The sequence below is a fragment of the Coregonus lavaretus genome, assembly GCF_964263955.1.
Source record: "Coregonus lavaretus genome assembly, chromosome: 2".
NCBI lineage: Eukaryota > Metazoa > Chordata > Actinopteri > Salmoniformes > Salmonidae > Coregonus > Coregonus lavaretus.
In genome coordinates this window covers 31,688,020-31,760,108 of record NC_139989.1, presented here as the reverse complement: position 1 = coordinate 31,760,108, position 72,089 = coordinate 31,688,020, and the positions used below count along the sequence as shown (strand labels likewise).

General features: G+C 42.0%; 4 protein-coding genes across 4 annotated transcripts in view; 2 read left to right on the top strand and 2 right to left on the bottom strand.

Moving 5' to 3' along the window:
- The window catches only part of LOC311150636 (NLR family CARD domain-containing protein 3-like), an 18,210-nt gene extending 2,914 nt beyond the window's left edge, over positions 1–15,296 (bottom strand). Inside the window, exons 1-3 of the mRNA XM_084188127.1 lie at positions 15,077–15,296; positions 12,910–14,648; positions 609–766 (exon numbers count right to left, since the gene is read on the bottom strand). Coding sequence (XP_084044253.1) covers positions 609–766; positions 12,910–14,648; positions 15,077–15,260 — 2,081 coding nt within the window. The 5' untranslated portion in view covers positions 15,261–15,296. The remainder of the gene's footprint in view (positions 1–608; positions 767–12,909; positions 14,649–15,076) is intronic.
- Positions 1–20,219, bottom strand: part of LOC311138736 (NLR family CARD domain-containing protein 3-like) — a gene marked incomplete at its 3' end in the record, with an annotated part of 77,246 nt that extends 57,027 nt beyond the window's left edge. The window contains exons 1-2 of the mRNA XM_084173538.1: positions 20,104–20,219; positions 15,876–15,992 (exon numbers count right to left, since the gene is read on the bottom strand). Of these exons, the coding sequence (XP_084029664.1) occupies positions 15,876–15,992; positions 20,104–20,186 (200 nt within the window). The 5' untranslated portion in view covers positions 20,187–20,219. The remainder of the gene's footprint in view (positions 1–15,875; positions 15,993–20,103) is intronic.
- A 12,715-nt stretch (positions 20,220–32,934) lies between these two features.
- On the top strand, positions 32,935–52,650 carry pih1d1 (PIH1 domain containing 1). Its single transcript, XM_084181004.1, has 11 exons — positions 32,935–32,991; positions 36,034–36,122; positions 36,840–36,900; positions 36,983–37,171; positions 48,136–48,197; positions 48,273–48,354; positions 48,538–48,634; positions 48,931–48,963; positions 49,122–49,200; positions 52,292–52,435; positions 52,554–52,650. The coding sequence occupies exons 2-11, from the start codon at positions 36,042–36,044 to the stop codon at positions 52,587–52,589; spliced, it is 864 nt and encodes a 287-aa protein (XP_084037130.1). The 5' UTR covers positions 32,935–32,991; positions 36,034–36,041; the 3' UTR covers positions 52,590–52,650.
- A 5,254-nt stretch (positions 52,651–57,904) lies between these two features.
- Positions 57,905–63,195, top strand: LOC311148486 (troponin T, slow skeletal muscle-like; the record flags this gene model as incomplete). The annotated part of the gene is made up of 13 exons (XM_084185462.1): positions 57,905–57,930; positions 58,091–58,107; positions 58,559–58,624; positions 60,702–60,725; positions 61,223–61,244; positions 61,381–61,441; positions 61,610–61,726; positions 61,954–62,031; positions 62,143–62,256; positions 62,472–62,584; positions 62,724–62,814; positions 62,957–62,997; positions 63,150–63,195. 13 exons carry the CDS (start codon positions 57,905–57,907, stop codon positions 63,193–63,195), a joined length of 816 nt encoding a protein of 271 aa, XP_084041588.1.
- Positions 63,196–72,089: the final 8,894 nt, after the last annotated feature.

The following is a 72,089-nucleotide window of genomic DNA, read 5'->3' as shown; positions in this document are numbered from 1 at the left end:
TGTGTTTGTGTCTCCTGTGTGTGTGTGTGTGTGCGTCTCCTGTTTGTGTGTGTGTCCTGTGTATGTGTACATGTTTGTGTGTCCAGTGTGTGTGTGTGTGTGGGTCCAGTGTGTGTGTGTGGGTCCAGTGTGTGTGTGTGTGTGTGTGTGTGTGTGTGTGTGTGTGTGTGTGCGTTTTTGTCCAGTGTATTTGTGTCCAGTGTGTGTGTGTGTGTCCAGTGTGTGTGTGTGTTTGTGTGTCCAGTGTATGTGTGTGTGTGTGTGTGTGTGTCCTGTGTGTGTATCCAGTATGTTTATCCTGTGTGTGTGTGTGTGTGTGTTTCCAGCATGTGTGGGTCCAGTGTGTGTGTCCAGAGTGTGTGTGTGTGTGTGTCCTGTGTGTGTGTTTGTGTCCTATGTGTGACTAACACACACACCCACACTGGACACACAAACACTGGACACACACACACACACACACACACACAGGATGCACACACACACACACACACACACACACACACAGTCCGCATATAACTTAGTCCAAGTGGTGGTCAGAATGTTTGTCTTAACTAGCCTGATAACTCCAACATGTCTTATATGAACATTGACATAAACCCTCTACATACTTGAGTTTCTCCAGTCTGCAGTGTGGATCCTCCAGTCCAGCAGAGAGCAGTCTGACTCCTGAGTCTCTTGGGTGATTGTAGCTCAGGTCCAGCTCTCTCAGGTGTGAGGGGTTTGACTTCAGAGCTGAGATCAGAGAAGCACAGCCTTCCTCTGTGACTAGACAGCCTGACAGCCTGCAAAGAGTCAAATCATATTAAAACCACACTGCTATTCTTTGGTGGTGAAAATAGTGGCAATATATTTTTTCAACATGTTCAGATACATCAGTGTCCTGAAACCTGCCATATCTATTCATAAATGTATGTATCATTATTAGATATGACAAATTATCATAATATTGCTTGTAGAGAGAAACATGTATAGTACAAATATTTGAGTAGACTGACCAGACCAGTTTAAAAAGCAGTATCAGTCAAAAGACAGACAGTGAGGTATCAGATTTAGATTGTATTGAGTATCCAGTCTACACCATATCTATTTTGACAGTGAAGCTAACATTTTAAATTTGGCTCTATACTCCAGCATTTTTGGAATTGAGATCAAATGTTTCATATGAGGTGACAGTATATAATGTCACCTTTTATTTGAGGGTATTTTCATACATATCTGTTTCACCATTTAGAAATGAAAGCACTTTATGTATCTAGTCCCCCCATTTGAAGAAGTCATAAGAATTCTGAACAATTCAAAATAGTAAAAAGTTTAGTATTTGGTCCCAAACTCGTTGGTTGCATTTGCAGTTTGTTTTGGTTGTGTTTTGGGTTATGTTTTGCCCAATAGTAACTGAATGGTGGATGATGACTGGATTAATCTTCTGTCTAAGTGAGTAGATAACATGTTTCTAAACAGTACTAAATTAATGCTGATGATGTCATGATTAAGAAAAAAAACATATTATATTCTTACTGACAATACAAGTGAAGTGACTCCAAAATGACAGGACATTATTCACCATTCAATTTCTATTGGGAAAAACATAATCCAAAACACAACCAAAACAAACTGCAAATGCATTCAACAAGTTTGTAGAATCACAGCCTTTTGATGTAATCACCTGCAGGTAAGGAATATGGGACCAAATACTAAACTTATGACTACTTTAATACAATATAAGTGATGTCCAAACTTTGATGACTTTTTCAAATGGGAGAACTAGATACATAAAGTGCTTTCATTTCTAAACAGTAACACAGATATGTATGAATACCCTAAAATAAAAGGTGACATTATATACTGTCACTTAATATGAAACATTCTATCTCAAATCCAAAATGCTGGAGCATAGTGTAGTATCTGAACAGTTTATCATTTTGGCTGACGTTTGCAAATGGTGTGTTAGAGGAATTTGACTGCTTCGCTGAAACATCTGGAAAGCATTACTATAGGGGACCCTAAAACATAGAAGAGTTTTCTATGTGGAGGTTAGGGATTGGTCTATTAAAATCCACCCATATTATGTTACATAGGATATATATACCAGGTTTTGAACAAAGAACGGGGAGAATAACATATTAGAGATTGTGTTAGTTGTTCTCCGGATTTCTGCAGAAGTCTGTAAATTGATACTGTAACCTTTGATGTAATAAACGTATAATCAAGGACAGTGTCAGCGGATTTCTTGTCATCACAGCATGTCAGCATCGTTGTCTCGACACCACAGAATGGCGACGAGGATCTTTGGGATGAGTTGCGTTATTTCTCAGCGTTCCATTCACGAGCTGCGAGCTGACTCCTGCTAAAGAGGCAGGTAGATAAGGTGAGCTTTCTCACAACTTTGGGCGCTGGTCAGTTCGTGTGGTTGTGTGTGTGTGCGTCGAGGGGATATACCGTTTAAGAACTTGTGTGTGCGCCTTGTTGATATTTGCTGTGTGATGACAATCCGTTCTAAATTTCTAAATTTGTTTGAGTAATTTATAACACTGGGCACAGGGATATTTGGCTTGAATGAATTTAGAGGAGTGTCCAGGAATAGAATGAAGGAATAAGGCCAGGAAATAAGGAAAAAGTATACTATTAGGACGTCGCTGATTTAAGGAAGCCCTCAAACGAGGCGATCATTAGATGGGCCGAAAATCCTGAAAACTCACTAGGTTGATTTTCAGGTCAGTTCTGGGAACTGTGAGATTGTGGAATATACATTCAATTGCATGTTACCTCTCGGCATATAGTTGACGAGGTATATGATCGAAGTAACCTCTCATTGAATATCTGCAACTCGAGGTAGCAAAAATTTAGAAAGGAACAATGAGAAAAAAAAAAGGAGCGACGGAAGCATGCTTTAGAGTATTGTATGAACGGATGCATTCTTGTTTAATTGTGTGTGTGTGAGAGAGAGAGCCTATGCGTGTGTGTGTGTAAATGGGGAGGTCTCTGCTGTGTTCCAGCTGTGTGTCGACTCATGCTATGATAACAGGGGTTTTAGTTTTTGTAAGGGAATATGTTAATTACGGTTAAAACCTTATGAGTCTCCATTTGAGAGAACGTTTAATAATTGTTAACAATATATGAGCCACCGGGAGGACTTTTGATTCTATAGAAGAGAACGTTTAGTAATTGTTAAAAACTATGAGCCACCGGGAGGACTTTTGATTCTATAGAAGAGAACGTTTAATAATTGTTAAAAACTATGAGCCCCCGGGAGGACGTTACGGTTAAAACCTTATGAGTCTCCATTTGAGAGAACGTTTCCATAATTGTTAAAAAACGATGAGCCCCCTGGGATGACGTTATGATTGTATAGAGATTATTTGTAATGGATAAGAAAATAACTATAAATCTGCAGATTAGAATAAGTGAAGATAAGAAACTTCGAAGTAGGATTTGTGTTCTATGTTTTGTGTTGGTTTGTGCGTTTTGTTCAGTGTTACTGTTAGTCTGTGTTGGAAATAATGGAGGGACAGCTGGTCTGTCTGCTATTTTGCTTGGAGGAAGAGCTGCTTGGGAGAGCTCCTCTCACTCTGACATCGCACTGGTGAATGAGCTGCGCATGTGTGGGATTTTATGAGTTTATAGTTGAGCACAGAGTGAGTGTGCCACTCCCCTGCCTGCACTGAGCTGCTGTGACACACAGACTTAGTGCTGCAGGGATGAGAAAAGGGGGAGACTTTGAATACACGCAAATAAAGTATTCTGATTGATAAGTGGCTGTTGCTTAACTATGAAACTATTTGATTGAGATCTATTGAATTTATAAATGAGAGATATGTTGACGGATTAAAAAAATAAAATAAAAAATAAATAAATTTAAAAAAATGTTATTGCGCTATTTATAATATTCCTGAGTTAAGCTACTTGCTTATTTCTTAGCGCGAATGTGAACATAGGTATGCATAAAATACTAAATTGTTGTCTGTTTCCTTTGTTCTCCTGTGATGTGAGACAAGAAGGAGGAGACAGAGAGAGAGAGGAGGTGCTGACCAGTGCGTCACGTGACAGCGTGTGCTGACCCGGATCCAATCCAATTAAGGCCAGTACTGTTCTATTCACAAACTTACTTTCCCTTACAGGATATTGTGTATGCCTAGAATATTTCATGTTGTGACAATTTAACAAGGACTTGGCAACAGACTGATCAATTGATGTAATTGGGAATTGCACATTGGAGTCTTTTTGTGCATGGGTTGTTTTGATTAGAGTTGTGTTGGAAATCCAGCACTGAGATTATTCTGTAAAATTAAGGTAATTGGGTGATTATTAAGCAATTGGTTTGTGAGTGCTGTAGTGTTGCTGGATTACAGGTCTTTCTTTTTGGATTGCTCTGAAGTTGACTAGTTTCCTTTACTTTGCCACTAATTAATTCATTAATAAATAAATACAAATGATAAGCTACATAGCTTAAAGTTTTTGGGGGTTTACTAATTAATTGGTTGAAAATAATAAAAATAATAAAATCATTCACAACAAAGGAATATAAAAGAGTGGTTACAATGGGGGAAAAGGACATTAAAACTATGAAAGTAATTACTCCTGTTGATGTAGTACAAAATAATAATCCTCTAGTTAATGGTATTGCAAAGTTATCTGGAAAATGGCATAAACGTTGGCCTGACATTGAACAACCATGGCCAGTGGAAGGGACTCTTAACCCAGACGTCATCAAGATAATGCAAGTGCTTGTGTCGACTTATAAGGCAGATCAAAAGAAGGGGAAAAAAAGGGGAACAACGTAAAGAAAAGAGACAAAGAGAGCTGGGTGTTCTTAAGCTGTTTGAAAATGAAGGACAAAAACTGATAAAAGATACAAAAGATAAAAGAGACAGAGATATAGAGAAAATGGCAAAAGAGGCGAAGATAACAGAAAAACAAATGGCAGAAGTCAATACACCTTTCTCACATACGGATTCAGCAAAAAGACCCCCACCTTACGAGGAAAAAGTAGAGTTTAAGGACGTCTATCCTCAGCTTCCAGTGATCATTCAGGAGGGTGATTATTACATCAGTGATGAAGATGAACGAATAATAGAGAGAGGACAAGCAGAAACGACCATAAAGATGAATCCAAACTCCAAAAGTAAGAAGAAAACGACATGTCTTGAAACTAAGGGTGGAGTGAGGTTCAGGAGGATGGAATTTGAAGATGATGATGATGATGATCAGAGTGATTCAGAAGAGATCATGGGTGGATATGACCCTGTGATCAGACAAAGGTTGGCCAGAGCGGAAAGAAGGGGTGATGGAAGTTGGAAGAAGAAGGATACAAGAGATCTGATCTCTGATGGAAGTGAAGATGGAGACAGTAATGAAGATTTGGAGATTAAAGGTGCTTCATGTTCAAGAGGATTTTATCCTACAATGACTAGTACAGAAGAAATTGAAAGAGATATAGATCGATGCATATCATGCTTGGATAAGGCGAATAATTTAGAAGAAGTAAGAGAACTGGAAGAACATCTCAAGAAGCTGAAGATACAGAAGAAAAAACTTCTGAAAAAAGGATCCCAAGAATTGGAGAAGAGGTATACATTGAGGCCAAGACAAGGGAGCACAAGTAAGAAGATGATGCCAGTGATAATTCGAGGACAGAACCTGGAGTATAAGCCTTTGCAGAATACCGATATGTCAGATATACTTGAGAAGCTGCCTACTCTTCAAGATGGAGCATATCCTTGGATTTCTAAATTGGAAGAAATTACGGTGGGAACACAGTCTGCCATAGGAGACATTAAGAGACTTTTGGCTAATCTCCTTGGGATTCCAGGTATGGAAGACATTTTTCAGAGAGCTGGACTTCATCGATATGTGGGGACTACGGTGAATGATCCTGAATTGTTAGCTGCAAGTAGACATCGGCTGTGGAGAGCACTGAAAGATATGTTTCCAACAAATGGGCATCCTGACAACATTCTGATTGACCCACTAGGACAACAAGAAAATCAGAGAGCCTATGTGTCAAGAGTTCATCAAGTGTGGAGAAATATTACCGGAAATGATCCAGATGTGAGTCAAATAGAGCAGTCAATTTTGCGAGCTAAACTGCAGATGGGACTGCCCTCACCAGTAAGGAGCAAACTGGCAGAGGTGGTTGGACTTGGAAGCATGACAAAGGGTGTCTGTACAGATCATATAGCCCATCAAGTGGATCTGTACCGGAAAAAGGAACACAACCAGAAAGAACAGGACCAAGAAACTCTCAGAAAACTCAATCAAATACAACTGGTGGAGAATAAGAAGGAGAAGAAACAGGCTTTGGTTATGCAGAATCAGTGTGCACCAAATCAACAATCACTGCCACAGCTTCAACCGAACCAGGTCCAACCGCAATTGTACCAGCCACCACTAGCGGTACCAGTTGTTTCATATCCACAGCCAGTTTCTGGACAGACACAGAATTGGAGAGGAAGAGGACGAGAAGGCTTAGGAAGAGGAAGAGGAGGAAGATTTAAGACATACTTCCAGCAATCTTCAGAAGTGTGTTATAATTGTGGACAGGTTGGTCACTTTGCCTGTGAGTGTAATGGGCCAGGAGGAAACACCAGAGGAAATTTCAGAGGAAGATACAGGGGCCAGTCAAGATAATTTGGAGGACTGGTGAACCCTTATAGGGGCAAGGAGCAAGGATTCTAGAGGTGCCCAGAAGATCCGAAAGGGGGGTGTCAGCTGGTAGCATCAGGACAGGAGGAAAAAGATCCAACAATTGAGGTGAAAGTAAACAACCGACCATTGGAAGTGATGGCGGATAGCGGAGCTGCTTTCATCTGTGTTTGGCCTGAAGATGCTACACATCTCACTATGTCAAATCAACTGATTAGGACAATTGGATTTGAGGGAGTGAAAAAGCTGATTCCTCTTACGGAACCAATTGAGCTCTGCTATAAAAATTAAGAAAACTACAATACCCATACTGGTATAGGAACATACACCTATTGCATTGTTGGGAAGAGATGCATTGTGTAGATTAAATTGTAAAATAAAAGATGCTATGGGTCTTTGGAGAAACCATGAGGGGTTCATAGTAGCGCCTCTAGACCTATTAGGTCTGATGATTTAGGAAGCACATGAGTTAGCTAATGTTGCAATGAGGGAGGTTAGGAGAAAGATCACGAAGGAGTATGGTTTTTGGGTACCATATTTGCTTGAACAGGTTGACTATGTTATAGGTAGGTGCACAATCTGTTTGAAAAATAATGATGGTAGGAGGTATGTCCGACTAAGTGAAAAGATGCTCAGTCGGTTGCAAAGTTTTTGTGTAAAGAAGTCATAAGCAGGTGGGGACTTCCCGATCGAATATCCTCAAATAATGGGAAAGAGTTTTGTGAATACATCAGTGAAATTGATTTTGCAAAAATTGGAAAAAGTCAGAAAAAATTGTTAGGAAAACTAGGGTTGAAGTAACTCTAGGAAATTTTGAATATCTGATTGTGTGATAATTTTTAACATTTCTTTGCATATTATTGTGATATTTAGTATTTTCTTATGAATCAAAGGTGGGAAATGGAATGTGATTCATTTTATATATCATTTTATATTTCATTTTTATATTATTTTTGACATTGATGTTTTAATCTTCATGTGTTGTTTTGCAAAAGATACTGGTTGGTATTTTCTTTTCTTCCAGAAGTATATGGGGATGTGTAGAGTGGGATTCAAATACTCAAACATGGACAATATGAATGGACTGGAGGAAGCAGAACAAGGACGGTGTGGAAATGTTCAGATTCCATCATCGACGTTGCATTGAAAGTCGACACTGTGGAGGAGCTGCAGTGTAGTGGACTACATTCCAGTGTTATATTCTTTCTGTATTAATTTTTGAAGAATTATGTTTTCTGTTGTTGAATGCATGTGGGGACCTCAGATGTTTTTGTTTATTCCGATGATGCTTAGGGATATTGGGTCTAGGCAGGGACAGAGAGTATCCACAGGAGGGTCCGATGGGTCGACCAGCCTGAATGTGGACATTTTTGATTGTATTTTGTTTTCTGAGGTTTTCATGTGTATTCAATTGCATCATAGCTTGAAATGCATTGATAAAGATTTATAAATTGATCTGGAGTACTTAGGTGGTCGCCTGGGGCAGAGGGGCCGTGAGAGAATTTTCCTGTCTTGATTGATTGATGGATATTTGGAATGAAAGCTGCCAGACAGGTTTTTCGCTCTTACACTCCATAACAATCTGTTTACACTCCACAAAAATGTGTCTATATAAAAATGTGTTTACTCTCCATACATTTTGGTTTATTGCTTAAGTTACTCAAGAAGAAAAATTGTTATTTGTCATAATCCTATTCTTTTTGTTTTCGAGACTTAATTAGTCTCGAAGGGGGGAAATATGTAGTATCTGAACAGTTTATAATTTTGGCTGACGTTTGCAAATGGTGTGTTAGAGGAATTTGACTCTGCTTTGCTGAAACATCTGGAAAGCATTACTATAGGGAACCCCTAAAACATAGGAGAGTTTGCTATGTGGAGGTTAGGGATTGGTCTATTAAGATCCACCCATATTATGTTACATAGGATATATATACCAGGTTTTGAACAAAGAACGGAGAGAATAACATATTAGAGATTGGGTTAGTTGTTCTCCGGATTTCTGCAGAAGTCTGTAAATTGATACTGTAACCTTTGATGTAATGAACTTATAATCAAGGACAGTGTCAGCGGATTTCTTGTCATCACAGCATGTCAGCATCGTTGTCTCGACACCACAATATCACCAAATTTAAAACTCTAAGCTTCACTGTCCAAACACATATGGTGTGGACTATGTGTGCCTGGTAAACACATGTGGATCTGGTGAACAGTTACCACTTGTTGACCAACTACAGGAATACTGACCTCAGAGTCTCCAGTTTACAGTGGGGATTCCCCAGTACATCAGAGAGCAGCTTCACTCCTGAATCCTTCAGGTCATTGTTACTCAGATCCAGCTCTCTCAGGTGTGAGGGGTTTGACTTCAGAGCTGAGACCAGAGAAGCACAGCCTTCCTCTGTGACTAGACAGCCTGACAGCCTGCCACAGTAAAATCATTTTAAAATCACACTGCTATTCTTCGGTGGTGAAAATATATTTTATTCAATATTTGCAGATACATCAGAGTCCTGAAACCTTCCATATCTCTTCATACAGTGGGGAAAAAAAGTATTTAGTCAGCCACCAATTGTGCAAGTTCTCCCACTTAAAAAGATGAGAGAGGCCTGTAATTTTCATCATAGGTACACGTCAACCATGACAGACAAAATGAGAAAAAAAATCCAGAAAATCACATTGTAGGATTTTTTATGAATTTATTTGCAAATTATGGTGGAAAATAAGTATTTGGTCAATAACAAAAGTTTCTCAATACTTTGTTATATACCCTTTGTTGGCAATGGCAGAGGTCAAACGTTTTCTGTAAGTCTTCACAAGGTTTTCACACACTGTTGCTGGTATTTTGGCCCATTCCTCCATGCAGATCTCCTCTAGAGCAGTGATGTTTTGGGGCTGTCGCTGGGCAACACGGACTTTCAACCCCCTCCAAAGATTTTCTATGGGGTTGAGATCTGGAGACTGGCTAGGCCACTCCAGGACCTTGAAATGCTTCTTACGAAGCCACTCCTTCGTTGCCCAGGCGGTGTGTTTGGGATCATTGTCATGCTGAAAGACCCAGCCACGTTTCATCTTCAATGCCCTTGCTGATGGAAGGAGGTTTTCACTCAAAATCTCACGATACATGGCCCCATTAATTCTTTCCTTTACACGGATCAGTCTTCCTGGTCCCTTTGCAGAAAAACAACCCCAAAGCATGATGTTTCCACCCCCATGCTTCACAGTAGGTATGGTCTTATTTGGATGCAACTCAGCATTCTTTGTCCTCCAAACATGACGAGTTGAGTTTTTACCAAAAAGTTCTATTTTGGTTTCATCTGACCATATGACATTCTCCCAATCCTCTTCTGGATCATCGAAATGCACTCTAGCTAACTTCAGACGGGCCTGGACATGTACTGGCTTAAGCAGGGGGACACGTCTGGCACTGCAGGATTTGAGTCCCTGGCGGCGTAGTGTGTTACTGATGGTAGGCTTTGTTACTTTGATCCCAGCTCTCTGCAGGTCATTCACTAGGTCCCCCCGTGTGGTTCTGGGATTTTTGCTCACCGTTCTTGTGATTATTTTGACCCCACGGGGTGAGATCTTGCGTGGAGCCCCAGATCGAGGGAGATTATCAGTGGTCTTGTATGTCTTCCATTTCCTAATAATTGCTCCCACAGTTGATTTCTTCAAACCAAGCTGCTTACCTATTGCAGATTCAGTCTTCCCAGCCTGGTGCAGGTCTACAATTTTGTTTCTGGTGTCCTTTGACAGCTCTTTGGTCTTGGCCATAGTGGAGTTTGGAGTGTGACTGTTTGAGGTTGTGGACAGGTGTCTTTTATACTGATAACAAGTTCAAACAGGTGCCATTAATACAGGTAACGAGTGGAGGACAGAGGAGCCTCTTAAAGAAGAAGTTACAGGTCTGTGAGAGCCAGAAATCTTGCTTGTTTGTAGGTGACCAAATACTTATTTTCCACCATAATTTGCAAATAAATTCATTAAAAATCCTACAATGTGATTTTCTGGAGAAAAAAAATCTCAATTTGTCTGTCATAGCTGACGTGTACATATGATGAAAATTACAGGCCTCTCTCATCTTTTTAAGTGGGAGAACTTGCACAATTGGTGGCTGACTAAATACTTTTTTCCCCCACTGTATATGTATATATACACTACCAGTAAAACATTTTAACACACCTACTCATTCAAGTGTTTTTTTAAACTATTTTTTACATTGTAGAATAATAGTGAAGACATGAAAACTATGAAATAACACATATGGAATCATGTAGTAACCAAAAAAGTGTTAAACAAATCAAAATATATTTTATATTTGAGATTCTTCAAATAGCCACCCTTTGCCTTGATGACAGTTTTGCACACTCTTGGCATTCTCTCAACCAGCTTCATGAGGTAGTCACCTGGAATGCATTTCAATTAACAGGTGTGCCTTCTTAAAAGTTAATTTGTGGAATTTCTTTCCTTCTTAATGCGTTTGAGCCAATCAGTTGTGTTGTGACAAGGTAGGGGGGGTATACAGAAGATAACCCTATTTGGTAAAACACCAAGTCCATATAATGGCAAGAACAGCTCAAATAAGCAAAGAGAAATGACAGTCCATCATTACTTTAAGACATGATGGTCAGTCAATACGGAACATTTCAAGAACTTTAAAAGTTTCTTCAAGTGCAGTCACAAAAACCATCAAGCGCTATGAGGAAACTGGCTCTCATGAGGACCGCCACAGGAATGGAAGACCCAAAGTTACCTCTGCTGCAGAGGATAAGTTCATTAGAGTTACCAGCCTCAGAAATTGCAGCCCAAATAAATGCTTCACAAGAGTTCAAGCCACAGACACATCTCAACATCAACTGTTCAGCGGGGACTGTGTGAATCAGGCCTTCATGGTCGAATTGCTGCAAAGAAATCACTACTAAAGGACACCAATAATAAGAAGAGACTTGCTTGGGCCAAGAAACACGAGCAATGGACATTACACCGGTGGACATTTGTCCTTTGGTCTGGAGTCGAAATTTGAGATTTTTGGTTCCACCTTGTCTTTGTGAGAAGCGGTATGTGTGTGTGTCCAGTGTGTGTGTGTGTGTTTGTGTCCTGTGTCTGTGTGTTCTGTGTGTGTGTGTCCAGTGCAGTGTGTGTGTGTTCATTGAGTGATACAGGAATACTGACCTCAGAGTCTCCAGTTTACAGTGGGGATTCCCCAGTCCAGCAGAGAGCAGCTTCACTCCTGAATCCTTCAGGTCATTGTTACTCAGATGCAGCTCTCTCAGGTGTGAGGGGTTTGACTTCAGAGATGAGACCAGAGAATCACAGCCTTCCTCTGTGACTAGACAGCCTGACAGCCTTTAAAGATTCAATCATATTAAAACCACACTACTATTCTTTGGTGTTGAGTCATTTTCTTTCTAAGTGAGTAGATAACATGTTTCTAAACACTACTAAAGTAATCCTGATGATGCCATGATTTTGAAATATCATGAATGAATCATGAATAATAATGAGTGAGAAAGTTACAGAGGCTACAACAAAACATGCTAACCTCTCACCATTACCTTCAAATAAAAGGCGACATTCTGTAATGTCACCTAATATGAAACATTTTATCTCAAATCCAAAATGCTGGAGCATAGCACCAAATGTAAAACTGTAAGTTTCACTGTCTAAACACATATGGTGTGGACTATGTGTGCCTGGTAAACACATGTGGATCTGGTGAACAGTTATCACTTGTTGACCAACTACAGGAATACTGACCTCAGAGTCTCCAGTTTACAGTGGGGATTCCCCAGGAAGGCAGAGAGCAGCTTCACTCCTGAATCCTTCAGGACATTGTTACTCAGATCCAGCTCTCTCAGGTGTGAGGGGTTTGACTTCAGAGCTGAGACCAGAGACGCAAAGCCTTTCTCTGTGAGTCCACAGAATGACAGCCTGCAAAGAGATCATCATGATTTCACAAACACACTGTTAATTTAACACCAGTAGTGTAGAAGGACAATGGCAGATGCATTTGGTTTATTCTCTTAAACAACATATAGATTCATCTTCCGTCTCCTAGAATTGCATGGTCATATTGTTATACTAATGTGAACACCAATGCACTGATTCAGTAAGTTCTTCAATTTAATATTATATATTATATACATATTATAATACATATATTTCTCTAAACTGAATATTTATTCCTGATGATTAGTACTTAAATGTCATCTTATGTACTCACAGAGCAGCTCTGGAGGCTTTGACCACTGGCAGCAGCCTCAGAAGACCTTCCTCTGATCTGGAGTATTTCTTCAGGTCAAACACATCCAGCTTCTTTTCTGAAGTCAGCAACACAAAGACCAGAGCTGACCACTGTGCAGGTGACAGTTTGGCTTCTGAGAGACTTCCTGATCTCAGGTAGCTTTGGATCTCCTCCACTAGAGAATGGTCATTCAGTTCATTCAGACAGTGGAACAGATTGATGCACCTCTCTGGAGAGGGATTCTCCCTGATCTTCTCCTTGATGTACTTGACTGTTTCTTCATGGCTCTGTGAGCTGCTTCTTGTCTTTGTCAGTAGACCTCGTAAGTGCTTCTGATTGGACTCCAGTGAGAGGCCCAGAAGGAAGCGGAGGAAAAGGTCCAGGTTTCCCGTCTCACTTTGTAAGGCTTTATCCACAGCACTCTTGTAGACAGTAACTTCAGGCTTGTCTTCAAGCAGGGCAGAAAAGTTGCTGGATGTTGATTGCGGTTTGGCCATTAGATTCTCATTGTTGTTGATGAATGAGAGGAACACATATACAGCAGCCAGAAACTCCTGAATGCTCAGATGCACGAAGCAGAACACCTTGTCCTGGTACAGCACACATTCCTCTTTAAAGAGCTGTGTGCACAATCCTGAGTACACTGAGGCTTCATTTACATTAATGCCAGCCTCTTTCAGATCTTCTTCATAGAAAATCAGATTGCCATTCACAAGCTGTTGAAAAGCCAGTTTTCCCAGTGACAGAATGCTCTCTTTATTCCAGTGTGGAATTGTCTCTTCTTTCCCAAGATACTTTTCATTCTTCTGTTTGGTATGAAACACCACAAGGTGTGTGTACATCTCAGTCAGAGTCTTGGGCATCTCTTCTCTCTTATGTTTCAGCATGTGTTCAAGGACTGTTGCAGAAATCCAACAGAAGACTGGAATGTGGCACATGATGTGGAGGCTCCTTGATGTCTTTATGTGTGAGATGATTCTGCTGGCCAGGTCCTTATCATTGAATCTCTTCCTGAAGTACTCCTCCTTCTGTGGGTCATTGAACCCTCGTACCTCTGTCACCTGGTCAACACACCCTGAAGGGATCTTATTGGCTGCTGCAGGTCGGGTAGTTATCCAGAAGAGAGCAGAGGGAAGCAGATTTCCCTTGATGAGATTTGTCAGCAGAACATCCACTGAGGTTGACTCTGTGACGTCACAACAAATCGTGTTCTTCTGGAAGTCTAGGGGCAGTCGGCACTCATCCAGACCATCAAAGATGAACAGAACTTTGTACTTGTCGTAGTTGGAGATTCTTGATTCTTTGGTTTCATTTGAGAAGTGATTGAGAAATTCAATCAAAGTGTGTTTTTCCCCTTTCATCAAATTCAGCTCCCGAAAAGGGAATGAAAATACAAATTGGACATCCTGATTTGCTTTTCCTTCAGCCCAGTCCATAATGAACTTCTGCACAGAGACTGTTTTTCCAATGCCAGCGACTCCCTTTGTCAGCACAGTTCTGATAAGTTTGTCTTGTCCAGTTAAGGGTTTGAAGATGTCGTTACATTTTATTGCAGTCTCTGGTCTTGCTTGTTTCCTGGTTGTTGTCTCAATCTGTCTCAGCTCATGTTCATTATTGACCTCTCCTTTTCCACCCTCTGTGATGTAGAGCTCTGTGTAGATCTTGTTGAGAAGTGTTTGGTTTCCTTGTTTAGCGATCCCCTCAAATACACATTGAAACTTCTTCTTTAGATTAGATTTGAGTTCACGTTGGCAAATCACAGCAAGCTCATCTGAATCTAGAACTAACACAGAGGATATTAATATTACGTCTGTTTTAATGACTACAGTATTGTAAGACTGTGTTATACAGTTTAAATTGTAATCATTTATTCTCTTAACTGTCTGTATAAATGTGTAAATGTTTTCATAATGCATTACACACTGGAGTGAATGATTATATTATTATTATTATTCGATATTACTGATGGTATCATTCATGTTGTCTATCGCTCTCTCTGTCTCTTTCTGTCTATCCTCTTCTCTCTGTCTAAATTAATCAACACAACACATCCCTGCTGCTACTTGATGAGGTCACTAGGTGTTGTGTTAAGGCTGCTACAATATCATTGAGTTACACAGCTACTTTAGCTGTACTTTAGCTACAGCTTTTAAATGTTTGTTCTAAAACAGCATTCAACATGAGGCAGACAGCTCTTACTTTTCTCCAGTGTGTCAGCAAGCTCCTTCTGGTTCATTTTCCTCAGGACGTGCAGTGTGATCTTCAGAGCCCCCTCTCTGGCACTGCTCTCCTGCGTCTCATCTTCAGCATCCACCACTTCCTTATCCTGCTTCTGACTCTCAAAGCCTTCTGGGAGTTCTGGACTAAGAATCCTCTTCAACATCTTCAGCTCGTTCTTCACAAATGTTATAATATTCTCCTCAAGCAACTGAAATAAATAAAGCAAATAAGTTAAGCAAGAGAAGGAATGCTTTCTCATTAACACATTAATGAATGATTGACAGATCAACTTTACTTGAGGTAAACAAAAACAAATGTACATATAAGAGGACCACATATACTGAACATGGAGGCCAGGTCTGTTTGATGACTCTGGGAAGACTGACCACTGAGAATCTCTGACTCTGATCTCTCCTGTTGGTTTCTGTGGAGAAAACATGAGATTACATTTCCTCATCCAGGGAGTGCACACACACACACACACACACACACACACACACACACACACACACACACACACACACACACACACACACACACACACACACACACACACACACACACACACACACACACACACACACACACACACACACACACACACATATAGGGAGGGAATGTTGTGTTTGTTTAATATTGTTTTAGGACTTTGAAAATTGAAAAAAGGATTTGCCTATGGATTATGAAAACAACCAAAAGAAATGGGAAAATGGGAGAGTAGAAATGACTAGTGACAGTGTTTTTAACTCACTGACCTTGACCCATGAGTTCTTCTTACCTTTGTTCAATAGAAAAGTGTCCCTCTCTAAAGTTTATAGGTTCAGACATAGACCAGTCACTCTTCATGGACACACAGCTGGGTACAGGGGAGGCTGGTCTCTCCTGCTTGATTGGACTTCAACACAACAGAAGAAAACATTTGATTGCTCATCTACTCTGAGCTCAGATGTGGAAACATAAGAAGCGTTTTATTCCAAAATGCTATATATCCATTTTCAGATATGTTATTAAATTAGCTTTTATTGTTTAAAGAAATTATTAAACCTCTACAAGGCTTTATAAAGGCTTCTAAAGTGTCTAATTTGTGTGTGTAATATCCACTTAAAAATGTCAGACTTGATTTGCCCTAATAAAAAATGGATTAGCCCCTACAGAAAATGTCCCTTAATTATAATCCACATAAAAATCCACATTTGCTGTTGCTGCAGGATTATTTTCCTGCTGTGAGGAACTGGTTCAAATTAAGATATGGCATCTGTAAGTGTCTGTGTATACATTGAGTTCATCAGGAAGTATATGGGATGTTGTTGCCACTGTGACTGTTAAAACCTACCCAAACCAGAAACCGTGGATAGATGGCAGCATTCACACTAAACTGAACGCGTGAACCACCACATTTAACCATGGCAAGGTGACTGGGAATATGGCAGAATACAAACAGAGTAGTTATTGCCTATGTAAGGCAATCAAACAGGCAAAACGTCAGTACAGAGACAAAGTGGAGTCTCAATTCAACGGCTCAGACACGAGACGTACAGTACCAGTCAAAAGTTGACACACCTACTCATTCAAGGGTTTTTCTTTATTGTTAAAATTTTTTACATTGTAGAATAATAGTGAAGACATCAAAACTATGAAATAACACATATGAGATCATGTAGTAACCAAAATAGTGTTAAACAAATTAAAATAGATTTACCCTTGCCTTGATGAGAGCTTTGCACACTCTTGGCATTCTCTCAACAGCTTCACCTGGAATGCTTTTCCAACAGTCTTGAAGGAGTTCCAACATATGCTGAGCACTTGTTGGCTGCTTTTCCTTCACTCTGCCGTCTGACTCATCCCAAACCATCTCAATTGGGTTGAGGTTGGCGGATTGTGGAGGCCAGGTCATCTGATGCAGCACTCCATCACTTCCTTCTTGGTAAAATAGCCCTTACACAGCCTGGAGGTGTGTTGGGTCATTGTTCTGTTAAAAAACAAATGTCTCACAAAGACACGGCGGTTTGAACCAAAAATCTCAAATTTGGACTCCAGACCAAAGGACACATTTCCACCGGTCTAATGTCCATTGCTCGTGTTTCTTGGCCCAAGCAAGTATTTTATTCTTATAGGTGTCCTTTAGTAGTGGTTACTTTGCAGCAATTCGACCATGAAGGCCTGATTCACACAGTCTCTTCTGAACCATGAGGTAGTCACCTGGAATGCATTTCAATTCACAGGTGTGCCTTTTTAAAAGTTAATTGATTGAGAGAATGCCAAGAGTGTGCAAAGCTGTCATCAAGTCAAAGGGTGGCTATTTGAAGAATCTCAAATATAAAATATGTTTTGATTTGTTTTACACTTTTTTGGTTACTACATGATTCCATATGTGTTATTTCATAGTTTTGATGTCTTCACTATTATTTTACAATGTAATTTTTTTTATATATATATATAATAATAATAAAGAAAACCCTTGAATGAGTAGGTGTGTCCAAACTTTTGACTGGTAGTGTATGTGGCAGGGTTTACAGACAATCACGGATTACAAAGGGAAAAACAGCCACGTCGCCGACACCGACGTCTTGCTTCTGGACAAGCTAAACACCTTCTTCGCCCGCTTTCAGGATAACCCAGTGCCATCGACGCGGCACACTCCGAAGGACTGTGGGCTCTCGTTCTCCGTGGCCGACGTGAGTAAGACATTTAAGTGTGTTAATCCCTCGCAAGGCTGCCGGCCAAGACGGCATCCCTAGCCGCATCCTCAGAGCATGCGCAGACCAGCTGGCTGGAGTGTTTACGGACATATTCAATCTCTCCCTATCCCAGTCTGCTGTCCCCACTTGCTTCAAGATGTCCACCATTGTTCCTGTACCCAAGAAAGAAAAGGTAACTGAACTAAATGACTATCGCCCCGTAGCACTCACCATGAAGTGCTTTGAGAGGCTAGTTAAGGATCATATCACCTCTACCTTACCTGACACCCTAGACCCACTTCAATTTGCTTACTGCCCCAATAGATCCACAGACGATGCAATTGCCATCGCACTGCACACTGCCCTATCCCATCTGGACAAGAGGAATACCTATGTAAGAATGCTGTTCATTGACTATAGCTCAGCCTTCAACACCATAGTACCACAAGCTCATCATCAAGCTCGGGGCCCTGGGTCTGAACCCCGCTCTGTGCAACTGGGTCCTGGACTTCCTGACGGACCACCCCCAGGTGGTGAAGGTAGGAAACAACACCTCCACTTCATGGATCCTCAACACAGGGGCTCCACAAGGGTGCGTGCTCAGCCCCCTCCTGTACTCCCTGTTCACCCATGACTGCGTGGCCACACACGCCTCCAACTCAATCATCAAGTTTGCAGACGACACAACAGTAGTAGGCCTGATTACCTACAATGACGAGACAGCCTACAGGGAGGAGGTGAGGGCCCTGGTGGAGTGGTGCCAGGAAAATAACCTTTCTCTCAATGTCAACAAAACAAAGGAGATAATTGTGGACTTCAGGAAACAGCAGAGGGTGCACCCCCTATCCACATCGACAGGACAATAGTGGAGAAGGTGGAAAGCTTCAAGTTCCTCGGCGTACACATCACTGACGATCTGAAATGGTCCACCCACACAGACAGTGTGGTGAAGAAGGTGCAACAGCACCTCTTCAAATCAGGAGGCTGAAGAAATTTAGCTGGGCCCCTAAGACCCTCACGTACTTTTACAGATGCACAATTGAGAGCATCCTGTCGGGCTGTATCACCGCCTGGTACGGCAACTGCACCGCCCGCAACCGCAGGGCTCTCCAGAGGGTGGTGCGGTCTGCCCAACGCATCACCGGGGGCACACTGCCTGCCCTCCAGGACACCTAAAGCACCCGATGTCACAGGAAGGCCAAAAAGATCATCAAGAACATCAACCACCCGAGCCATGGCCTGTTCACCCCGCTATCATCCAGATGGTGAGATCAGTCCAAGTACATCAAAGCTGGGACAGAGAGACTGAAAAACAGCTTCTATCTCAATGCCATCAGACTGTTAAATAGCCATCACTAGCCGGCTACCACCCGGTTACTCAACCCTGCACCTTAGAGGCTGCTGCCCCATATACATAGACATGGAGTCACTGGTCACTTTAATAATGGATCACCCCGCTATCATCCAGATGGTGAGATCAGTCCAAGTACATCAAAGCTGGGACAGAGAGACTGAAAAACAGCTTCTATCTCAATGCCATCAGACTGTTAAATAGCCATCACTAGCCGGCTACCACCCGGTTACTCAACCCTGCACCTTAGAGGCTGCTGCCCCATATACATAGACATGGAGTCACTGGTCACTTTAATAATGGAACACTAGTCACTTTAATAATGTTTACATACTGCTTTACTCATTTCATATGTATATACTGTATTCTATTCTACTGTATTTTAGTCAACATTGCTCGTCCTAATATTGATATATTTCTTAATTCCATTATTTTACTTTTAGATTTGCGTGTATTGTTGTGAATTGTTAAATATTACAGCACTGTTGGAGATAGGAACACAAGCATTTTGCCACACCCGTGGTCCTCTGTAGCTCAGCTGGTAGAGCACAGCGCTTGTAACGCCAAGGTAGTGGGTTCGATCCCCGGGACCACCCATACACAAAAATGTATGCACGCATGACTGTAAGTCGCTTTGGATAAAAGCGTCTGCTAAATGGCATATTATTATTATTATATAACATCTGCTAAATATGTATATGTGACCAATACAATTTGATTTGATTAATCTTAAGGTAGCTAGGTGAGACAACCACATATCACAGTCAAAAATACAGGATACGAACATTACATTCCAGCTAAACAATGGATATATAGCGTTTTGCAAAAAAAAAATACATTTTCATGCACATCTAAAATCTGGAACAGAAATATTGAACGTACCAATAAGCAATCATTTCTGATGAAAAAACACACATGAATTTTCTTTGTATATAGCGTTTTGGAATATAAATTCTTCAACAATATTGTCCGCTCACCTCTTAGTTTTGGTGTCATGTCCCCCAGAGAGCCTCCTTTTAGAGGCAGGGCCCTCCTCCTCTCTCTCCCCAGAGAGACTCATTTTAGAGGCAGGGCCCCCCTCCTCTCTCTCCCCAGAGAGACTCATTTTAGACCACTGACCCCTAAACAGAGATCCAGCATGTTGGTTGTGGTGAACACAGTGACAACTCATTCTAGAATGTCAATTGTTCTCTTTTATTCATTATCTCTCAGAAATAAAACATTTACTAACAGACACATCCAAACAGTCAGGTTATTTAATGCAATTACTTTTTCTAGCCCAATGACTACTCAAAACCCGCCCACAAGGCCTGAAAACTAGGCCAAAACATAGCCCCTGATAGGCCTACATCTTATTTCAGAAAGCCTCCAGTAGCCTGGGCAACATGTAGGCAAGATGTAAGATGAATGATTTAGCAGCTTGCTTAGTTCAAATTGACAGATTATTTTATTTAACATGAGTAGCAAGGCGATTTTGAGGTAGGAAGTGCTTCTGTTGCCCAGTAGCCTACTGAGAATGGGGTCGTAATTTCAATCACTGAATGAAATATTAATAATATGGATATGAACTGAATAGGTCCATGCTTGTCAACAACAGCAAGGTTATTTTTTTTACCTGTAGCCTAATCTGACTGACTGTTACCTTCAATCTAATGCATTCTAACATCTGATCAGCAATTGCAATAGAACTGTGACCATGGTGACACTTGATAACTTCCAATTTAATTAACTAAACATGGCCATTAATAATTGCATAATAACACAAGGCTACAACAACAATAAACTGAAGTTATAGGCTTACTTTAATGACAATCTAAATAGCCTACCTCATAACATGTAGGCCTACTGATTAGTTTCCACTTTGAAAACTGCTGTCTGTCAGCAACTCAGCTCTCCCGTCTGGACTACTGCAACTCGCTGTTGGCTGGCCTCCCTGCCTGTGCCATTAAACCCCTACAACTCATCCAGAATGCCGCAGCCCGTCTGGTGTTCAACCTTCCCAAGTTCTCTCACGTCACCCCCCTCCTCCGCACACTCCACTGGCTTCCAGTTGAAGCTCGCATCCGCTACAAGACCATGGTGCTTGCCTATGGAGCAGTGAGGGGAACGGCACCTCTGTACCTTCAGGCTCTGATCAGTCCCTACACCCAAACGAGGGCATTGCGTTCATCCACCTCTGGCCTGCTGGCTCCCCTTCCTCTGCGGAAGCATAGCTCCCGCTCAGCCCAGTCAAAACTGTTCGCTGCTCTGGCACCCCAATGGTGGAACAAGCTCCCTCACGACGCCAGGACAGCGGAGTCACTCACCACCTTCCGGAGACATTTGAAACCCCACCTCTTTAAGGAATACCTGGGATAGGATAAAGTATTCCTTCTAACCCCCCCCCCCCCCCCCCCCCCCCCCCCCCCCAAATTGTAAAGTGGTTATCCCACTGGCTATAGGGTGAACGCACCAATTTGTGAGTTGCTCTGGCTAAGAGCGTCTGCTAAATGACGTTAATGTGCCCTTGAGCAAGGCACTTAACCCTAATTACTCCTGTAAGTCGCTCTGGATAAGAGCGTCTGCTAAATGACTAAAATGTAAATGTAAATGTAAGTAGCAGTTCTACTAACTAGTAATATCTCATTCCAGGTATTCATTCTCTTACTCTGTCCTTTAGAATAGATTATTGTTCAGAAATACTTAGAAATACTCACTTTATTTGTTTGTTCTCTCCATATAGTGTTTTCTGCTCTATCGTCTCAAAATGGACACATTTACTTTCTGTTTCACTCAGCCATCTCTCCACCCTGATCATACAAGTGTTTTATTGGTATCTTCCACTAGATGGCAGTAAATACCTGCTGTAACTAGACTTTACAACAGTAAGGGTTCGGTTTCTTGGTCCTGGTAACTCCTGGGAAGTGTCTCAGAGGAGGAGTGCTGACCTAGGATCAGGTCCCCCTGTCCATGTAATCTTATTCATTATGATTGTTTTGTCTCATGTCTCTTTATATTCATATACCCTGGGGACTATGTAGCTGTATTGAAATCAACTTGTTTTATAACCTTCTTTGTTGCTCAGTGGTACTTCAATTGGCCTGACCATGCCCAATTCTTTCACACAGTAATGCTCCAGCATCCACTGAGAGCTTATGCATCTAATGCATTCCTCAAATACTGCAGAGTTGTTTAGCAAGTCCCTGAGATCGTCATGTTCAACCATTTATTTGCTTTTTTGTAAGATGAAACCTGAGGGGATCACTGTAGTGTGTCATAAATGCATCAAAAATGGTTCTGAGGTCCTCAACAATGCTATTCTGTACCGTAGCTGGGATGCAGTATTCTTTCCTGATTTTAAAAATAAAAAGACAGATCGTTTTTGAGACCTTCAATTAGCTGCTCAGAGTTGATCTCTGTGGCTTGAACATATTCAGCCTCTGGCAGACTCTCTACATCGCTCATGTCATCTTCAATGGGATCAGTCCCCGTCTCAAATTCATCATGAGGGCAATTCTCATCTAAGTTGGCGCTTAAAAGATCTGTGGTTTTGGTAGATGTGTGACCGATAGGCGCTGAAACATCTATTTGTTTTCCCACACCCATTAAGTCCACAGGTAATTAGACAATGTGGTTCATGCTGGTGATAGAGGCCAATATGTGTGAGTGGTCTGAAATCCAGACTTTTTCCATAAACGTTAATCAAATACAACCACCAACTTTTTGCTCCTTTCTGTTTCTTGAAGGTGGAAACTCAGCGCGAATGAGCATGTGTCAATTGAATATCCAATGACGTAGGCCTAGGTCTCCAAATACTCGTTGTCCAATCAAATCACACAATCTACACATCATGTCTTATGTGTATAAGGATTTGAAGACAGGTGCAGGAATAGGTAATAGGGGTTTTATTTTCTCCCCCCAACACAAGGTACGTCATGACCAACGACGGGGACGAAGCCCAAAACAAACACGTATATATATATATATATAACACAGGGATGTAACCCAAACAAAAGAGCGAGGTTTAAACCTCTAAACAATAGACAGGACGAGACCCGTAATAACAAGAGCACAATACACGGTACTCAGGAGACCAACGGACATGGGACAATAATGGACAAGGACAATGGAGAACAGAGGGGACATATATACACATACTAATCAGGGGGAACCAGGTGTGGTAATGAGACAAGACAGTCCGGGGTTGGTGGTAATGATCCAGGTCAGTGGCGCCTAGAAGGCCGGTGACGTAGACCTCCGGAGCTGGTGAACGGAATGAGCAGCAGTACCGGGGGGATCCGTGACACTACAGATGGGGTGTCAACCAATCAAAATTTCGCAGATCATTACAGGCGTCAGGAAACACAAAATGTGGCGCATAACTTTATTGACTTGGCACATTTTCTGTCCTGAGACACTGAGAAATAACAACCAGGAAATATATGTTTATTTTACGTATTACAATATTTGTATAGCCTAGGTTTCATTTACAAACAGACACATTAACTACATTTGTTTCATTATTCACTAAATTACTTATTATTTTCAGTAAACTCTTATTCTATAACATTTACACTGCTAGTTTTACACATTATATTCTATATATATATATGTCATTTATATATATATATATATATATATATATATATATATATATATATATATATATATATATATATATATATATATATATGTATATATATACTATATAATGATCAATATATAACCATATAATATATATAGCATTTACTATATAGACACACACACACACACACACACACACCTAAAGTGAAGAAGGTGAGATTGGCTGTTACACCAGCTAAGGTGAAGAAGGTGAGATTGTCTGGAAGACCAACAAAGTCCCCTGTCCCCGAGGTGAAGAGGACACCTCCAGTCTATGGGTCTGGTCCCCTTGCCAGGGCCAGATATTACCTGGATTGCCATCAATACCTCCATGCTTTGTTTATGAGGTCACATGTGAAGAAGTACAAAGAGGTCATCATCAAGAGGTAAGGTAGTAGAAGTATGTGATAAGAGTGATTGTTTTTTAGACTTGAGATTATAATTCAGTTGATATGCCATTCCATATATCTACAATGTAGGATCATAGGTTTGTGTGATTTCTATGTACTTTCAGAGAATGGAGTTAGTGCAGGAAAAATATGTTACCTTGTCCCAACTGGTGGAGACAGAGGTCTTTCGGACCTTTTCCTGGAGGGAGACTCTGGCGTGGGCAGAGGAGAAGGCACCTTTGATGACCACCTGTTAGAGGGCAACCCTTCCCCAGGCCAGAAACCTCAAAGTAGACGTCATCAAAGGTAGAGAAATCACCACAATGTGAGGATTAACCCAATATCATGTTCACACTAGATGTCCAATATCAATAATTTCACAATTGACATGTTGTATATAGTTGTACCGTTTCTACAAGTAAATTAGTAAAGTAAGTACAACTCTGACATGTAAGCCTTGTCCGAGACAAAAGACAAAACTAAGAGAAGAAACCTTCTAATGTCTCCTCTTTTCAGAGACGACTTTCAACGTAAGAAGCGGGACCTCTTTGACAGAGGGACAAGGATGGTGCTGTCAATGGCCTTGTTCACCAGCAGGCAAAATAAAATGAAGTTTGTACCAACATGCCTGGAGATGGAGCTGTGGAGGGGAGGATGCTGTGAGAAGATATTCTTCACTCTGAACTCCATGGCCATCTGCCTATGTTCTGATGCCACTAGAGGACATGTTAACAGGTTGAGGGTCGGCAATGATACCAAGATCATGAAGTGGAAGAACAGGCTGAGGTAAGTGTGAGTCTTAAACATATGTAAACACAATTTGATTCAGCCTATTTCATAATTCTATTATTTCATTGAATTTCTCTTGGCAGTTGTGGCTCCCAGGTCTACAGCCAATCAAGGACTAGCTACCCATCCCCCACTGCTGCTCTCACCCCCCACCTAATTATCTAACTTCCACCTCCTAACACTTCTAGCATGGGCTTCCTAGGCTAAGTTCCTTTTACACTATCCCATGTGTGTAGAAAACATGAGTCTGTCTCATGATCTGGTAATGAGGTAGTCCTGCCTTCAACTTCAAAATAAGTGTCACCCTCAGGTCAAGAAGGCATTACCTCTTGGCCTAATGGTCAAGACACTGTTTTTTTCCATGGGACACCTGGGTACAGATCCCGCCCATGAAATGTGCACACCTCTCCCAAGGCACCATTCCACTGCTTCCACAAATGTAGTGTTTTTTTGCAAACAGCAACGGTGTAATCCCCCTTTCGTCTCAAACCCGGGTCTCCCTGCCCGTAGGGAAACAAATATATTGTAGTGAATTCAGGGGGTAGCCCCAAACAGGTTTTGAACCTGGGTCCATCAACTGTCAAGCCAACACCTTAAGTGTGTTAGGTTCTAAATGAACCTAGTAAAACTCAGGGACGTTTAGTAAAGCTCAAACCAAGTTTATTCACCCATTGGATCATACAGCTGCATAAGACAAAGAACATATTCACACAAGCACTGGTATTTAACCCTTTCTCCTATGCTGAGCCCCTCCTTACACACCAGAAGATTAGTGATATATGTTCTTCCTCACTTCATCTAACCTGACCTCTGCCCAAATTGCTCACTCACGGCTGTCATGTTGACTTGTACCAGACTGTGTCTCTTCTCCTCCCATAGGATCCCTGATGACTAACAATAACATATCCTGACAGAATGGAAACGTTATACATTTCCCTGTCTCCCTCAGAGACATTAATAAGTATATTTCATGTTTTGAAGTCAGAACCCAACAAGCGCTAAGCCAAGAGGTCCGAACCTCTCGATGATGTGGTTAGGTGTTGGATTAAGGTCGCTACATTACCCCCTTCCTTGGGGAAAGCATGCCCCCACACTTCTTTATAGCAAGTCGCTCACGTGTACACACCTCTTTGATGGCCTCACAGGCACTATCCCACTTCTTACACCAATGTAACGAATTAAGGGATAGCTCCAACCGGGACTCAAACCCAGGTCCAGCGACTATCAAGCCAACACCTTATCCATTACACCAAGAGATCAGAAGGTGGTAATTGGTAGGTGTTGGGTTCAGCTTGCTACAGTATATACTTATATAGGGCAATGTGTGATCTGGGAGCGGCAGCACTACCACTAGTGCTCCTGACACAGCCTAACACAATCTTTACCTTCTGAACCTTAAAAACTGACCTAAAGTCAGATACATTTAGACAAACCACCATGTGAGCAGCAAGTGTAGGGTTAATGGAGTGAAGTGGGGGATGGGTAGGACCACCAGTATCAACTATATGTCTATGAATGCATTACTATTAATGCGTTACAAAACGGATGGATGCTCTTCATCAACACCATCTCACCTGTGAAACTAGATATCAGCAATCAATCAACAAGACTAATGAAATGGAGCAAATTAAGATATTAGAACTGCTAAAGGTCAGATATTATATTCTAACACCAATTTCCTACTGGTAGATTTTGTACATGATCTGTCAATCCTGAGAGCAACGCTCTCTCTCCTCCTCTTCCCCCATCTCTCTTTGCTGGGGTGAAGTTCCCCTAGATACAGATCTAGGATCAGCTTCCCCTCCCCCAAACCTAACAAGGATCATTAGTGGGAGGAATCTAAACCTGATCCAAAGCCAGTGTCTATTTGGGAAACTTGTCCCCTCCCCCACAACTCTACATGTGGATGCGGCTTCCTCCATCTCAACATGTTCACAAAGAAAACGGCAGTGTATTTCAGCTGTAAGTATTTTGAAGTTACTAGCTATATTATTTGAATTGAATTCACCTAGCTTCATTATTATTCAACAATAACTCTGCCAATGTAGCATGTTATATTTTGTCGAGGCATGGAAGTATTAGCTATGTTGAAGCAGGAATTAAACACAGTGGGTCAATTTCCACAACAACTAAGAGTGTTGATGCTCAAGGACAAACTTTTCCTCTGTTTTGGTCTCGTAGCTCCCACGTTGTAGCAGATACTCTGCTTGACTGTGTGTGAGCAACTTCCCACTGGGCACTGACGTCAATTCAACGTCTATTCTACGTTGAACCACATAATTTTATTGAAACAACATTGATTCAACCGGTGTGTGCCCAGTGGGATCTTGCACCGCACTCATTGCAATACCTGGTGTGCTGCTCATTACAACGTCATCTGGCTGAGTGAAGGAGGGAGAGAGAAAGACTGTTGAGGTGGAAGTAGAGGGAGAGAGACAGACTGTTGAGGTGGAAGTAGACGGAGAGAGACAGACTGTTGAGGTGGAAGTAGAGGGAGAGAGAAAGACTGTTGAGGTGGAAGTAGAGGGAGAGAGACAGACTGTTGAGGTGGAAGTAGAGGGAGAGAGACAGACTGTTGAGGTGGAAGTAGAGGGAGAGAGACAGACTGTTGAAGTGGAAGTAGAGGGAGAGAGAGAGAAATACTGTTGAGGTGGAAGTAGAGGGAGAGAGACAGACTGTTGAGGTGGAAGTAAAGGGAGAGAGACAGACTGTTGAAGTGGAAGTAGAGGGAGAGAGAGAGAAAGAGAAAGACTGTTGAGGTGGAAGTAGAGGGAGAGAGACAGACTGTTGAGGTGGAAGTAGAGGGAGAGAGACAGACTGTTGAGGTGGAAGTAAAGGGAGAGTGACAGACTGTTGAGGTGGAAGTAGAGGGAGAGAGAAATACTGTTGAGGTGGAAGTAGAGGGAGAGAGACAGACTGTTGAGCTGGAAGTAGAGGGAGAGAGACAGACTGTTGAGGCGGAAGTAGAGGGAGAGAGACAGACTGTTGAGGTGGAAGTAGAGGGAGAGAGGAAGACTGTTGAGTTGGAAGTAGAGGGAGAGAGGAAGACTGTTGAGGTGGAAGTAGAGGGAGAGAGACAGACTGTTGAGCTGGAAGTAGAGGGAGAGAGACAGACTGTTGAGGCGGAAGTAGAGGGAGAGAGACAGACTGTTGAGGTGGAAGTAGAGGGAGAGAGATAGACTGTTGAGGCGGAAGTAGAGGGAGAGAGACAGACTGTTGAGGTGGAAGTAGAGGGAGAGAGATAGACTGTTGAGGCGGAAGTAGAGGGAGAGAGACAGACTGTTGAGGTGGAAGTAGAGGGAGAGAGAAAGACTGTTGAGGTGGAAGTAGAGGGAGAGAGAGAGAAATACTGTTGAGGTGGAAGCAGAGGGAGAGAGACAGACTGTTGAAGTGGAAGTAGAGGGAGAGATAGAAAGTATTCAGACCCCTTCCATTTTTATAATATAATATGTAAATATAATATAATATAATAATATATAATATAATATGCCATTTAGCAGACGCTTTTATCCAAAGTGACTTACAGTCATGTGTGCATATATTTTTACGTATGGGTGGTCCCGGGGATCGAACCCACCACCCTGGCGTTACAAGCGCCATGTTCTACCAATTGAGCTACAGAGGACCACATTTTGTTACGTTACAGCCTTATTCTAAAATGAATTCAATAAAATAAAAATCCTCAACAATCTACACACAGTACCCCATAATGATGATGCGAAAACAGGTTTTTAGAAATGTTTGCAAATGTATTAAAAATAAAAATTGAAATGCCTTATTTACATAAGTATTCAGACCCTTTGCTTTGAGACTCGAAATTGAGCTCATGTGCATCCTGTTTCCATTGATCATCCTTGAGGTGTCTTTACAACCTAAACTAAATGGATACGTAATACATCAAAATGTATGCAAAAATGTAATGCAAAAATGAAAATGAAATGTTCTCGTTATTTGAAATGGGTGCATTATTGTTATGGTCATCAAAGAGGCCAGAAGGATGGCTGAGCAGCTGATGAAAAACATGTAATATACCCCCTCTAACCCAGGGTCTTTGGGTGGGACGGAGAGGTTCCAGAGAGCTATAGCTGAAGAAACAGGCCGCAGGTTAAGCGATGATCAAGTGAATGATTGGCTAGCAGAGCAGGATGCTTACACTTTGCATAAACCTGTGCGAAAATAATTTCCTTGAAATATATATTTTTTCTATTCATCCCTTGTCACAGTTTCAGGCTGATCTATGTGACATGCAGACACTTGCTGATAAAAATAATGGAAATCTATACACACTAACGGTTATAGACATTTTACTCTAAAATAGCTTTTGTAAGGGTCTTAAAAAATAAGAGTGGGGCAGAGGAGACCCGGGCCTTTGACTCTATCTTGGAGGAGGTAAAGAATTTTTCAGAAACTCATTAAGAAGCACAATATCGTGCATTTTGCTACAGTCTTGGATTTGAAAGCTTCAGTGGTTGAGCGCTTTAACAGGACTTTGAAGGAGAGGATGTGGAAATGCTTTACGGCTCACAACACCTGTAGATATGTGGATATAGTTCAAGATTTAGTAAAGGGGTATAACTACAGCTACCACAAGAGTATCCGTATGAAGCCCTATGAGGTGTCTTTGGATAACTCTTTTCAAGTCATAAAAAATCTGTATGGGTTGTTCCCCCTTCGCCGTGAGAAAATAATTGATTTTAAATTGATAGTGGGTGACTTGGTACGTATCTCCAAGTTGAGGGGTGTTTTCGACAAAAAATAGACAAGGTTACAGTGATGAGCTGTTCACAGTTACATAATGTTTACCCCGCATACCTCCTATCTACAAGTTAAAAGATTATGATGGGGAGCATATAGAGGGGTCCTTTTATGAGAAGGAACTCCAGAAGGTAAAGATGGGTAAAGACAAAGTCGTTCATGTGGAGAAGATTCTGGATCAAAAGAGAGAAAAGGGGAAAAAATGGGTGTTGGTCCGTTGGAAAAACTGGCCCCAAAAGTTCAGCATTTGGGTATTAGAGGAAGAGGTAGTGGAGGCAGGAGGCGTAAACTTAAACCCTAATGCATGATAAAAACACTTCCATTCGAGTGTACACTAGAGTGCATCATGGAGCACAGTGGATTTTACCCGACTCTCCCCAGTAATTAGTCTGCAGATATATATAGGAATAACACAAGTTTGGATTATACAACCAATTTTCCAAAACCTATCGAGTTATCAGAGGCCTGGGAAGTAGGTCTCAGCGAGATTACATACCCCCATAGTTGGTATAATGTCAAGGGAAAAGACAGTGATCTTTATTTTTAAAGGATATCTGAACCCCCTAAACCTATTAAGCTTAAAAAAGGATTCTATAGAACTGTAGAGAGGATGGTCTTTGAGATGAACGGCCTCCTAGCCCTGAACCATATGAAAATAGTGTTGACCTACAACCCTATTCAAAAATGTGTATAAATCACAGGGGATGATGAGCTAGCTATACAGACCAGTGGTAATTTATCCTACATGTTGGGGACGACGCCCAATAAATGGGTGGCTGTTACAGATAGATTATTCCCATACCCTGTGGATATACACTGTTCAAAAAAATAAAGGGAACACTTAAACAACACAATGTAACTCCAAGTCAATCACACTTCTGTGAAATCAAACTGTCCACTTAGGAAGCAACACTGATTGACAATACATTTCACATGCTGTTGTGCAAATGGAATAGACAACAGGTGGAAATTATAGGCAATTAGCAAGACACCCCCAATAAAGGACTGGTTTTGCAGGTGGTGACCACAGACCACTTCTCAGTTCCTATGCTTCCTGGCTGATGTTTTGGTCACTTTTGAATGCTGGTGGTGCTTTCACTCTAGTGGTAGCATGAGACAGAGTCTACAACCCACACAAGTGGCTCAGGTAGTGCAGCTCATCCAGGATGGCACATCAATGCGAGCTGTGGCAAGAAGGTATGCTGTGTCTGTCAGCATAGTGTCCAGAGCATGGAGGCGCTACCAGGAGACAGGCCAGTACATCAGGAGACGTGGAGGAGGCCGTAGGAGGGCAAGAACCCAGCAACAGGACTGCTACCTCCGCATTTGTGCAAGGAGGAGCAGGAGGAGCACTGCCAGAGCCCTGCAAAATGACCTCCAGCAGGCCACAAATGTGCATGTGTCTGCTCAAACGGTCAGAAACAGACTCCATGAGGGTGGTATGAGGGCCCGACGTCCACAGGTGGGGGTTTTGCTTACAGCCCAACACCATGCAGGACGTTTGGCATTTGCCAGAGAACACCAAAATTGGCAAATTCGCCACTGGCGCCCTGTGCTCTTCACAGATGAAAGCAGGTTCACACTGAGCACGTGACAGACGTGACAGAGTCTGGTGACGCCGTGGAGAACATTCTGCTGCCTGCAACATCCTCCAGCATGACCGGTTTGGCGGTGGGTCAGTCATGGTGTGGGGTGGCATTTCTTTGGGGGGCCGCACAGCCCTCCATGTGCTCGCCAGAGGTAGCCTGACTGCCATTAGGTACCGAGATGAGATCCTCAGACCCCTTGTGAGACCATATGCTGGTGCGGTTGGCCCTGGGTTCCTCCTAATGCAAGACAATGCTAGACCTCATGTGGCTGGAGTGTCAGCAGTTCCTGCAAGAGGAAGGCATTGATGCTATGGACTGGCCCGCCCGTTCCCCAGACCTGAATCCAATTGAGCACAACTGGGACATCATGTCTCGCTCCATCCACCAACGCCACGTTGCACCACAGACTGTCCAGGAGTTGGCGGATGCTTTAGTCCAGGTCTGGGAGGAGATCCCTCAGGAGACCACCCGCCACCTCATCAGGAGCATGCCCAGGCGTTGTAGGGAGGTCATACATGCACGTGGAGGCCACACACACTACTGAGCCTCATTTTGACTTGTTTTAAGGACATTACATCAAAGTTGGATCAGCCTGTAGTGTGGTTTTCCACTTGAATTTAGAATGTGACTCCAAATCCAGACCTCCATGGGTTGATAAATTTGATTTCCATTGATAATTTTTGTGTGATTTTGTTGTCAGCACATTCAACTATGTAAAGAAAAAAGTATTTAATAAGATTGTTTCATTCAGATCTAGGATGTGTTATTTTAGTGTTCCCTTTATTTTTTTGAGCAGTGTATATACACACTCAATCACACACACTACACTGACACTCTCACACAAAACCCACACACATTCACATACACTACATACGCACACACATAACGCATACCGATACCACACACACACACACACATACACATACACATACACGCACACGAACACACACATACACACACTTTCACAATCATCATATGCTGCTGCCACTGTTCTTAAAAAAAAAAACTATTATTATTATCTACCTGATGCCTAGTCACTTTACCCTGCCTTTATGTACATATCTAACTCAAACACCTCTTACCCCTGGATATTGATATGGTACTGGTACTCCCTGTATATAGCTTCATTCTTGTGTATTTGATTATTCTTTTGTTATTAATTTTATTAAAATTCGTTTAACTCTGCATCGTTGGGAATGGGTCATAAGCAAGCATTTCACGGTAAAGTCTACACCCTTTTGTATTCGGCGCATGTGACAATACACTTGGTTTTAAACACTTGGTTGTCAGTAAAATGTTGTAAATAACGTTCTCACAGTGCCATATAAACAAATATGTGTCCAGGGGTGAGGAGAGGCTACATGAGATACCATTCCTGTGATATGATAATATACAATTAATGACCCACTGATCTAGATTAACTCAGGCTGAAAATCTCCTTTTGCAATGATAAGTGTTTTTCTTCACATTAACACAGATTTGTATAACTAACACTGATTCTTCTATCTGTGATTATAATAAATAATTAATGCAAAAATATGCAAGAAAAACGGTACACATGCATTTCAAAAGCATTTGACAAATATAATGCATAATAACCCCGGGGGAAATGCATAAAAGTATAAACATTCATTTCTAGCTTGCACTGTAAACTTTTATTTTGACATTTAATTGTAGGATTTAGGTTCCGCCTCCCGGAAGTTGTAGCTAGCTTCTGAAATCAAGCATAACGTGAAATAAGGTAAGCGTTATCCTCATTTAAAACTAACTAACCCGAATGCATTGCATAGTAATCGCACACATTTGTATATACTGACGTTGAAATACTTATTGTTCGCCAGCTGTTACATAGCTAGCTAAGCGAACTAACGTTAGTTTATGCTAGCTGGGCTAGCATTAGCTAACGTTAACGTACATTGCTAACTTGTCCCTAGCAACGCTCTCATGTGATCCTCATTTATAACGGTTGCGTAGATTTTACAGTAATCTGCTCGCGCATTTTCTGAAAAGACTGTGCACGCACACACATTGAGATTTATAGACGTGATAGCGATGTTGTGTTTCCATAAGTGGATGAATTGGTCTAATTTATGTATGGTAAAGCTTCAGCCTTAGCTATCTCTTCCAATTCAAATGAACTCGAAAAAAAGTAAATGATGACAACATTTTTATTGTTTTGTGTGACTACAGCTAATTGAGCGAGGAGTCAAAGGGGACAAACCGCCCGTCCGGCTTCGGTTGGGTCATTATAATTCAAAACAATACTTTCTAAATTATAAACTGGGTGGTTCGAGCCCTGAATGCTGATTGGCTGAAAGCCGTGGTATGACAACATTTCTAATTACGTCGGTAACCAGTTTATAATGGCAATAAGGCACCTCGGGTTTGTGGTAGGCTATATATACAAAAGTAGTATGTGGACACCCCTTCAAATGAGTGGGATTCAGCTATTTCAGCCAAACCCTGTTGCTGACAGGTGTATAAAATTGAGCACACAGCCATGCAATCTCCATAGACAAACATTGGCAGTAGAATGGCCTTACAGAAGAGTTCAGTGACTTTCACCATGGCACCGTCATAGGATGCCACCTTTCCAACAAGTCAGTTTGTCAAATTTCTGCCCTGCTAGAGCTGCCCCGGTCAACTGTAAGTGTTGTTATTGTGAAGTGGAAACATCTAGGCCACACAAGCTCACAGAACGGGATCACCTAGTGCTGAAGCACGTAGTGTGTAAAAATCATCTCCTCGGTTGCAACACTCACTACCGAGTTCCAAACTGCCTCTGGAAGCAACGTCAGCACTGTTCGTCGGGAGCTTCATGAAATGGGTTTCCATGGCCAAGCAGCCGCACACAAGCTCACCATGCGCAATGCCAAGTGTCGGCTGGAGTGGTGTAAAGCTCGCCGCAATTGGACTCTGGAGCAGTGGAATCGCGTTCCCTGGAGTGATGAATCACGCTTCACCATCTGGCAGTCCGACGGACTATTCTGGGTTTGGGGGATGTCAGGAGAACGCTACCTGCCCCAATGCATAGTGCCAACTGTAAAGTTTGGTGAAGGAGGAATAATGGTCTGGGGCTGTTTTTCATGGTTCGGGCTAGGCCTCTTAGTTCCAGTGAAGGCTATATACAGGCTATATACAAGGAGTACCGGGTGATTGATTGAGGTAATATGTACTTGTAGTTTTGGTTAGGTGATTAATTGAAGTAATATGTACATGTAGGTAGGGGGTGAAAGTCCGGGTAGCCTTTTAATTAAATGTTGTGCAGTCTTATGGCTTTGGGGGGGAAGCTGTTCAGGAGCCTTTTGGTCCTAGACTTGGCGCACCAGTACTGCTTGCCATGCAGTAGCAGAGGGAACAGACTGTGGCTGGAGTCTTTGACAATTTTTAGGGCCTTCCTCTGACACCACCTGGTATAGAGGTCCAAGATGACAGGGAGCTCGGCCCCTGTGATGTACTGGGCCGTACACACTACCCTCTGTAGCGCCTTGCGGGCGGATGCCGAGCAGTTGCCATACCAAGCGGTGATGCGTTGTTGGGCGGCAGGTAGCTTAGTGGTTAAGAGCGTAGTGCCAGTAACCGAAAGGTCGCTGGTTCTAATCCCCGAGCCGACTAGGTGAAAAATCTGTCGATGTGCCCTTGAGCAAGGCACTTAACCCTAATTGCTCCTGTAAATCGCTCTGGATAAGAGCGTCTGCTAAATGACTAAAATGCTAAATGTAAATGTTGTAGGCCTATAGGCTATTTCGCGAGTATGAAACTATCATAGTCAGAATAGGTGCAGAATTTATTTTGCAATGATCATGGAAATTAAATAAATAATAGGAAAATGGATGCCTAGTTCTAATTATTTTAGAATGCAAAGATATAATATATAGATTTTCGCTCTTCTCACTAACGGCAAATTATTGCATTTTGTTAATATATTTATCTACCAGTTTTTTTGTTATGAATAAGAGTGTCATATATTCCTGCACAAGTGTACTTTTGCCTTCTTGCAATGCAGTACTTTAACCACTAAAAACGGTTTCTACGCATGCTCTAAAGCTTGTGGGAGGATAAGCACATTCTCATGTCATGTTCAGTTTTTATAAATGCCAACTTTTGTGTGAAGTGGCATGTCTTCGGACAAATTCTGTGCGTAAGCAATTTTTATAAATGAGGCCCCTGTTGACAGCCTTTGCCCATGTTTGGCCCAGCTAATAACGCTTAGAAATGAAAACTTAGCCTATGTAGCTAACTAACTAGCTAGCTACTATAATGCCATATCTTCTAATAACAGTGCTTGGACATGTTAGATTCGAAATAAACAGAGTAAAACTCACGGACGACTAGTAAAGCTCAAACCAAGTTTATTCACCCACTGGGTCACACAGCTGCATAAGACAAAAATATGTTTCCACCATCACAAGTATTTATACCCCCCTTTAGGCGGAGTCTCCTCCTTTTCTAGGCAGGAAGATAAGTGATGTGGGTAATAAACTGTTCCTTCTCCCTTCATGTGACCTGACCTGACCTCGGCCCACATTCCTCACTAATCCACAGCCATCCACCCTTATCAGTGACCGCAACCATGCGATTGCCTTTTCCCTTACTTAGTAACATTCCAAGCCCCTGGCTCTTATCCAACCTCCAGTGACCCCACCATATACATTCCTCATACATGTACCCATTAAGTTCTAGTATAGCAAGTATTTCAAACTAGAACCCAACAGACCTAAGAAGTAGACTTTTGGATCTTGTGAAGATTCTTCCAGATTAATATCTTGCTCTTTCTTCGTAGAACAGAAGATGGAGGCAGACTCGTCTCTCCTGAGCTCGGAGATGGATCTGCAACAGCAAGAAGAGCTCTACCAACAGCTTTTGCTACAGGTTTGGATGAATGTGTTAAAAGCAATTTAAAGTGTGCACCTTATGAAAGATGAACAGGATTGACATCAAATTGCTGCCAAGAGGGCATACACATTGGGTAGGCCCAAAGTCAAATATGACTCTGGCCTACAGTGCCTTCAGAAAGTATTCTCATCCCTTGACTTTTTCCACATTTTGTTGTGTTACAAAATGGGATTACAATGTTTAATTGTCATTTTTTTGTCAACGATCTACACAAAATACTCTAATGTCAAAGTGGAAGAAAAATTCAAACATTTATACAAATATATATGAAAAATTAAATGCTAATATACCTTGATTAGATAAGTATTCAACCCTCTGCGTCAATACATGTTAGAATCACCTTTGGCAGCGATTACAGCTTTGAGTCTTTCTGGGTAAGTCTTTTAAGAGGAAAGGAACTTATCAAGGCGTCAAGTTCATTGATGAACTCTCCAAGGGAACCTGGAGTTTGTTGATTAACCATGTCTATCCCATAGTCCACTGAACAATCAAATGGTTAAAATCTAACAGAGCCATTTCCTGGCACTGTTTCAGGCCTCTTCTTGTCATGTTGTGATAAACTATTTAACCATACATTTTTAGCTTGTCATGATGTAATTAACTATGCTTAAATGGAAAATCTGCATTGAACTAATTTGATTCTCTTTTTTTCTCTCTCTCGCTCGTCTTACTCTCTCTCTCTTTCTCTTTTAGACGATGGGAAAAATGCAAAGTGAAAATCCTCCTGATTCTAGAGTCATTCGGCCACAGCCTGGTCAGTCTCCCTTTCCACACACACACACACACACACACACGTACACACGTAAATAACAGCTGTGTGTGTGTTGAATCCGTAGGTCTGTGTGTGAAGACTCTCACCCTGCCTGACAAACGGAAGGTATTTGTCAACATCTGTCAGTCTGCTGCCGTCCCGCCCCCGCCCCACCTCTCCAGGGAGGCACTAGTGGAGCTCCTCGAATCAGAAGACCCCACAGGATACAGAGTACCCATGAGCATCGGAGAGGCCCACACAGAGGTGGACAACAGTGAGTGAATGGCTACTTTCTGAGGATGTCTTGACTTGACAGTTAATGCAGTTTCTGTATTTTGATCATGGAGTTCCGAACATATCATGCGTCTACACCTACACTACCGGTCAAAAGTTTTAGAACACCTACTCATTCAAGGTTTTTTCTTACTTTTTTTACTATTTTCTACATTGTAGAATAATAGTGAAGACATCAAAACTATGAAATAACACATATGGAATCATGTAGTAACCAAAAAAGTGTTAAACAAATCAAAATATATTTTATATTTGAGATTCTTCAAATAGCCACCCTTTGCCTTGATGACAGCTTTGCACACGCTTGGTATTCTCTCAACCAGCTTCACCTGGAATGCTTTTCCAACAGTCTTGAAGGAATTCCCACATATGCTGAGCACTTGTTGGCTGCTTTTCCTTCACTCTGCGGTCCAACTCATCCCAAACCATCTCAATTTGGTTGAGATCAGGGGATTGTGGAGGCCAGGTCATCTGATGCAGCACTCCATCACACTCCTTCTTGGTAAAATAGCCCTTACACAGCCTGGAGGTGTGTTGGGTCATTGTCCTGTTGAAAAACAAATTATAGCCCCACTAAGCCCAAACCAGATGGGTTGGCATATCGCTGCAGAATGCTGTGGGAGCCATGCTTGTTAAGTGTGCCTTGAATTCTAAATAAATCACAGACAGTGTCACCAGCAATGCACCCCCACACGATAACACCTCCTCCTCCATGCTTTACGGTGGTAAATAGACATGCAAAGATCATCCGTTCACTCACACTGCGTCTCACAAAGACACGGCGGTTGGAACACAAATCTCACATTTGGACTCCAGACCAAAGGACAAATTTCCACCGGTCTAATGTCCATTGCTCGTGTTTCTTGGCCCAAGCAAGTCTCTTCTTCTTATTGGTGTCCTTTTAGTAGTGGTTTCTTTGCAGCAATTCGACCATGAAGGCCTGATTCACACAGTCTCATCTGAACAGTTGATGTTGAGATGTCTGTTACTTGAACTCTGTGAAGCATTTATTTGGGCTGCAATTTCTGAGGTGCAGTTAACTCTAATGAACTTATCCTCTGCAGCAGAGGTAACTCTGGGTCTTCCATTCCTTTGGCGTGCCTCATGAGAGCCAGTTTCATCATATAGCGCTTGATGGTTTTTGCGACTGCACTTGAAGAAACTTTCTTGACATTTTCCATATTGACTGACCTTCATGTCTTAAAGTAATGATGGACTGTCGTTTCTCTTTGCTTATTTGAACTGTTCTTTCCATAATATGGACTTGGTCTTTTACCAAATAGGGCTATCTTCTGTATACCCCTCTACCTTGTCACAACACAACTGATTGGCTCAAGCGCATTAAGAAGGAAATCAATTCCACAAATTAACTTTTAAGAAGGCACACCTGTTAATTGAAATGCATTCCAGGTGACTACCTCATGAAGCTGGTTGAGAGAATGCCAAGTGTGCAAAGCTGTCAAGGCAAAGGGTGGCTATTTGAAGAATACATTTTTTTGGTTACTACATGATTCCATATGTGTTATTTCATAGTTTTGATGTCTTCACTGTTATTCTACAATGTAGAACATAGTCAAAAATAAAGAAAAACCCTTGAATGAGTAGGTGTTCTAAAACTTTTGACCGGTAGTGTACATTTAGATGTGTCTACCTGGTCCACATTGTGTCCGGATTCACTTTTCCCGCGCTATATTCAAATGCCAGTATGCATTCTGCAAACGATGGAATAGGCAACAATTGCTAATAACACAACAACAACAACAACTTGATAGCAGTAGCTAACTAATGTAGCTAGCTAGCTAGCCAGATAACCTCTGTAGCTAGCCAGCTAGCTAGCAAAGCTAAAGGGATAGCAAAAGGGTTAGCATAACTGTAGCCGGAGAAGGCGGAAGTGGGGGTGCAGACATTTCTGTATTTCATTTTCAACAAATTAGAAAAAAAATCTAAAAATATGTTTTCACTTAGTCATTATAGTGTATTGTGTGTAGATGGGTGAGAACAAAATGATATTTAATCCATTTTGAATTCAGGCTGTAACACAACAAAATGTGGAATAAGCCAAGGAGTATGAATACTTTCTGAAGGAACTGTAAGTGTAAGTTGTAGACATGCGCTGATTCTCTACGCTTCTCCCGATGTGTGCACTCGTACACTGCCCCTCTTGGATTTAAGAATGGACTGGTGTGAGGAATATGGTGGAAACTATCTCCAGCCTTCCTTGCTTTTCAAAGCAAGAGTGGAGGGAAGGAGTGCACACTTCTGGAGAACAGTAGAGAATTGGAACGCAGCCATGTAGCCCAATATTCCTGCATGACTTCCTCTCCTTGTTTAATATTCTCCTTTAACCCGCTTCACTTATCCCTGAAGTGTGCACTTGTACCAGAACAGTTTTTCCCAACCATTAGTTATTTTTTCACCCAAACCTTTACCCTAAATCGGGGTTATTCAATCGGCTACACCATATACAGTATAGCAAAATAAATGCTGCAGTAGCTGTTTTCAAAGTTTTTCTGTCATTTTGTTTCATAGTTGGTTACTAATCACACAAAGAACTACGAATCTTACAATATATCCCACCTCGCGCTATGCGCAGCAACAAACTGCCTGGCAGGGGAGCTGTGCGCACTGTGATTGATTCATTTTTAGAAGCGCTGTGCACAGGCATAAAAGTTGGTCTAATTTACTTGAAAGTCTAGTAAAGTGAGACTTTGTCCTTGTTTCTTGTCAATTTACATTGCTTAGGTTGTTTTTCAATGTTTGAATTTGCTTCAACTGCTACTAGTCAGAATCTCACAGGCACACTGTCACTGATGACTAGAGCTGCTCGAATGCCCCTCATGGCCACGGTAACCTTCTGCCCTTAAAGGGGCAGCTGAACATTTTTGTCTCATCTGTGATATTTTGGTTAAAAGACTCAGTCACAAAAATATGAACTATAATGTAGCAATATACCACATAACTTTTAACTAGTAACACATTTATTGGTTTAGAAACATTACAAAGCATTCTCATCTTTTTTTGTTATGTAAAGAAATGTGAGTGGCTGGTGGACCAAAAAGTTAGTTTCAGGCCCTGAACTGACTTATTGCGGATAAAAGGCTGTGCGTGATGACATGGTGCACATAATAACTTTTGCATGTCAATTCTCATGTACCTAGTTCTCAAGTTACATCAGTTTTCAACTCTACTGATGATTTTGTCACAAACTGTTGCATTATCAGTGCATTCGGAAAGTATTCAGACCCGTTGACTTTTTCCACATTTTGTTACGTTACAGCCTTATTCTAAAATTGATTAAATAGTTATTTTCCCCTCATCAATCTACACACAATATCCCATAATGACAAAGCAAAAACAGGTTTTAAAACCCCCCTGAAATATTACATTTACATAAGTATTCAGACCCTTTACTCAGTACTTTGTTGAAGCACCTTTGGCAGCGATTACAGCCTCAAGTCTTCTTGGGTATGATGCTACAAGCTTGGCACACCTTTTTTTTTCTTTTTTTTTCACCTTTATTTAACCAGGTAAGCCAGTTGAGAACAGGTTCTCATTTACAACTGCGACCTGGCCAATATAAAGCAAAGCAGTGCAATAAAAACAACACAGAGTTACATATGGGGTAAAAAAAACAAAGTCAAAAATACAACAGAAAATATATATACAGTGTGTGCAAATGTAGCAAGTTATGGAGGTAAGGCAATAAATAGGCTATAGTGCAAAATAATTACAATAGTATTAACACTGGAATGCTAGATGTGCAAGAGATTATGTGCAAATAGAGATACTGGGGTGCAAAAGATCAAAATAAATAACAATATAGGGATGAGGTAGTTGGGTGGGCTAATTTCAGATGGGCTGTGTACAGGTGCAGTGATCGGTAAGGTGCTCTGACAACTGATGCTTAAAGTTAGTGAGGGAGATAAGAGTCTCCAGCTTCAGAGATTTTTGCAATTCGTTCCAGTCATTGGCAGCAGAGAACTGGAAGGAATGGCGGCCAAAGGAGGTGTTGGCTTTGGGAATGACCAGTGAGATATACCTGCTGGAGCGCAGACTACGGGTGGGTACTGCTATGGTGACCAATGAGCTAAGATAAGGCGGGGATTTGCCTAGCAGTGATTTATAGATGGCCTGGAGCCAGTGGGTTTGACGACGAACATGTAGTGAGGACCAGCCAACAAGAGCGTACAGGTCACAGTGGTGGGTAGTGTATGGGGCTTTGGAGACAAAACGGATGGCACTGTGATAGACTACATCCAATTTGCTGAGTAGAGTGTTGGAGGCTATTTTGTAAATGACATCGCCGAAGTCAAGGATCGGTAGGATAGTCAGTTTTACGAGGGCATGTTTGGCAGCATGAGTGAAGGAGGCTTTGTTGCGAAATAGGAAGCCGATTCTAGATTTAACTTTGGATTGGAGATTCTTTATGTGAGTCTGGAAGGAGAGTTTACAGTCTAACCAGACACCTAGGTATTTGTAGTTGTCCACATACTCTAGGTCAGACCCGTCGAGAGTGGTGATTCTAGTCGGGTGGGCGGGTGCCAGCAGCGTTCGATTGAAAAACATGCATTTAGTTTTACTAGTGTTTAAGAGCAGTTGGAGGCTACTGAAGGAGTGTTGTATGGCATTGAAGCTCGTTTGGAGGTTTGTTAACACAGTGTCCAATGAAGGGCCAGATGTATACAAAATGGTGTCGTCTGCGTAGAGGTGGATCTGAGAGTCACCAGCAGCAAGAGCGACATCATTGATATACACAGAGAAAAGTGTCGGCCAAAGAATTGAACCCTGTGGCACCCCCATAGAGACTGCCATAGGTCCAGACAACAGGCCCTCCGATTTGACACACTGAACTCTATCTGAGAAGTAGTTGGTGAACCAGGCGAGGTATTTGAAGAGTTTCTCCCATTCTTCGCTGCAGATCCTGTCAAGCTCTGTCAGGTAGGATGGGGAGTGTTGCTGCACAGCTATTTTCAGGTCTCTTCAGAGAAGTTTGATCAGGTTCAAGTCCGGGCTCTGGCTGGGCCACTCAAGGACATTCAGAGACTTGTCCCGAAGCCACTCCTGCGTTGTCTTGGCTGTGTGCTTAGGGTCGTTGTCCTGTTGGAAGGGGAATCTTCACCCCAGTCTGAGGTCCTGAGCACTCTGGAGCAAGTTTTCATCAAGGATCTCTCTGTACTTTGCTCCGTTCATCTTTGCCTCGATGCTGACTAGTCTCCCAGTCCCTGCCGCTGAAAAACATCCCCACAGCATGATGCTGCCACCACCATGCTTCACGGTAGGGATGGTGCCAGGTTTCCTCCAGACGTGACGCTTGGCATTCAGGCCAAATAGTTCAATGTTGGTTTCATCAGACCATGCACTGTCAACTGTGGGACCTTTATATAGACAGGTGTGTGCCTTTCCAAATCATGTCCAATCAATTGAATATACCACAGGTGGACTCCAATCAAGTTGTAGAAACATCTCAAGGATGATCAATGGAAAGAGGATGCACCTGAGCTCAATTTCGAGTCTCATAGCAAAGGGTCTGAATACTTATGTAAATAAGGTATTTTTTATTTATTTTTTTAATACATTTGCAAACATTTTTAAAAACCTGTTTTTGTCATTATGGGGTATTGTGTGTAGATTGCCGAGGATTTTTATTTATTTATTCCATTTTAGAATAAGGCTGTAACGTAACAAAATGTGGACAAAGTCAAGGGGTCTGAATACTTTCCGAAGGCACTGTATACACAATTATGCCCATTCTGGGCCTGGCATGGGTAGTCTACCTACATGATGAGATAATTATGGATGAGAGAGATTATATTTTTTTGTCAAAGGCAGCCAAGCATCAATCATCATGTCACCAGAATAAGACCCCTCGATATTTATTATAACTTATTTAAACTATATAAAAATAGCTTACATAAAGCCAACAAAAACATTGCATCCTGCAGGAAGAAAATATCCTGATAAAAATAAATAACCTATAAATCAAATTAGGTACGCGTGGCCTATCTGCAACGAACTTGAAACATTGTATCAACTATCAAATGGGTCCGACCCTAAGCTCGCCCTAGCAAACTTGGAACATTGTATAAAATATTCTGGGGCCCTCAGAGTTTCCGTGCAAGCGATAAGAAGTAATCAGGTATTTTATGACGTTTCCACTGGATCAGAGCATTACATTTTTCCCTTTCATGCAGAATGGTTATCGAAAGGGAGAGAGATTTAAAATATTTTTCTAATACATTAAGGAACTATTGTCATTCTCAATGGATTCTAAAAACCGACTTTGTTTACTTGCTGTTTGAGGTGAAGAAAAAATTACTGAGAAGCTCCACAGCTCATTAGTGGTGGTGAATTAAGACAATCATAAATACTTTTAGACATCCCCAAATGGGCACATTTATAGGCCTACATTTGCGCGCAGGTCAGGTAGCCTAGGCCTACTTCAATATGCGTAATCAGGTGCGTGTCCTTACTCAATATTGACAGGAGCACTCCAAACAAAAGACAATTAATAAATTGACAAAACTCGTAAATGGAATGAAATAAACCAAAACTTGTTTCTCACAAGTATAGCATGGGTTGTGAGCTCTGCAAACAACATGTCCACTCCGACAATGGGACTGGTAAACGACTGTAATAATAATATATATTGAATGCATTAACAGAAATTACCGTAACCAAACAAACATTGTACATTTGAAATGATGGGAATTAACGGTAAATGTAGTACTGGTGATATGTAATTGAATTGATAGACACTAACAATCAAAGGGCAAACAATTCACACAATGAAGTGATGAAACAATTAATTAATTAATTAATATGCAGTTCCAAAAATAGTTTGGTGATCAAGAACATTAACTGTTTACTTTGTAAGCTCACCCGCAATGGAGCATCAAGCAACAATTAGGCCTACTAGCATAGGCCTACTGTTTTTTTGGTATGTCAAAATTGCCATAGACAAAGTACCCATTTGTCATAGTGCCTTCAGAAAGTATTCATACCCCTTGACTTATTCAGCATTTTCTTGTGATACAGCCTGAATTCAAAATGAATGAAATGCAGATATATATAATTTACATAAGTATTCACACCCCTTTGCTGTGGCACTCCAAATTGAGCTCCGGTGCAGACAATTTCCTTTGATCATCCTTGATGTCACTACAACTTGATTGGAGTCCACCTGTAGCCAATTCAATTGTTTGGACATGATTTAGAAAAAAACACCTGTCTATATAAGGTCCCACAGTTGACAGTGCATGTCAGAGCAGAAACTATACTATGAAGTCCAAGGAACTGTCTGGAGATCTCCGAGATGGCATATATCTGGGGAAAGGTATAAAACTATTTCTAGAGTGTTGAAAGTTTCCAAGAGCACAGTGGTCTACATCATTGGGAAATTGAAAAAATATGGAACTGCCTAGAGCTGGTCGAACGACCAAACTGAGCAACCGGGCAAGAAGGACCTTGGTCAGGGAGGTGACCAAGAACCCAATGACCACTCTGACAGAACTACAGAGTTCATTGGCTGAGATGGGAGAACCTGCCAGAAGGGCAACAGTCTCTACAGCACTTCACAATCTGGCCATTATGGGAGAGTGCCAGACGGAAGCCACTCCTGAGAAAAAGGCACATGACAGCACGCCTGGAGTTTTCAAAAAGGCAAGTGAAAAACTCTGAGGGTGGGTTGCACCAACATGGATTAACTCTTAAACTGGGTTAAATCAAGGTTTATCTATGAATCTTGTTGCACCAAATTTTAAACCTAGATTTTAAATTAATCCTAGTTAAATTAAATCATTCCTCTAATCTAAGTTTAGTTTTCACTTTAAACCTAGATTTATTTTAAGCCTGTTGCTAAATTTAGATTGGAGATTAATTCTAAACTGCCACTTGAGGTGGTTTAACTGATAAAATGGCAGCATATCTACTGTGGAGAGACCAAAACAACAGAGTTCCTCAGAGAATAATTAGAGACTGGTTAAATCCTGTTGAATTTTATGATGATAATGAGTTTAAGGCGATACCGCTTCTCCAAGGTCTGTAATGCAACTGGAAAGAAAGGTTGGACCAACCATTAAGCATGGGAGTGATAGGAACGCGGCTGTACCCCCACTACTTCAGCTCTTGGTGACCCTATGGTTCTACGCAACTGGATGTTTCCAGATGGTGGATGGGGACCTTTTTGGACTCCACAAGTCAACCGTCTGCAGGATTATAGTCAGTGTCCAGTGCTATTGCCAGTCTGAGGAATCAGTACTTAAGTTTCAAGCCTACAGAGGAAACAGCAGCTGGATTTTACAGGAGAGCTAGATTCCCAGGTGTACTAGGGGCAATAGACTATACACACATTCCTATTCCCAACCCTGGTGGTGAGAATGGAGAACTATTCCGTAATTGGAAAGGTTACTGCTCACCAACATCGTAGTTAGATGGCCAGGATCCACCCATGACAGCATAATCTTTGACAATAGTTGTCTGTGTGCAATGCTGGAAAGAGGGGCATATGAAGGCCACCTACTAGGTGACAATGGATATGCCTGTCGTGAGTACCTTATACTCCCCTTTTAAACCCCCAGACACCTGAAGAGAGAGAATACAACACCTCTCATATCCTGGCAAGAGGTCTCATAGAGAGAGATTTTGGAGTGTGGAAAAAAATATTCCTGTGCCTAAAGGAGGGGCTCCGCACGAAGATAGACACTACACTGACAATCATTATTGCAGTGGCAGTTCTGTATAACTTTGGCAAGAGACAAGGAGACGAGCTACCTGAGGAGGACCTACCTGAGGAGAATGCAGAAGATGGCCAGGTGCAACATGCTGCCAATGCAAATGGGAATGCTGTGAGGAGAACTTTGATTGAGAACCATTTTGCAGCCTAAGGTTTATAAAATGTAACATTGGTAACATGTAAAAAGCAATATTATATTTTGATCGACACATACAATTCCTAATTAGGCTATCTGTATTCAAAAGTATTATTTAGACTTTGTTATTCTCAATACCATACAGGGTGGAACTGGAAGCACCAGAACACAAGAGTGGGGACAAGACAGGAGGACACCAAATTGCTTGGGAAAGCATTGTTTTAATAAATAATTGCTTAAATAAATAAAAAGATCAGCATTCTTTACTCAGTGGGCATTTGTTTCCCTGAAGGAGTTTCTGTTTCTGAATTTGCAGTAGCTCTTTTTGTAAATTCAGGACCTCAATCTGCAGTAGATTTTTCTCTCTCTCCAGCTCCAAAACATAAATATGAGCTTGGTTCATGTCAGTTCTGGGGCGTTTGCTTGGCCTGTCTGGTGTTTTTGCTGCTGGTTCAAGATCCAGGCAATGCTGTTTCTCCACGGCACAGGGTGTCAGCTCAACTAAAGCAAAGGAAAGAAAGAAAATTAACTCATTATTAGTAGGCTATTTACGTACAACAATTGAATTGGGGCTTATGATATGCCCAGCCTTGGTACGAATGATGATGTTATGCAACATGCTGTAATGGGCATGATAACGGTAACATTGTAGTGAAGTAGCATTAATGTTAGTTTTAACGTGCATTATAGTAATTGATATTTACCAGTTATTTATGCTTACTAAATATTGGTGGGTCGAGTTGTCCGTCGTCATTATAGGGGTTAAGGAGAGGGGCAAACTGCTGGGAATCATCTCACATATCTTCTGGGAGAGAGGATCAATTCCCTTGGACGGAGGCTCGGTCTGAAATAGCCCCCGCCTCTCCTTTGCCGCATCCTTTTTGGCTTTCGCTTTTAATTTTTTCCAGCATGCCTTCATACGATTTTGGTCCCTCTTCTCTTTTAATCCGTGTCGATCCATTAAATCTGTCGCATAAAATGGCCCAGGTGTCTTCCTTCTTTTTGACAGTCGTGTTGTCTGTCTTTTTATCCTCCAGTACGTTACTAAATTCCTCCATCAGCTCCGACAAGGTTTTTTTTTTAAGCGGAGAAATTTGAACTGCTTTGACGTGCCATGATCAGGTGGCTAGCGGACAAATTAATTAATGGCTAAATAAGTAATGACAATAAAAAAAAATTATGCTCGCTAACTTGGTTTATAAACTAACTAGCTAGCTACATTAGCTAACAAAATAGTTTTCTGTCTAGTACTGGTAAATAACGGAATTTATTTCAAATCAGCCAACCCATGAGAACCTTTCACAATGGAGTTGCGGTAGCTAGTTCTAACGTTACATTGTTATTATTTTATCAAGGAACAGCAACTTTGTGGCCTCATTTGTCAAGTAGGCTAGCTAGTTCATTTCAACTCACGAAATACCTCTTATATTGGTGTGACGTCACTCATCATAGTTTATAACCGTTAATCATAGATTTACTGATACAGATTTAAAATTAATTGGTGCAACACATCTCTGATTTTAATTATAAACCTAGATTTACAAAACCTAGATTAGCTCTAATCCTAGATTAATAAAAAAAATGGTGGTGCAACCCACCCTGAGAGCATAAGGCAAAATATTCTGTGGTCAGATGAGACAAATTGAACATTTTGGCCAGAATGCAAATGTCTGGAGAAAACCAGGCACAGCTCATCACCCGTCTAACACCGTCTCTGAGCACGTCAACCAGCCTTGCCTTCTGCTGATTTCATGCCCCTACGACTGCTACAAGGCCCCTATTTTACAATTACATAATCAAAATGTGTTGTGGACAAAATAATGAAAAGGCTGGTCTGGTAGCCTCAGTAAATAAAGATTTTCAGTCATTGCATGTATAGATATTTTTTTTACTTGACTTGAGACTAAAAAACGTGTGACTTGACTTGCTCTTAGAATGCACGACTTGGACTTGACTCGAGACTCGACCTGTTCTACTTGGGACTCGACTTGAGACTCTGACCTTGTGACTTGAGACTTGCTTGTGACTCGAATAATAGTGACTTGGTCCCACCTCTGGTTCTGTCCTGTCCCCACAGACTCCCAAGGCTGCACAGCCTATGACGTGGTCATCAGTGAAGAGTTCTTCCAGAAATGCCAGGTGTGTGTGTTTTTGCGCATTTGTTTGCGTGTGTGTGCGGGGGTGTGTGTGTAACTCCTGTTTGTGTGTTTGTAGAAGGATCCTCTATTCCAGCAGTTTCTGATCGCTGTGTCATTAGAGGGGCTGGAGAACAAATACAACCTGGAGCTCAGCCGAGGTGTGTGTGTGTGCGCCTGTATCTTTAGTGTGTGTAAGCTTGAATATGGATCTATTTAATTTTTTCATGTCTGTGTCTTGGTGTGTGTGTGAGCATTAATCAGACACGTGTTCTGTGCCAGATGAGGTAATATCCCTCAGTTTTTCTCCTTACTTCATGTGTATTTCTCTCCTTCCCTCCCAGACTGGAAGGTTCTGAAGAACAGGAAGTTTCTGGGCTCTGTGAACGAACAGAATATTCGCACCAAGAGCAAACCTGTGATTCAGGAAATAGACCCCAAGTATGTTTTCGCTTGCTCTTTCTTTCTCCCGCTCTCATTCTTTCTTGCGCGCGCTCTTTCTTTCTTGCACTCTCATTCACACACACACACACACACACACACACACACACACACACACACACACACACACACACACACACACACACGTCACTCAAAACTCACTTCTGTTATCAATACTTCACCACTAGAGGGTGGTGTAGAGTTAGCTACAGTCTGTATGTGGAAGAGTTCAATCTCCTCTCTCTCCCTCCCTCCCCCTTCAATCACTCTTTCTCTCTCAATCTCACTTTCCACAGGGATACTCACACACCCCCAGAACCAGCCAAACGGTAGGTCTGTCTGAGTTGTCCACTGTGGATTTGATTGTCACATACCAAACTGGAACATATTTATTTTCTCCTTCTTTCTCACTCTTGCTCTAACCCACCTCTCTCTCCCTCTCCTCTCCTCTCGTCTCATCTCCTCTCCTCTCTCCATCCATCTCCAGGCCAGAGTTCTGTCTGCTGGTGGAGCCCCCTGTAGGTGATCCAGAGTTTCTGATAGCAGAGATTCAGCTGCCTGGAGTGGTGAGACACAAGCCCAGTCCTAAACACATCCCTCTCCAGCCTATACTCTGTGTTTAACCTCTTCCCCTTCCCCTATAGCAGGGGTGTCAAAGTCATTTTGCCCCAGGGGCCGCATTCGGAGGGCTGCACAGAAAATCGGTTATATTTCCTCACCTTCAAAATGTGCAAAGAATAGTCCTCTATCCATTGTTTTTGGAATTTACGATGCTCCCTGACTATCTAGTGATTATTAGCGAGCTGGACAGTCAAGAAACTGTATGAATGTAGGTCCATTATCATTTCTACACAGTTTCGATTTGGTTTTAGTCATTTTAAAGTATATTGAGTTTGTTTTTTATTTAACTCAAACCACCCGGGGGCCGGATTACACCCCCTCGCAAGCCATATCATATCATTAGCATTTATACAGTTTCGACACCCCTGCCCTGTAGACTATGTCCTAAACGCATCCTTCACCACCTATACTCAAACCGTTTCCTCACCCTGTATCTATATACTTTATTCTTAATTCCATATACTCAATGTGTTAAACTGTTTCCTCACTCCCTCCCTATACTCTATGCCAGTGTTCTTCTTAGCTGGTCCTGGGGACCCACAGGATGTGCTGGGGTTTGTTCCAGCCCAGCACCAACACAGCTTTTTCAAATAATTATCCAATCAACATACAGTGCCTTTGGAAAGTATTCAGACCCCTTGACTTTTTCCACATAAAATGGATTAAAAATATATATACCCTCAGCAATCTACACACAATACCCCATAATGACAAAGTGAAAAACAGGTTTTTAGAAATTTTTGCAAATGTATTCAGACCCTTTGCTTTGAGACTCGAAATTGAGCTCAGGTGCATCCTGTTTCCATTGATCATCCTTGAGATGTTTCTACAACTTGAATAGAGTCCACCTGTGGTAAATTTAATTGATTGGACATAATTTTAATTGATTGGACATAATTTGGAAAGGCACAAACCTGTCTATATAAGGTCCCACATTTGACAGTGCATGTCAGAGCAAATACCAAGCCATGAGGTCGAAGGAATTGTCCATAGAGCTCCGAGACAGGATTGTGTCGAGGCACAGATGTGGGGAAGGCTACTAAAACATTTCTGCAGCATTGAAGGTCCCCAAGAACACAGTGGCCTCCATCATTCTTAAATGGAAGACGTTTCGAACAACCAAGACTCTTCCTAGAGCTGGCCGCCCAGCCAAACTGAGCAATCGGGGGAGAAGGGCCTTGGTCAGGGAGGTGACCAAGAACCTGATGGTCACTCTGACAGAGTACTTCTGTGGAGATTGGAGAACCTTCCAGAAGGACAACCATCTCTGCAGCACTCCACCAGATGGACGCCACTGAATACCAAGCGTCACGTCTGGAGGAAACCTGGCACCATCCCTACGTTGAAGCATGGTGGTGGCAGCATCATGCTGTGGGGATGTTTTTCAGCAGCAGGGACTGGGAGACTAGTCAGGATCGAGGCAAAGATGAACGGAGCAAAGTACAGAGAGATCCTTGATGAAAACCTGCTCCAGAGCGCTCAGGACCTCAGACTGTGGCGAAGGTTCACCTTCCAACAGGACAACGACCCTAAGCACACAGCCAAGACAACGCAGGAGTGGCTTCGGGACAAGTCTCTGACTATCCTTGAGTGGCCCAGCCAGAGCCCGGACTTGAACCCGATTTGAACATCTCTGGAGAGACCTGAAAATAGCTGTGCAGCGACGCTCCCAATCCAACCCGACAGAGCTTGAGCGGATCTGCAGAGAAGATTGGGAGAAACGCCCCAAATACAGGTGTGCCAAGTTTATAGCTTCATACCCAAGAAGACTCGAGGCTGTAATCGCTGTCAAAGGTGCTTCAACAAAGTACTGAGTAAAGGGTCTGAATACTTATGTAAATGTGATATTTCCGTTTTTTATGTGTAATAAATTAGCAAAAATGTCTAAAAACCTATTTTTGCTTTGTCATTATGGGTTATTGTGTGTAGATTGATGAGGGGGAAAAAACAATTTAATAAATTTTAGAATAAGGCTGTAACCTTAACAAAATGTGGAAAAAGGGATTGCAGTGATTGCAGCTGTAAGTCTTTCTGGGTAAGTCTCTAAGAGCTTTCCACTCCTGGATTGTGCAGCATTTTCCTATTATTCTTTTCAGAATGTTTCAAGTTCTGTCAAATTGGTTGTTGATCATTGCTAGACAACCATTTTTAGGTCTTGCTATAGATTTTCAAGTAGATTTAAGTCAAAACTGTAACACGGCCTCTCAGGAACATTCACTGTCTTGGTAAGCAACTCCAGTGTAGATTTGGCCTTGTGTTTTAGGTTATTGTCCTGCTGAAAGGTGAATTCATTGCCCAGTGTCTGGTGGAAAGCAGACTGAACCAGGTTTTCCTCTAGGATTTAGCCTGTGCTTAGCTCCATTTAGTTTCTTTTTTTATCCTGAAAAACGTCCCTTGTCCTTAACGATTACAAGCATACCCATAACATGATGCAGTGGTACACAGTAATGTGTTGTATTGGATTTGCCCCAAACATAATACTTTGTATTCAGGACGAAAAGTGAATTGCTTTGCAAGATTTTTTGCAGTTTTACTTTAGTGCCTTGTTGCAAACAGGATGCATGTTTTGGAATATTTGTATTCTGTACAGGCTTCCTTCTTTTCACTCTGTCAATTAGGTTAGTATTGTGGAGTAACTACAATGTTGTTGATCCATCCTCAGTTTTCTCCTATCATAGCCATTAAACTCTTTGCGAGGCATTGGAAAACCTCCCTGGTCTTTGAGGTTGAATCTGTGTTTGAAATTCACTGCTCGACTGGAGGGACCTTACAGATAACTGTATGTGTATGGAAAATGTATGCACTCACTAACTGTAAGTTGCTCTGGATAAGAGCGTCTGCTAAATGACTAAAATGTAACGTAAATGTCAAAATATTTTCCGAAGGCACTGTAAGTGGCAGTGACTAATAGCGCCCAGAGTTTTTTTCTGGTCAAGTCAAGCGCAGTCAGGGAAAACTTGGGGTGCTTGTTATGACATTAATACGTAAGCCAGCAACCTTCTCTTGTCCTCACTCCCTCCCTCCCCCTCTTTCCAGGCCTCCTCTCTCTCCCTCGTTCTGGACCTTGGGGAGGACAGGCTGGTTCTGAATGCCCGGCCCTCCCTCTTTCATCTAGACTGTTTCATTCCCTTCTTCATTGACCAGGAGGGCAGCGTAGCACAGTACAACACCAACACACAGGTACACACACATTCTAAAACACAGTACAGCTATTCCCTTACACATGATGTCTGATATTGACACTCTTTTCTTCTCATCTCTCTCTCTCTCTCTCTCCCTCCCCTTTCTCTCGCCACAGATTCTCACGGTGACAATGCCAGTGGTGTCTTCATGAAGAAACTGAATGTCAGATGTTTATCCATTTGTTGTAAATGAAAATAAAACTGTTATTATTATCACGGTCTGTGACTGCTTACGTTCAAATCACTTCAGTTCATCTTTGATAAATTAAGAGTTATCACACTAAACATTAGCCATGCATTATCATTATCACACCAGCCATATTAAGCCGTAACAATCATTCAAACACTCAACATGTATCCCAACAAATACCCCATTCAACTGTCTCTTTAGTATGGGTTTTACTACTTGTTTCCCGGAGTCCCTCTATGAACGGAAGACCCTATTCGTGGAAAGAGAAGGAAGAAAATACTCATCCCACCTATTTCTGGCCTGTTATTTCTGGCCCTGGTCTGCTCCTCTCATCCCCCTTTTGTCTCCCCTTTCTCTCTCTCTCCCCTTTCGCTCTCTGTGTGTCTCTCTGTCTCTCCCTCTCTCTCTCCACCTGCCCCTCTTTTGTTCAGTGAGGTCATTCCCTCGTTCTCTTAATCCCAGGAGGTGGTTGTCTTTCTCTCCCAAAGTTCTCTCCTAATCCGCCCATGGCCCTCTGCCCTACACCTACACACACTGCCCATCACCACCCCTCCCCTGTATAAAGCTCCCATTGTCTCTCACTACAATTGTCATTCTCCTGGGCTCCTCTGTCTGTCTGGGTATCTGTCACACCATTGAAACCTCACCTTGCTCTCGGTAAGTCTTTCTCCAACTCTCCTCCTGTACATCCAGGTTCTGAATGACCTTTCACCTCTTGATGCTGCTCTCTTTGTTTAGTCCAAGACTCCATTTAAGCTGTGTCTGGGAAACTGGCGTCCTATGTATCGTTTTGCTAGGAATATCTTATCTGTCTGTCTGTGGGATCAGTTTTTGTACCTGTTAGATCAAACTTATACCCTGTCAGTGTTTTTAGTTGGTGCATATATTTCTTGCATGTACTGATCAATGTCAGTCTGTGGGTTTTTTATTAGGCCTGGTCATGAATGATGGTTTGTGTTTTGAGTATATTGTCTTCTGTGGATGATTATAGATTGTACTTTAATAGCAGCGGCTGGGATAAGGCCAGGACCCTCGCACTTGTAGCCATCCCTAATGTCCAGTCAGCTAGTCAGTCATACTGTGCAAACTGTCTCTTCCTCCCTCCTCCTCGTTCCCACCAGGTTAGATAGATAGATTGATAGATAGATAGATAGATAGACAGATGGCTAGGAGCAGTGATCCCCGCTCTCCCTCCCTCCTAGGACTATTAATACGGTCCTCTCCCCTATAGCAGTGAAAATGAGCCGGTGTGACTCACCCTAATCTCCCACCCTGCCTCCCATCCTCTCTCAAGGTGTCCTTGACTAAAATTAACCCATCAGAATTCCACCGTTAATGCTCCCTCCGCTGATATCCCGGAGTAACTTTACACTTCCCTCAAATCCCGGCTGTTAGTCTTGGCAGACCACTTACCAACCATCTGCCATTTAGCTCCAAATGGTGGGCTTCTGCTGCCTCGCCTGTTAGGTCTACTGCTAGGCTGGCATTCTAAACCCTCCCTCCCTCAGCTGAGCTCACACCCTTTTTCTATATCCATTCTAGCTTCTCCTGGGTTGGTCATTGGGGCACGCAATGGAAAATGTTTTTAAATGTTTTGCAACAGGAAACCAAAATGTATGTTTCTTATTGGACAGTTCCAGGTTTTCTCTCCCTGTTTGTCTGTTTTTTACCTTGTTGCCTAATGAACATGACCCTGTTCCTGGTTGGAGTGGAATAAGCTTGGGTATAGGCAGTGGTGTAAAGTACTTAAGTCATTTTTTGTGGTATCTGTACTTTACTATTTATATATTTTGACTACTTTTATTTTGCTACATTCCTAAAGAAAATTATGTACTTTTTACTCCATACATTTTCCCTGACACCCAAAAGTACATGTAAAATTTTTTGAATGCTTAGCGGGACAGGAAAATGGTCTAATTCACACACTTATCAAGAGAACATTTTTACTTAGGAGTCATTTTTTATTAAGGTATCTTTACTTTTACTCAAGTAGGACAATTGGGTACTTTTTCCACCACTGGGTATAGGCCTAGATCTATCATAAGTCATGTCTAAAACACTGGTGGATTTAATATGTAGGCCGGTAAAAACAGGGAGAACTGATTTAGCATTGATAATTGTCTTAAAGTGAATGTGGTAATGGTTAGGGAGAGGGAAGCAGATCCAGGACCAGCTTTTAGGAGCACATCATAAAACTTAACCTAATACATTGAAAAAAGAAAGGACGTCAATCAACTCATGACAATGTAGTACCACAAACTAACGTGAGCAGTTAAACAGGACACAGTGGAGCTTTGGAAGCAAGGTAATGACAGGACCAACTCTATCAGCACTGGACCTCCACCAATGTTGTCACCCGCCATGTGTCCCTTCGTCCATCCGTCAGTGCGTCTCATTGTCCCTTCTGTTGGCGAGGTAAACACACTGAGTAACTCATTAGCCGTGACACCCGTTGGAAAGGGGGATGGATTAATCTCCGCGAGGCGCCGATGGCATTTTAGGATGGCCGACATTGTTTCAGGCACAAAATCAAGTGAGGGAGAGGCGCGACAACAGCTATGTGCACTAAAAATATTTCCTGGGCAATGCTATGCTATATATTGTTTCAGGATGACACCATTGTGGAGAGACCTCACCGGGAAAAGAGAAGAGGGGTTAATAGACAGACGAGGAAGAGAATAGGGGTTGATAGACACAAGAATGAATAGGGGTTGATAAACACAAGAAAGAATAGGGGTTGATAAACACAAGAATGAAAAGGGGTTGATAGACACAAGAGGAAGATGAGAAAGAAGGAATGGGGAAAGAAGGACCAGGAATCAATCTAATTAACTCCGATATGTGCTGGAACCAACCCCAGGCCACAAGTGTAAAGTTTTATAAAGCTATTATATTCAATGACAGCATGTATTGCTGAGGACTAGACCTATAGGTTTTGATTATACAAACCCAAGTATAACCAACCACGACTATCACAGTACATTTTGCAGTATTAAATCAACACTTAGAGTACATTTTAACACTACCTCAGATAACATATGGGGCCACTCTACGGAGTGTAAAATGTATTCTGATTATAGTGTTACATTTTGTGTGTTAATGTAACACTTGGTAGTGTAAAAAATTTACACATTTGCCAGTGTTACTCAAATGTAACACTATGGGGTAATTAATCCTGTGTTATTTCTATTCAACACTAGTGTTGATCTAGAGTTAACTCCTATTAGTGTTAAATTCTTGTTGAATTCTTTCTATTTAAAGGCCTGTGGCTTTCACCAAATGAGTACCGAGGTGAATGTTTTACAAATTTAAACTTTATGACACTACATTACATATATTATAAGGCCTTACTTTGATGGCCTAGTTTTACTCCAACACAGTGTTAGGAAATTCCTGGTTTACAGGCCACATCAGGCCTGCAAGTCCTATTATGCTGGCTGGCAAAGTAATGTGTAATTCCTATTGGAATCCAGCCAGAGTTAGGATATCCTACAGTTTGAATTTGTATTAACCTGCATTCGTAATGACTGTCAGGGTTAGGAAGCTTGATAAAATAAAAATAAAAAGACTAAACCAGAACAACCATTTCAGTAAGGAGTGCAATAAATCCTACTAACTGATTGGATTAGTTTAGTAAAATATATGTTATTTATATTTGTCCAGTTTAAGATTAATCAATCAATCAATGCAAAGACACAGATATTAAAAACAATCCTAAAAAAATCTACCTGCAGTATAGCATGCTGGGAAATATAATAATGATAGGCGTGGTTTTGATGGAACTGTTTAACTCTCCACAGTGTAAAACAAAAATGTTGGTTATTAAAAACCAATGCTGGGGATTACACCACTGAGTGTTGATTTCACGCTTACAGGGTGAATTTAGTTCCTGAATCAATGCTAAAACTTTTACACAGAAATATTAACACTGGCCAATTTGCTGTGTACCATCAAGTTTACTCTTTACTCCTTCACACCAAAGTCATCTATTGGTCTATTGTTCAAGATGACAAATAGGAAGGGAAAATAGAGGAGAGAAATGAAGAAGGGGAACTGAAGAAAGTGATAGAAACTGTATCTCCCTCTGTGTTTAGGGCCGTAACATTCTCACCTGTTCACACTGTCAATCTCTCTGCTTGTCAGCCAGGAAGATGTCAGCACCATGGGATAATTTATAGCAGAAACCCCCATGGTCCAACATGCACAATCCCTTTGTGAGTGTGTGTGTGTGTGTCTTTCTCTATGTCGTGTGAACACCCATTATTTTCTTATATATAGATTTTTATTGGAAATATAAAGGCATACAATTTACAGTTCGTGGCATAACTACAAATATATCATTTTCTTATTGTATCAAGACCCCCACCCCGCCCTCCCCCACAACAAACAACAAAGTGAAAAAAAACAAAAGGAACACACACAAAAAAATAATAATAATATGAAAATAATATTAAAACACATCACAACATATTGTCCCCTCCCTTCCCCTGTCCCCTGTTGGCCCAAATTCTTACTCCTGATCAACAGAGGGTAATTGTTTAAAAAATGAAATTAAAGGTCGCCATCTCAGGAAAAAGTCATCAGTACATCCTCTGAGTGTATTTAATTTTTTTCTAAATGAATAAAATACATTAGGTCCTTCAACCAGGCTGATACAGTGGGTGGTTTGGAGGACATCCAATTAAGTAAGATCTGTCGGTGGGCTACAGCATGCTACAACATCTGCTTTACTTTTGGTGAGACTGCAATTACAAAGTTTTGCTTTGATGTAGTCCCGAGTGGCGCAGTGGTCTAAGGCACTGCATCGCAGTGCTAGCTGTGCCACTAGAGATCCTGGTTCGGGAGACCCATGGGCGGCGCACAATTGGTCCAGTGTCGTCCAAGGTAGGGGAGGGTTTGGCCGGCAGGGATGTGGTTTTGTTTCCCACAGGGGGCCAGTATGAAAAAAAACAGAAACAAAAAAATGTATGCATTCACTAACTGTAAGTCGCTCTGGATAAGAGCGTCTGCTAAATGACTAAAATGTAAATGTCAAAAAATGTAGTGAATTCTGTGCAAGACTTTGAACTGAATTAAACCTAAGTGAGCACAGGGGGGAAATGGTTAAGCCATCAAATTGACTGTCAAAAGAGGGCGGAAATCACCTATTTAATTTTTTTATAGTTGTAGTGTGTGATAGTTGCTAGATAATCAGTCAGAGTATTGTCTTGTAAAGAGGTTGGTGATTATATATGACATTTATATTGATTCTCATTTCGGTCTTCTTTTAATGCAGCCATGTCTGATGTAGAGGAGGAATACGAGTGAGTATGGAAATAGTATACACCACCGATGTAATGCTGTGATGGCCACTTTCTTGGTTTAAATGTAAATACTGAATTGGTAACTGAATCTCTCTCGCTCTCTCTCACACACACACTATTGCCCCCCCCCCCCCCCCTTATCTCTCTCTCTCTCTGGTAGGGGGGAGCAGGCAGAAGGTGAGTGGGCTGCTGTGCTAAGGCGTTAGTGTTGTTATTAATGTTGGACCACACCTGGCCTTGCATGTGGAAGTCTATGACCCTGTTATTATTAGCTCCTATTGCTTTCAACACATGGTTTTTAAGCCCCCAAGCCTCTGCCATCTATTAGCCACACACTCTCCATCTCTCTTTTCATCTCCCTCCATTCCTTTAATCCTCTATCTCTTTCATTATCATTCTAATGTCTCTCTCCATCCCCTCGTCTCATTTGTGTCATTTTCTTCTCCACACTTGTCTTTCTTAGTTTTTTCCCCTATGTCTACCGCATTGCCTTGATTTTGTCATTGCCCCATGTCCCTTCTCTTGTCCTCTGAACTGCTCTCTGACTTTCTTTCTCCCCATTTGGCTCTACTCTCTCTCTCTCGCGCGCGCTCTCTCTCTCTCTCTCTCTCTCTCTCTCTCTCTCCAGAGGAGGAGGAGCAGGAGGTGGAGCCAGAGGAGCCAGAAGAAGAACCGCAGGAGGAGGATGGAGGAGGTGAAACTAGTTGTCTCTCAAATGACACCCTATATGTACAATAACACTGCATTACTTTTGGCTGTGTTTCAAATGACAATCTATATCCCCTACAACACAACAGTACTTTAGACTGGTCGTGTCCCAAATTACACCCTATATCCCCTACAACACTCTACTACTTTAAAGTAACTATGGCTGTCTCAAATGACACCCTATATCGTGTATAACACTACACCACTTTAGACTAGAACCATGTGACTTGCTCTATGTGACTTTGGCTAGAGGTAGTCCATTAGTGCTATTTGGGTTCTTAATTGGATTCGTTCCGACATTTCTTGATTTCTTGTTGTGTTTATCTGTATATTTTTTAAATAATTTGTGTACTTGTTTGACAAGTTACTGCATTGTTAGAGGCTAGTAACATAAGCATTTTGCTGCACCAGCTATAACATCTGCTAAACTGTGCGCGCAACCAATAAACTTTGATTTGATTACATGGGAATTGCCTAGGATGTCATGCCAAATGATGATTAGCCCACTGTCTAGAAATAGCCAATCAGAATCTAGAGATGAACAGACCTCACAAATCATCATCAGCGACAGAACCTGTCTGTCCAATCAAACTGACTTCAGAGCCGAGGTCACTCAGATGAGACACTGATGACATCCGTAGTATCTTAATGAGCAAGGTATTCTGTTCATAATGCCTGACTAGTGGGTGATACACTCTGACCTGTCAATATGCTTTATGTCCCGCTTCCATTGGCTGACCCTGTGCTGGTCCTGGCCATCAGAGCAACAAGAGTACACAGGTAGGGTGAGAACACATTATACCATCTATTCAAATACCACCAATTGCTTACAGAAAGAAATATAAACTAAATAAACGCCAATAAAATAAAAAATCATTATATGATCTATATCTATGGATTACATATAGGGTTATTCCATTCTATTTAGCCTCAATCTATTTTTGGTATGGTTTTCACAGTTGTTGTTATTGCTGCAGTACTTTTCAGTGTTCAACTGCTTGTTTTTGTTGCTTGCTGCTTAGTATTTTACTTTTTTATGCTCTGCACTTCCTTATGTGGAGACAATGTACAATATACATGGAGTGTGCAAAACATTAGGAACACCTTCATAATATTAAGTTGCAACTCTTTTGCCCTCAGAACAGCCTCTATTCGTAGGGGCATGCACTTTACAAGGTGTCATGTGTTCCACAGGGAAGTTGGCTGGATGTCCTTTGGGTGATGGACCATTCTTGATACACACGGGAAACTGTTGAGCGTGAAAAACCCAGCAGTGTTGGAGTTCTTGACACACTCAAACCTGTGCGCCTAGCACCTGCTACCATACCTCATTCAAAGGCACTTAAATATTTTGTCTTGCCCATTCACCATATGAATGGCACACATACACAATCCATGTCTCAATTGGCTTAAAAATCCTTCTTTAACCTGTATCCTCCCCTTTATCTACAGTGATTGAAGTGGATTTTACAAGTTACATCAAAAAGGGATCATAGCTTTCACCTTTATTCACCTGGTCAGTCTATGTCATGGAAAGAGCAGCGGTTCCGAATGTTTTGTACACTCAGTGCATATCCTCATGTGTAGAACATTTGCGATTACTTCTTGTGTGTACGTAATTATGAACGTTTGTACATTACAAGTCTCAAAAAACTACATTTCCCTCTAGTAGCTGTTGGGGTCACACAGTTGTAGTCAATGATGTGGCCCTCAGTGCATGATGGGAAATGTGAGTTTTCCTAAGCTTGTTGGCACCACTGCATTAAACTTACTCTCTCTTCAATCGTTCCATATCTCTCTTTTCGCACACCTCCCTCCTTCCCTCTGTTTTTCCTATTTGCACTTGTTTTTACCTCATTTTTTATTTTCTAAATGTTCTCCTTCAATCTTTTATCCTATCTCTATCTCTCTCACCATTCCCATCTCTCTCTCTCTCTCTCTCTCTCTCTCTCTCTCTCTCAATATCTACTGTATATATCTCTCTCTTTTCTCTCTCTCTCGCTCTCTCTCTCTCTCTCTCTCTCTCTCTCTCTCTCTCGCTCTCTCTGCCTTTGGCACATCAGAGCAGGAAGCTCAGGAGGAGGAAGGTGAGATTGATTGTGGGAGTGATTCTAACACACCTGAGGTACACATTGATTTTGTTGGTTTTTAATCACATTAAATCTAACCTATATTTGAAATGCCTGTATGAAGGAGGAATCATGTGCTCTCTTTAACTCATGGCCTCATCAACAAAGCTGTACTGTTGCTGTAGCTACACACACTGACACTTCATTGATGATGATGATGATGATGATGATGATGGTGCATGCTATTGCTCCTGTTGTACTCTGGAGGTCAAATACTAACTTCAGATCTGCAGGCGTAACTCAAATCTTTTTTTGTACACCCTTTTGACATCAATTTATGATTTACGCAAAACGTATTGCCTTGTCTTTTTGTCCTGTTTTTGAGAATTGTGACCTCTATTTTCTTCAGGACTATGGATTTCAAATGACATCTTCAGAATGAGAACAAAAGCTATATTTCTGTTCTTTCATGTGTTAATACTTCTCTCTCTCTTTATCTCTCTCTCTCTCTACAGAGGAGAAACTCCCCATACCCAAGTATGTTCACTTTTGTATGTGGCAATTTTGCTTTGTGTGCATGTGTGACAAATAGGTCAAAACATGTATTTCTCTGTTCATCCTCAATTTCACTTATTTTCTCTCCTCCTTTCTCCTCTCTCTCTCTTTCTCTAAGGCCCATGGTGCCCCAGCTAGCCCCTCCCAAGATTCCAGAGGGGGATAGGGTGGACTTTGATGTGAGTGATGTCATCTCATATCAAGGAATTGGCCCACTATTGGGTCCTGATTGGCTGTTGCCCTTAAATTTCCAAATCCACTACAGAACATTACACCACATCTCTGAATAAGAATCTATTTAATCTCAATCCTCTCCTTTCCTCTCTTTCCCTCTCTCCCTCTCCCAGGACATCCACAGGAAGAGGATGGAGAAAGACCTCCTGGAGTTGCAGAGTCTGATTGACGTCCACTTTGACCAGAGGAAGAAGGAGGAGGAGGAGCTCATTGGGCTGAAGGACCGAATCGTGAGTCAACTTCCTGTTTACTTCATGTTAAAGTGTTGAAATGGAGGAAGTACAACCTTAACTATCTGAACTTGTCCAATAACAATGCTCAAATATTTTTTATTTAACATTTCGTCCCAACAGAACACAACCCTGGTCAAGGAGTGGACAAGCTCATGATAGAAAAAGTTGATATGAAAAAGTCAAAAGTCCTGTCCTCTCATCCTTTCCCTCTCTCATCCCCACAGGAGAAGCGTCGGTTTGAGAGGGCAGAGGTGCAGCGAGTTAGAGCGGAGAAGGAACGGGACCGGCAGAACAGGATTGCGGTAGGTCAAAACACACCCTTGCGGTACCTCAGGATTGTGGTAGGGCCGGGTACACACCTGTGGTACCCCTAGTACTTTTCCTTTCTAACTTTAGCATTCTCTCGTGCTCAGGAAGAACGGCAGAGAAAGGAAGATGAGGAGGCTAAAAAGAAGAACGATGACGAGGCCAAGAAGAAGAAGGTTCTTTCCAACATGGGGGCCAACTTTGGGGGCTTCCTGCAAAAGGTATTTATGTCCACTGTCATTCGCTTGTTAGCTTTAGGAACAGCTCTTTGGATTTATACAGTATTTCATTAAGATAAATATCTATTTGGTTGCTCAACTTACAGTTGCGGGCATGTTCTGTCAGACTGTTTTAAACATAGAAATAGAATTAGAACATGTAATTCTATATGGTTTGAAATTTGTGAAGTTCTAGGTGTGTTTGACATATATTTCAGGCAGAGCATCGTGGGAGGGGGAAGCGTCTAACGGGGAGAGAGATCAAGAGGAAGACCTTGGCTGAGAGACGACCCCCACTGGAGATCGACAACCTGAGAGAGGACGCCCTGAAGTGAGTCCTGGCCGATCACACCTGGGCCAAAATCTTCCTCCCACCACCACATCAGAGTTTTCAAGAATTCATGTCCAAAGCCCACACACCTGGCTGCCAACTGTGTTGCTATGGTTACCCCTCTCTCTTGGTCTCCCAGGAAACAGGCTCAGGAGATGTGGAACTGGATCTACACGCTGGAGTCTGATAAGTTTGACTTCATCGATCACATGAAGAAACAGAAATATCAGGTGGGAAGACCTGGACAGATGTACCAAAGGCAGAATCCATAGATGTTTAGGCTTGTGTGTAAGCGACTGTAGACGTCTGTTGTGTAGTATTTGTGAAATCACTGATGCAATGTGATCTCTTGTGTAATTTTTTTGTGTGCAGATTATCGTTCTCTTGAATAGAATCACGAGTGCCCAGAAATTGTAAGTACAGTAACCCTATTCAATTTCTTGGTTTCTTTATGTGAACTTTTTTTGCCACTTTTTCAGTAACGTGTTTGTATGGTATGTGCATTTATCTACGAATAGTTGTTTCTGAACTTATCTCTCTTTCTCCCTTTCTCTCTCCCCTGTAGTAAAAAGGTCCATGGTAAGGGGAAGGTCGGTGGTCGTTGGAAGTAAAGATACTCCCGCTCTCATAGGGCAGAAGGGAGAAGACGACTTTGGAGGGAAGAAGAAAGGAGGGAGATCCCACCCTCCCCTCTTCCATCTTTCCTCTCTTATTGTGGCCACCCTCTCCTTTGGCATGTCCTCATGTGTTTCATTGCAAAATACAAGTTATTATAATATGTATTGATAATAAAAAACGGTGTACACTCACTGAGGTTGCTAGCTTGATGTTCCTCTGGAAATTGTCACACATACACTTTTATTACTTTATTGGGAGTGTGGGAGAAAGTATAATGACTCAAAATCGACCTTAGATCAGTGTCTAGGCTGGCCAACGTCACTCCCACATTACTCAACTAGGGAAACGCTGCCCTCTGCTGGAGAGATGTGTAACACCCTCTGTAGCGCTAGATACTGTAGGTACAGTACACCAGGATTACCACTAATTAGACACACGCATTGGTTTAAACACATTCAACACACATATTACCGGACACTAGAAACCATTATTACAGCACACACTAGTAATCATCAACACATACTAGACAGGCAGAAGGGAGTTATAGGCCTGATCTACTTGCAGAGAGCTCAGTAATTACATTGTCTCACGTGTGTGGAGGAACACATAAACACACACACGTACATCAACACACACACGTACACACACACACGCTCCATTCAATCTGTATCGCTGAAGCGTAACATATTCTGCAATAGAAATGTAAAAGTCATTTCCGATTGAACCAACATGTTTAACGTGAATGCAGTTTCCGCTAACGCGAGAACATTGCATTTAAATGTCAATCACGCTGTATGAAATATGAAATTATCTTAAAATGTTAACGTGGATCTTCCGGGCTCTATTCAATCCATATCACGGAAATTCAGCATTACAGCGTGTTGACTTTTAAAGGCAATGTTCCCCCGTTAGCGATTGGTCCAATGTCAGTGTAGCTTGTACATGTGTGGCTGCGGGGGTGTGCTTGTTGTGTGTCCCCTTACAGAAAAACCACATGATTTGACATGTGAAAACGTGTTTTTGGAACACTTCACGTGATATTTCACATGTGAAAACATGTTTTTGGAACACTACACATGAAAAAATGTCTTTATGATACACACAGTGTTTTCAACTTACACATTTGACATACAGTACCAGTCAAAAGTTTGGACAAACCAACTCATTCAAGGGTTTTTCTTAGTTTTTACTATTTTCTACATTGTAGAATAATAGTGAAGACATCATAACTATGAAATAACACATATGGAATCATGCTGTAACCAAAAAAGTTTTAAACAAATCAAAATATATTTTATATTTGAGATTCTTCAAACAGCCATCCTTTGCCTTGATGACAGCTTTGCAAACTCTTGGCATTCTCTCAACCAGCTGCACCTGGAATGCTTTTCCAACAGTCTTGAAGGAGTTCTCACATATGCTGAGCACTTGTTGGCTGCTTTTCCTTCACTCTGCGGTCCAACTCATCCCAAATCATCTCAATTTGGATGAGGTCGGGGGGTTGTGGAGGCCAGGTCATCTGATGCAGCACTTCTTCGCTCTCCTTCTTGGTCAAATAGGCCTTAAACAGCCTGGAGGTGTGTTGGGTCATTGTTCTGTTGAAAAACAAATTATAGTCCCACTAAGCCCAAACCAGATGGGATGACGTATCGCTGCAGAATGCTATGGTAGCCACGCTGGTTAAGTGTGCCTTGAATTCTAAATAAATCACAGACAGTTTCACCAGCACGCCCACACCATAACACCTCCTCCTCCAAGCTTTACGGTGCGAACTACACATGTGGAGATCATCCGTTCACCCACACCGCGTCTCACAAAGACACAGCGGTTTGAACCAAAAATCTCAAATTTGGACTCATCAGACCAAAGGACAAATTTCCACCTGTCTAATGTCCATTGCTCGTGTTTCTTGGTCCAAGCAGGTCTCTTCTTCTTATTGATGTCCTTTAGTAGTGGTTTCTTTGCAGCAATTCGACCACGAAGGCCTGAATCACACAATCCCCTCTAAACAGTTGATGTTGAGATGTGTCTGTTACTTGAACTCAGTGAATAATTAATTTGGGCTGCAATATATTTTGATTTGTTTAACACTTTTTTGATTACTACATGATTCCATATGTGTTATTTCATAGTTTTGATGTCTTCACTATTATTCTATAATGTAGAAAATAGTAAAAATAAATATATATATATATGTATACTGTACATTCAGAAAGTATTCAGACCCCTTGACCTTTTCCACATTTTGTTACGTTACAGCCTTACTCTAAAATTGATTTGATTCATTGTTTTCCTGATCAATCTACACACAATACCCCATAATGAAAAAGCGAAAATAGGTTTTTTGAAATGTTTGCATTTATTACAAATAAAAACAGAAATACCTTATTTACATAAGTATTTAGACCCTTTGCTATGAGACTCAAAATTTAGCGCAGGTGCATCCTGTTTCCATTGATCATCCTTGAGATGTTTCTACAACTTGATTGGAGTCAGCCTGTGGTAAATTCAATTAATTGGACATGATTTGGACAGGTACGCACCTGTCTATATTAGGTCCCACTGTTGACAGTGCATGTCAGAGCAAAAACCAAGCCATGAGGTCGAAGGAATTGTCTGTATAGCTCCGAGACAGGATTGTGTCGAGGCAAAGATCTGGGGAAGGGTACCAAAAAAATTATGCAGCATTGAAGGTCCCCAATAACACAGTGGCCTCCATCATTCTTCAATGGAAGAAGTTTGGAACCACCAAGACTCTTCCTAGAGCTGGCCACCCGGCCAAACTGGGCAATCGGGGGAGAAGGGCCTTGGTCATGGAGGTGACCAAGAACCCAATGGTCACTCTGACAGCGCTCCAGAGTTCCTCTGTGGAGATGGGAGAACCTTCCAGAAGGACAACCATCTCTGCAGCACTCCACCAATCAGGCCTTTATGGTAGAGTGGCCAGACGGAAGCCACTCCTCAGTAAAAGGCACATGACAGCCCACTTGGAGTTTGCCAAAAGGCATCTAAAGGACTCTCAGACCATGAAAAACAAGATTCTCTGGTCTGATGAAACCAAGATTAAACTCTTTGGCCTGAATGCCAAGCGTCACGTCTAGAGGAAACCTTGCACCATCCCTACGGTGAAGCACGGTGGTGGCAGCATAATGCTGTGGGGATGTTTTTCAGTGGCAGGGACTGGAGCAAAGATGAACGGAGCAAAGTACAGAGAGATCCTTGATGAAAACCTGCTCCAGAGTGCTCAGGACCTCAGACTGGGGCGAAGGTTCACCTTCCAAAAGGACAACGACCCTAAGCACACAGCTAAGACAACGGAGGAGTGGCTTCGGGACAAGTCTCTGAATGTCCTTGAGTGGCCCAGCCAGAGGCCGGACTTGAACCCGATCGAACATCTCTGGAGAGACCTGAAAATAGCTGTGCAGCGACGCTCCCCATCCAACCCGACAGAGCTTGAGAGGATCTGCAGAGAAGAATGGGAGAAACGCCCCAAATACAGGTGTGCCAAGCTTGTAGCTTCATACCCAAGATGACTCGAGGCTGTAATCGCTGTCAAAGCTGCTTCAACAAAGTACTGAGTAAAGGGTCTGAATATTTATGTAAATGTTATATTTCCGTGTTTTATTTGTAATAAATTAGCAGACATTTCTAAAAACATGTTTTTGCTTTGTCATTATAGGTTATTGTGTGTAGATTGATGAGGGGAAAAAACAATTTAATCAATTTTAGAATAAGGCTGTAAAGTAACAAAATGTGGAAGAATTCAAGGGGTATGAATACTTTCAGAATGCACTGTATATCTGTCTCTCCCCCAGCTTCCCCCCCCCCCTCCCTCCTCTCTCTCTAAATCCCTGCTCACATGTTTGGCTGAGGCCAGTCAAGCGCGTCAGACAGACAGACAGACAAAGAGGGAGCAAAGAGGACACAGAAATAATCCAGTCTTTTTGGGCTCTATTAAATCCGTATCACGTAAATTCAGCATTACAGCGTTACCCTTCACGTGACACTTCACATGTGAAAACATGTTTTTGGAACACTACACATGAAAAAATTTCATTATGATACACACAGTGTTTTCAACTTACACATTTGACATACAGTACCAGTCAAAGGTTTGGACACACCTACTCATTCAAGGGTTTTTCTTTGTTTTTACTATTTTCTACATTGTAGAATAATAGTGAAGACGTCAAAACTATTAAATAACACATATGGAATCATCTAGCCACTGGGATTTTTCCCCATTCTTCAAGGCAAAACTGCTCCAGCTCCTTCAAGTTGGATGGGTTCTGCTGGTGTACAGCAATCTTTAAGTCATACCACAGATTCTCAATTGGACTGAGGTCTGGGCTTTGACTAGGCCATTCCAAGACATTTAAATGTATCCCCTTAAACCACTCAAGTGTTGCTTATGCTTAGGGTCATTGTCCTGCTGGAAGGTGAACCTCCATCCCAGTCTCAAATCTCTGGAAGGCTGAAACAGGTTTCCCTCAAAAATGTCCCTGTATTTAGCACCATCCATCATTCCTTCAATTCTGACCAGTTTCCCAGTCCCTGCCGATTAAAAACATCCCCACAGCATGATGCTGCCACCACCATGCTTCACTGTGGGGATGGTGTTCTCGGGGTGATGAGAGGTGTTGGGTTTGCACCAGACATAGTGTTTTCCTTGATGGCCAAAAAGCTCAATTTTAGTCTCATTTGACCAGAGTACCTTCTTCCATATGTTTGGGGAGTCTCCCACATGCCTTTTGGCAAACACCAAACGTGTTTGCTTATTTTATTCTTTAAATAATGGCTTTTTTTCTGGCCACTCTTCCATAAAGCCCAGCTCTGTGAAGTGTACGGCTTAAAGTGGTCCTATGGACAGATACTCCAATCTCCGCTGTGGAGCTTTGCAGCTCTTTCAGGGTTATCTTTGGTCTCTTTGTTGCCTCTCTGATTAATGCCCTCCTTGTCTGGTCTGTGAGTTTTGGTGGGCGGCCCTCTCTTGGCAGGTTTGTTATGGTGCCATATTCTTTCAATTTTTTAATAATGGATTTAATGGTGCTCCATGGGATGTTCAAAGTTTCTGATATTTTTTTATAACCCAACCCTGATCTGTACTTCTCCACAACTTTGTCCCTGACCTGTTTGGAAAGCTCCTTGGTCTTCATTGTGCCGCTTGCTTCGTGGTGCCCCTTGATTAGTGGTGTTGCTGACTCTGGGGCCTTTCAGAACAGGTGTATATATACTGAGATCATGTGACAGATCATGTGACACTTAGATTGCACACAGGTGGAGTTTATTTAACTAATTATGTGACTTCTGAAGGTAATTGGTTGCACCAGATCTTAGGGGCTTCATAGCAAAGGGGGTGAATACATATGCATGCATGCACCACTTTTCCGTAATTAATTTTTTCGAATTTTTTGAAACAAGTAATTTTTTTTATTTCACTTCACCAATTTGGACTATTTTGTGTATGTCCATTACATGAAATCCAAATAAAAATCCATTTAAATTACAGGTTGTAATGCAACAAAATAGGAAAAACGCCAAGGGGGATGAATACTTTTGCAAGGCACTGTATATCCACACATTCTTGAAAATAAGAGTATGGTTATGGTACAATGAAGTTCCCTGGTTTACAAAAATGTCAAAGGTACACATAAGGTACCTTCAGAAGTACACATAGGGATTCACATGGTCGGTACCTTTAAGGATACATGTGCAGATAATCTAGTATAATGGTACATTTTTCTACACAATAAATTCAATATAAGGTACAATCATTACTGAACTTCGAATGTAGGTGAGGGCAATGTGCTGGCACATGTTATGTTTTGTGCCAACCATCAGCTGAAATGTTGTATGAGTTTAAGTGGTTTATCTTTACGTTGATGAAGGTTGAGCTCCTCTTTTATACTGTCAGTGCTGCAATCTTTGTGAGAACTTGTGACAGTCAAGAGCTGCACTGTTAAGAGATTACTATGCAGTTTCCAGTAGTGTAATGGCAGCTGATTCACGGAAAGTTAATGTAAAAATTTGATTAACTTATCGGTGGTCAGTTATTGTAAAGTTCATAGGAATTTGCTGTAACTAATTTGTCATGCTCACTGACCTGAGTGAGTATAACAATGACATGGTTACCAGATGTATTGTATGGCTTTTTGATATCATATGCACTTATATCAGCCTTTAATATGGTTTGAGAACTTCCACTGTACATGACCAGAATACAAGATATCAAATCAACTGGGATGACATTCCCTCTCATGGGAGACCAAAAAGAGCTATCTGGAAGCCACGCCGCCAATAAGGTACACCTGCAATATTCTGATAGGCTGCAGCTGCTACAGTATGCTGCCAATTAGCAAGTAATGTTGCATGTTGTCAACAGAATAGTCAGTGAAGGCACAGTAGGTTACTGGCATGTATTGCTAGTGGCACCAAGTTGCTTGTAGGTTACTGGCAACATTTTGCCAGTAAGTTATTGTGAACTACGATCATGGATATCCTACCAACGGGACATTAAAAACTGTAATATCTTATGTTTCACCGAGTCGTGGCTGAACGACATGGATAACATACAACTGGCGGGATATACGCTGCATCGGCTAGTTAGAACAGCTGCCTCCGGTAAGACAAGGGGTGGCGGTCTGTGTATATTTGTAAAAAAACAGCTGGTGCACGAAATCTAATATTAAGGAAGTCGGTAGAGTATCGTATCGCATGATAAGCTGTAGACCACACTATTTACCAAGAGAGTTTTCATCTATATTTTTCGTATATATCTGTCTATTTACCACCACAAACCGATGCTGTCACTAAGAATGCACTCAATGAGCTATATAAGGCCATAAGCGAACAGGAAAACGCTCATCCAGAGGCGGCGCTCCTAGTGGCCGGGGACATTAATGCAGGGAAACTGAAATCCGTTTGACCTAATTTCTACCAGCATGTTAAATGTGCAACCAGAGGGAAAAAAACTCTAGACCACCTTTACTCCACACATAGAGATGCGTACAAAGCTCTCCCTCGCCCTCCATTTGGCAAATCTGACCATAACTCTATGCTCCTGATTCCTGCTTACAGGCAAAAACTAAAGCGGGAAGCGCCCGTGACTCAGTCAATAAAGAAGTGGTCAGATGACGCAGATGCTAAGCTACAGGACGGTTTTGCTAGCACAGACTGGAATATGTTCCGGGATTCTTCCGATGGCATTGAGGAGTACACCACATCAGTCACTGGCTTCATCAATAAGTGCATTGATGACGTTGTCCCCACAGTGACCGTACGTACATACCCTAACCAGAAGCCATGGATTACAGGCAACATCCGCACTGAGCTAAAGGGTAGAGCTGCCGCTTTCAAGGAGAAATCTCTAACCCGGAAGCTTATAAGAAATCCTGCTATGTCCTCCGACGAACCATCAAACAGGCAAAGCGTCAATACAGGACTAAGATTGAATAGAACTACACTGGTGTTGACGCTCGCCGGATGTGGCAGGGCTTGCAAACTATTACAGACTAAAAAGGGAAGCACAGCCGTGAGCTGCCCAGTGACACGAACCTACCAGATGAGCTAAATTACTTCTACGCTCGCTTCGAGGCAAGCAACACTGAAGCATGCATGAGACCATCAGCTGTTCCGGACGACTGTGTGATCACACTCTCCGTAGCCGATGTGAGTAAGACCTTTAAACAGGTCAACATTCACAAGGCTGTAGGGCCAGACGGATTACCAGGACGTGTACTCCGAGCATGCGCTGACCAACTGGCAAGTGTCTTCACTGACATTTTCAACCTGTCCCTGACTGAGTCTGTAATACCAACATGTTTCAAGCAGACCACCATAGTCCCTGTGCCCAAGAACACTAAAGTAACCTGCCTAAATGACTACCGACCCGTAGCACTCACGTCTGTAGCCATGAAGTGCTTTGAAAGGCTGGTCATGGCTCACATCAACATCATTATCCCAGAAACCCTAGACCCACTCCAATTTGCATACCACCCCAACAGATCCACAGATGATGCAATCTCTATTGGACTCCATGCTGCCCTTTCCCACCTGAACAAAAGGAACACCTACGTGAGAATGCTATTCATTGACTACAGCTCAGCGTTCAACACCATAGTGCCCTCAAAGCTCATCACTAAGCTAAGGACCCTGGGACTAAACACCTCCCTCTGCAACTGGATCCTGGACTTCCTGACGGGCCGCCCTCAGGTGGTAAGGGTGGTTAACAACACATCTGCCACGCTGATCCTCAACATGGGGGCCCCTCAGGGATGCATGCTCAGTCCCCTCCTGTACTCCCTGTTCATCCATGACTGCATGGCCAGGCGCGACTCCAACACCATCATTAAGTTTGCCGACGACTCAACAGTGGTAGGCCTGATCACCGACAATGATGAAACAGCCTGTAGGGAGGAGGTCAGAGACCTGGCCGTGTGGTGCCAGGATAACAACCTCTCCCTCAACGTGATCAAGACAAAGGAGATGATTGTGGACTACAGGAAAAAGAGGACCGAGCACGCCCCTTTCTCATCGACAGGGCTTTAGTGGAGCAGGTTGAGAGCTTCAAGTCCACATCACCAACAAACTATCATGGTCCAAACACACCAAGACAGTCGTGAAGAGGGCACGACAAAGCCTATTCCCCCTCAGGAGACTGAAAAGATTTGGCATGGGTCCTCAGATCCTCAAAAAGTTATACAGCTGCACCATCGAGAGCATCCTGACTGGTTGCATCACTGCCTGGTATGGCAACTTCTTGGCCTCCGACCGCAAGGCACTACAGAGGGTAGTGTGCATGGCCCAGTATATCACTGGGGCCAAGCTTCCTGCCATCCAGGACCTCTATACCAGTGTCAGAGGAAGGCCCTAAAAATTATCAAAGACT

Excerpts from the sequence above, each read along its gene's own strand:
- pih1d1 (XM_084181004.1), top strand. The coding sequence starts at position 36,042 with ATGGAGGCAGACTCGTCTCTCCTGAGCTCGGAGATGGATCTGCAACAG. Across the intron at positions 36,901-36,982 it reads AGTCATTCGGCCACAGCCTG|GTCTGTGTGTGAAGACTCTC; the intron begins GTCAGTCTCCCT and ends TTGAATCCGTAG. Across the intron at positions 52,436-52,553 it reads AGTACAACACCAACACACAG|ATTCTCACGGTGACAATGCC; the intron begins GTACACACACAT and ends CTCTCGCCACAG.